The 72,089-nt window shown below is 44.7% G+C and overlaps 1 protein-coding gene across 1 annotated transcript; it reads right to left on the reverse strand.

Moving 5' to 3' along the window:
* Positions 1–19,402: 19,402 nt before the first annotated feature.
* agpat2 (1-acylglycerol-3-phosphate O-acyltransferase 2 (lysophosphatidic acid acyltransferase, beta)) lies at positions 19,403–60,321 on the reverse strand. Its single transcript, XM_063073971.1, has 6 exons — positions 59,962–60,321; positions 46,854–46,987; positions 42,664–42,839; positions 25,202–25,297; positions 21,839–21,911; positions 19,403–21,068 (listed from the first exon to the last, which is right to left on the reverse strand). Exons 1-6 carry the CDS (start codon positions 60,135–60,137, stop codon positions 20,917–20,919), a joined length of 807 nt encoding a protein of 268 aa, XP_062930041.1. The 5' UTR covers positions 60,138–60,321; the 3' UTR covers positions 19,403–20,916.
* Between the last annotated feature and the right edge of the window lie 11,768 nt (positions 60,322–72,089).

Below are 72,089 nucleotides of genomic sequence, written 5' to 3' on the forward strand. Positions count from 1 at the left end.
ATAGGAGACAGATGTGTGTGGGTGTAGGATCAGTAGAGGTGACAGATGTGTGTGGGTGTAGGGTCAGTAGAGGGGACAGATGTGTGTAGGTGTAGGGTCAGTAGAGGGGACAGATAGTGTGGGTGTAGGGTCAGGTTGAGGGGACAGATGTGTGTGGGTATAGAGTCAGTAGAGGGGACAGATGTGTGTAGGTGTAGGGTCAGTAGAGGGGACAGATAGTGTGGGTGTAGGGTCAGTAGAGGGGACAGATGTGTGTGGGTATAGGGTCAGGCTGAGGGGACAGATGTGTGTGGGTGTAGGGTCAGTAGTGGGGACAGATGTGTGTGGGTGTAGGGTCAGGCTGAGGGGACAGATGTGTGTGGGTATAGGGTCAGGCTGAGGGGATAGATGTGTGTGGGTGTAGGGTCAGTAGTGGGGACAGATGTGTGTGGGTGTAGGGTCAGGCTGAGGGGACAGATGTGTGTGGGTATAGGGTCAGGCTGAGGGGACAGATGTGTGTGGGTGTAGGGTCAGTAGTGGGGACAGATGTGTGTGGGTATAGGGTCAGTAGAGGGGACAGATGTGTGTGGGTATAGGGTCAGTAGAGGGGACAGATGTGTGTGAGTGTAGGGTCAGTAGAGGGGACAGATGTGTGTAGGTGTAGGGTCAGTAGAGGGGACAGATAGTGTGGGTGTAGGGTCAGTAGAGGGGACAGATGTGTGTGGGTGTAGGGTCAGTAGAGGGGACAGACGTGTGTGGGTGTAGGGTCAGTAGAGGGGACAGATAGTGTGGGTGTAGTGTCAGTAGAGGCGACAGATGTGTGTGGGTATAGGGTCAGGCTGAGGGGACAGATGTGTGTGGGTGTAGGGTCAGTAGAGGGGACAGATGTGTGTGGGTGTAGGGTCAGACAGAGGGACAGATGTGTGTGGGTGTGGGGTCAGACAGAGGGACAGATGTGTGTGGGTGTAGGGTCAGTAGAGGGGACAGATGTGTGTGGGTGTAGGGTCAGGCTGAGGGGACAGATGTGTGTGGGTGTAGGGTCAGGCCGAGGGGACAGATGTGTGTGGGTATAGGGTCAGGCTGAGGGGACAGATGTATGTGGGTGTAGGGTCAGGCTGAGGGGACAGATGTGTGTGGGTATAGGGTCAGTAGAGGGGACAGATGTGTGTGGGTGTAGGGTCAGTAGAGGGGACAGAAGTGTGTGGGTGTAGGGTCAGACAGAGGGGACAGAAGTGTGTGGGTGTAGGGTCAGTAGAGGGGACAGAGTTGTGTGGGTGTAGGGTCAGCAGAGGGGACAGATGTGTGTGGGTATAGGGTCAGCAGAGGGGATAGATGTGTGTGGGTGTAGGGTCAGTAGAGGGGACAGATGTGTGTGAGTGTAGGGTCAGTAGAGGGGACAGATGTGTGTAGGTGTAGGGTCAGTATAGGGGACAGATGTGTGTGGGTGTAGGGTCAGTAGAGGGGACAGATGTGTGTGAGTGTAGGGTCAGTAGTGGGGACAGATGTGTGTGGGTGTAGAGTCAGCAGAGCGGATAGATGTGTGTGTGGGTATAAGATCAGGCAGAGGGGACAGATGTGTGTGAGTATAGGGTCAGGCAGAGAGACAGATGTGTGTGGGTGTAGGGTCAGTAGAGGAGACAGATATGTGTGGGTGTAGGGTCAGTAGAGGGGACAGATGTGTGTGGGTGTAGGGTCAGTAGAGGGGACAGATGTGTGTGGGTGCATGGTCAGGCAGAGGGGACAGATGTGTGTGGGTGTAGAGTCAGTAGAGGGGACAGATGTGTGTGGATGTAGGGTCAGTAGCGGGGACAGAAGTGTGTGGGTGTAGGGTCAGACAGGGGACAGATGTGTGTGAGTTTAGGGTCAGACATGGGACAGATGTGTGTGGGTGTAGGGTCAGTAGAGGGACAGATGTGTGTGAGTGTAGGGTCAGTAGCGGGGACAGAAGTGTGTGGGTGTAGGGTCAGACAGGGGACAGATGTGTGTGAGTGTAGGGTCAGACAGGGGACAGATGTGTGTGGCTGTAGGGTCAGTAGAGGGACAGATGTGTGTGAGTGTAGGGTCAGTAGAGGGGGCAGATGTGTGTGGGTGTGGGGTCAAACAGAGGGACAGATGTGTGTGGGTGTAGGGTCAGACAGAGGGAACAGATGTGTGTGGGAGTAGGGTCAGTAGAGGGGACAGATGTGTGTGGGTGTAGGGTCAGTAGAGGGACAGATGTGTGTGGGTGTAGGGTCAGTATAGGAGACAGATGTGTGTGGGTGTAGGATCAGTAGAGGTGACAGATGTGTGTGGGTGTAGGGTCAGTAGAGGGGACAGATGTGTGTAGGTGTAGGGTCAGTAGAGGGGACAGATAGTGTGGGTGTAGGGTCAGGCTGAGGGGACAGATGTGTGTGGGTATAGGGTCAGTAGAGGGGACAGATGTGTGTAGGTGTAGGGTCAGTAGAGGGGACAGATAGTGTGGGTGTAGGGTCAGTAGAGGGGACAGATGTGTGTGGGTATAGGGTCAGGCTGAGGGGACAGATGTGTGTGGGTGTAGGGTCAGTAGTGGGGACAGATGTGTGTGGGTGTAGGGTCAGGCTGAGGGGACAGATGTGTGTGGGTATAGGGTCAGGCTGAGGGGATAGATGTGTGTAGGTGTAGGGTCAGTAGTGGGGACAGATGTGTGTGGGTGTAGGGTCAGTAGTGGGGACAGATGTGTGTGGGTATAGGGTCAGTAGAGGGGACAGATGTGTGTGGGTATAAGGTCAGTAGAGGGGACAGATGTGTGTGAGTGTAGGGTCAGTAGAGGGGACAGATGTGTGTAGGTGTAGGGTCAGTAGAGGGGACAGATAGTGTGGGTGTAGGGTCAGTAGAGGGGACAGATGTGTGTGGGTGTAGGGTCAGTAGAGGGGACAGACGTGTGTGGGTGTAGGGTCAGTAGAGGGGACAGATAGTGTGGGTGTAGTGTCAGTAGAGGCGACAGATGTGTGTGGGTATAGGGTCAGGCTGAGGGGACAGATGTGTGTGGGTGTAGGGTCAGGCTGAGGGGACAGATGTGTGTGGGTGTAGGGTCAGGCTGAGGGGACAGATGTGTGTGGGTGTAGGGTCAGTAGAGGGGACAGATGTGTGTGGGTGTAGGGTCAGTAGAGGGGACAGATGTGTGTGGGTGTAGGGTCAGTAGAGGGGACAGATGTGTGTGGGTGTAGGGTCAGACAGAGGGGACAGATGTGTGTGGGTGTAGGGTCAGACAGAGGGGACAGAAGTGTGTGGGTGTAGGGTCAGTAGAGGGGACAGATGTGTGTGGGTGTAGGGTCAGCAGAGGGGACAGATGTGTGTGGGTATAGGGTCAGCAGAGGGGATAGATGTGTGTGGGTGTAGGGTCAGTAGAGGGAACAGATGTGTGTGAGTGTAGGGTCAGTAGAGGGGACAGATGTGTGTGGGTGTAGGGTCAGTAGAGGGGACAGATGTGTGTGGGTGTAGGGTCAGTAGTGGGGACAGATGTGTGTGGGTGTAGAGTCAGCAGAGGGGATAGATGTGTGTGGGTATAAGATCAGGCAGAGGGGACAGATGTGTGTGAGTATAGGGTCAGGCAGAGAGACAGATGTGTGTGGGTGTAGGGTCAGTAGAGGAGACAGATATGTGTGGGTGTAGGGTCAGTAGAGGGGACAGAAGTGTGTGGGTGTAGGGTCAGTAGAGGGGACAGATGTGTGTGGGTGCATGGTCAGGCAGAGGGGACAGATGTGTGTGGGTGTAGAGTCAGTAGAGGGGACAGATGTGTGTGGGTGTAGGGTCAGTAGCGGGGACAGAAGTGTGTGGGTGTAGGGTCAGACAGGGGACAGATGTGTGTGAGTGTAGGGTCAGACATGGGACAGATGTGTGTGGGTGTAGGGTCAGTAGAGGGACAGATGTGTGTGAGTGTAGGGTCAGTAGCGGGGACAGAAGTGTGTGGGTGTAGGGTCAGACAGGGGACAGATGTGTGTGAGTGTAGGGTCAGACAGGGGACAGATGTGTGTGGGTGTAGGGTCAGTAGAGGGACAGATGTGTGTGAGTGTAGGGTCAGTAGAGGGGGCAGATGTGTGTGGGTGTGGGGTCAAACAGAGGGACAGATGTGTGTGGGTGTAGGGTCAGACAGAGGGAACAGATGTGTGTGGGAGTAGGGTCAGTAGAGGGGACAGATGTGTGTGGGTGTAGGGTCAGTAGAGGGACAGATGTGTGTGGGTGTAGGGTCAGTATAGGAGACAGATGTGTGTGGGTGTAGGATCAGTAGAGGTGACAGATGTGTGTGGGTGTAGGGTCAGTAGAGGGGACAGATGTGTGTAGGTGTAGGGTCAGTAGAGGGGACAGATAGTGTGGGTGTAGGGTCAGGCTGAGGGGACAGATGTGTGTGGGTATAGGGTCAGTAGAGGGGACAGATGTGTGTAGGTGTAGGGTCAGTAGAGGGGACAGATAGTGTGGGTGTAGGGTCAGTAGAGGGGACAGATGTGTGTGGGTATAGGGTCAGGCTGAGGGGACAGATGTGTGTGGGTGTAGGGTCAGTAGTGGGGACAGATGTGTGTGGGTGTAGGGTCAGGCTGAGGAGACAGATGTGTGTAGGGGTAGGGTCAGTAGAGGGGACAGATAGTGTGGGTATAGGGTCAGGCTGAGGGGACAGATGTGTGTGGGTATAGGGTCAGTAGAGGGGACAGATGTGTGTAGGTGTAGGGTCAGTAGAGGGGACAGATAGTGTGGGTGTAGGGTCAGTAGAGGGGACAGATGTGTGTGGGTGTAGGGTCAGGCTGAGGGGACAGATGTGTGTGGGTGTAGGGTCAGGCTGAGGGGACAGATGTGTGTGGGTATAGGGTCAGGCTGAGGGGATAGATGTGTGTGGGTGTAGGGTCAGGCTGAGGGGACAGATGTGTGTGGGTGTAGGGTCAGTAGTGGGGACAGATGTGTGTGGGTATAGGGTCAGGCTGAGGGGACAGATGTGTGTGGGTGTAGGGTCAGTAGAGGGGACAGATGTGTGTGGGTGTAGGGTCAGGCTGAGGGGACAGATGTGTGTGGGTGTAGGGTCAGGCTGAGGGGACAGATGTGTGTGGGTATAGGGTCAGGCTGAGGGGACAGATGTGTGTGGGTGTAGGGTCAGGCCGAGGGGACAGATGTGTGTGGGTGTAGGGTCAGTAGAGGGGACAGATGTGTGTGGGTGTAGGGTCAGTAGAGGGACAGATGTGTGTGGGTGTAGGGTCAGGCTGAGGGGACAGATGTGTGTGGGTGTAGGGTCAGTAGAGGGGACAGATGTGTGTGGGTGTAGGGTCAGGCTGAGGGGACAGATGTGTGTGGGTGTAGGGTCAGGCTGAGGGGACAGATGTGTGTGGGTGTAGGGTCAGTAGTGGGGACAGATGTGTGTGGGTGTAGGGTCAGGCTGAGGGGACAGATGTGTGTGGGTGTAGGGTCAGGCTGAGGGGACAGATGTGTGTGGGTGTAGGGTCAGGCTGAGGGGACAGATGTGTGTGGGTGTAGGGTCAGGCTGAGGGGACAGAAGTGTGTGGGTGTAGGGTCAGACAGAGGGGACAGATGTGTGTGGGTGTAGGGTCAGTAGAGGGGACAGATGTGTGTGGGTATAGGGTCAGGCTGAGGGGACAGATGTGTGTGGGTGTAGGGTCAGTAGAGGGGACAGATGTGTGTGGGTGTAGGGTCAGGCTGAGGGGACAGATGTGTGTGGGTGTAGGGTCAGTAGAGGGGACAGATGTGTGTGGGTGTAGGGTCAGGCTGAGGGGACAGATGTGTGTGGGTGTAGGGTCAGGCTGAGGGGACAGATGTGTGTGGGTGTAGGGTCAGGCTGAGGGGACAGATGTGTGTGGGTGTAGGGTCAGGCTGAGGGGACAGATGTGTGTGGGTGTAGGGTCAGTAGAGGGGACAGATGTGTGTGGGTGTAGGGTCAGGCTGAGGGGACAGATGTGTGTGGGTGTAGGGTCAGGCTGAGGGGACAGATGTGTGTGGGTGTAGGGTCAGTAGTGGGGACAGATGTGTGTGGGTGTAGGGTCAGGCTGAGGGGACAGATGTGTGTGGGTATAGGGTCAGGCTGAGGGGACAGATGTGTGTGGGTGTAGGGTCAGTAGTGGGGACAGATGTGTGTGGGTGTAGGGTCAGGCTGAGGGGACAGATGTGTGTGGGTGTAGGGTCAGGCTGAGGGGACAGATGTGTGTGGGTGTAGGGTCAGTAGAGGGGACAGATGTGTGTGGGTGTCGGGTCAGGCAGAGGGGATGATGGAAGGGTGTGGGCTGGAGTAGTGTGTCATTGAGACAGTGGAAGGACGGAGAGGCCTACACGCTGGTGCTCAGGAGAATGATGTTACTGTATTGCTGGTGTTCTGGAGTCAGTAGGAATTAGGGTAGCTGACTTGGAAACAAGTTGCAGCAAGTGGTAAACTGCAAATTGTCAAGGAAATTAACATTTTGAAAATTAACTGAGATTGCTGTAGTGTGAGGGTCAGTAGAGGGGACAGATGTGTGTGGGTGTAGGGTCAGCAGAGGGGACAGATGTGTGTGGGTGTAGGGTCAGCAGAGGGGACAGATGTGTGTGGGTGTAGGGTCAGTAGAGGGGACAGATGTGTGTGGGTGTAGGGTCAGTAGAGGGGACAGATGTGTGTGGGTGTGGGGTCAAACAGAGGGACAGATGTGTGTGGGTGTAGGGTCAGACTCAGGATAATTATGGGAATGGTTATGTTAGGTGCTGACACTGATTTTCGTGATGTAAGGAGGGACCTGGTGAAATTAGGTTGGGAGCAGATGCTTGCGGGTAAATGACCGAACAAGTGGGATTTTTTACAGGAATGTTAGTGAGATTTCAGGGCCGGCATATTCCAGTAACCATGAAAAGGGAGAGATGGTTGGCTAAGGGTTGAGGAACTAAAATGAATCCTTGTCACTAAGAGTGACTTGGAGGACAGCGAGTTCATGGTTGAGTGTGTTAATTTCCTGGAACATATCAGAATGAAGAAGGAGGGAGTGTTAGATGTCCTGGAAACCATGGGGCTGGTTAGATCCGCAGGCCCAGTGAAACCTTTACTATGTTGCTGTGGAAATCGGAGGAAAATATTGCAGGGTTGGAGAGCAAGGTATTTGTGCCTTCAGTCACCACAGATGAGGGGCTAGAAGGCTGGCCAGGGTTCTTCTCTATTTATGGGAGGTTGGGACAGCAGGAATAAGTCCATGATTTGGTAGTAGGGAAATTACTGGAGAAAATCCTGTGGAATAAGACTTGGAGGCATAGAGTTCCAGCACAGAAACAGACCCAGCTCATCCATGTCAGTATTTGGCCATATCCCTCTAAACCCTTCTGTCCGTGTACCTGTCCAACTATCTTTTAAACATACAGTTGTCCCCACCGCTACCACTTCCTCAGCTTCACCGAACGTTGCCTGAATTCCCATGTAGAGGCGATGCGTGCTGTATGTCTGATCAGCAGCCAACCCCTGAGGCCCCAAGGGACACGCTGAGGTAATTTACCCTCTCCTACCACACTTCTGGCACCTTGGTTCTTGTAACCACCACAATCCTTGCCCCTCAAATTTAATTTCTGCTTTTTCCCTCTCACCTTAAACCTACATCCTCTAGTTTTAGACTCTCCTGGAAGAAGACGAGGGAGTGGACTCTGACAATCTTCCTTATCTACACCTCTATGGTTTTATAAACCACTGTAAGTTAACTACTCAGCCTCTCCAGCCAAAAACAGCCCCAGCCTGTTCAACATCTCCTTATTACTGGAGACCTCCGGGCCTAGTAAACAACCACATGAATCTTTTCTGCATCCTTCCCAGCCATGGCTAACGTCTGCTGCCCTTTTTAAGAAAAGGAACAGTATTAGCTTCATGTATTTGAAATGGCAGGGGCTGATCAGGGATAAACAGCGTTGAAATTCTGCCTCAGTACAGTATACAGGAACAGGCCCTTTGGCCCACTATGTCCGTGCAGACCATGATGTCAACCTAAACAGTTCCCAATTGTCTGTATTTGGTTGATACCACAATCATAGAGTTATACAGCACAGAAGTAAGCCCTTCAGCATAACTCATGTATACTGACTACGTTGCCTTCCTGAGTTAGTCCTATCTGCCTGCATTTGATCCATATCACTTGAAAACATTTTTGTCTACTGTATGTACCTGTCTATTTGCCTTTTATACCTTGCAATTGTAACCACCTCTACCACTTCCTCTCGCAATCATTCCACATAACCACAACCCTCTGTGTGAAAACCTGGTCCCTCAGGCCCCCTTGAAATCGTTCGCCTCTCCTGGGTTCAGCCGTTCGGCCCATTGGGTCTACTAGACCATTCGACCACGGCTGATGTTGTTGCTCCCTCTCCTGCGCTCTCCCCATAGCCTTTGACACCCTTGCTAATCAAGAACCTATCAACCTCTGCTTTAAATGTATCCAATGACTTGGCCTCCACAGCTGTCTGTGTCAGTGAATTCCACAGATTCACCACACTCTGTCTAAAGAAATTCCTCCTCATCTCCGTTCTAAAGGGATATCCTTTTGTTGAGTGGCTGTGCCTGCTGGTCCCAGATTCTCCCTCTAATAAATCAGAGGTTGGACAAAATTGGGCAGTATTCTCTGGAGCATCAGGGCTGAGGGAAGTTTCTGTAGAAATCTATAAAACTATGATAAGGAAGGCAGTCAGAATTTTTTCCCCCAGGGTAAGAATGTCAAGTGCCAGAGGACGTGCATTTAAGTCGGGAGTGTGAAAGTTTAAGGGAGATGGGTGGGGCAAGTTTTTTACACAGAGAGAGGTGGGTGCCTGAAACGGGATGCTAGGAGGGGCAGTGTGGAAGCAGATATGACAAGGGTGTTTAAGAGATTTTTAGACTGGCATACAGTATGCAGGACGTGGAGGGGTATGCATTGTATTTCCTTTAATTGGCCATTATGTTCAGCACAGGTATTGTGGGCACAAGGACCTATTCCTGGTGCCCTACTGTTCTATGTTCGATATGTATACATGAGTACTTGGGATGTGTATCTATCTGGTTTTACCACTGACCTTAGTCTCTTGACACACATGATGAATGAAGTGAGCCACACAGTTCCTCAAACCTGCTCCACTGTGCGACTTGATTTCCTCTTTCAGTTTGCATTTTTCCATCACTTCCTTAATCCTATTGGCAGAAAAACGAAATAAGGCAGACGCTGGAAGTATGAAATAATAACAGACTGTGTTTAGCAGTTCAGTGGAGGGGGGACTCAGGGAAACATTTCAACTCAGTGACCTTTCACTAGACCTGCCTCAGTTGAGGTCAAAGGTCACTGCTCTGAAATAATAGCGCTAATTCTCGCTTCGTAGCCATTGCCTAGTTAGCTTATCCCATGTCTGATGATTGCCTTGGCGTACCAAAATCTGCCCATCTCAGCCTTGGATGCACTCGGGAGTCCGAACACTGGATTCTCTAAAGGTTAACTTGCAGGCTGATTCAATAACGAGGAAGGCAAATGAAAAGGTAGAATTCATTTCAGAGGACTAGAATATAAAAGCAAGGATGCAATGTTGAGGCTTCATAAAGCACCGGTCAGAATGCATTTGGAGTAGAGAGAACTTGAGCCTCATATCCAAGAAAGGATGTGCTGGTGTCGGAGAAAGTCCAGAGGATGTTTATGAGAATGATCCCGGGAATGAAACGTTAACATGTGAGGTATGTTTCCAGTACTGGAAGAGTCTAGGACATCCCTTTTGAACAGAACAGAAAGGAAAAGTTGGTCCTCAGGTTAAGTTTCTGAACTGAGAGAAGGAGGTTTTCAGCAGCGCAAGAGAGGATTTGATGAAGGTCAATTGGAGCAGACGCTTGTGGGGAAACTACATCTGACAAGTAGGAATCTTTTTGAAGAGTAGGAGTTCAGACACAGCATGGTCCAGTAAGGGTAAAGAGAAAAGATGTCAAGTTTAGAGAATCTTGGGTGACAAGGATTATGGAAGGCTTGATAAGAAAACTTTTGACAGATAGGAACAACTACAATCAAGCAAGTTCCTTAATGAATTCAGAGTGTGTAAGAGAGTACTGAGGAAGGAAATTATGAAAGTATTGGGCAGGAACTAGGGGGAGTTAATTGGAAACAGTGTCCATATCTGACGTGTGGAAAGTGTTCAAGGACCAACCGCACAGGGTATGAAATAATAAGGAGGAAGTTCAGGGACACCAGGATAAGGGAACCCTGGATGTTGAGAGAGCTGGTGAATTTAGTCAAGAAGAAAAGTCTTCTGAAGCTAAAATCAAACGGCCATTGAAGATGATGAAAGAGGCTCATATCCTTCCTTTGCCCACAAACAGCATCTGGCAATCAGCCTTTCCATGTTCCCATTTAATATCATCAAAATTTAATCTGCCCCACTTTAGAGCTTTAATTTGTAACTGGAGTTGGAATTGGTTTATTATTGTCACATGTACTGAGACACAGTGAAATGTTTGTCTTGCATACTGTTCATAAAGATCAAATCATTAAACAGTGCATTGAGTTAGCACCAGATAAAACAACAGCAGAAGAGAGAAAAAGAACACACATTGATACGCAAAAAAACACATGTATAGTCCGAGTCCCTGAGTGACATGCAAATTGATGGTACAGCTCCCGACAAACCAGCCTGACTTTCCACCAGCAGAGGGCAGCACCAATAGATGAGGCTAGTCTCAAACAGAGCTTGTCGCCGTGCTACACTTCCCCTGAATCTCCTCACCTGGACTGCAGTAGCAGGCAAGCCCACGCCGTGAGGCCTGGTCCTTGCTACAACCGAGGCCACGCTGCTACCTTGTTGCCTGTCTCGCCACCAAACAAGGGAAACAGGCCTGAGGCATCTCTCATTATCAATGTCCAACAGGGTCCTGCAATCGCAAGAGAATCGTCCAAGTCAGTCACTCACGGTTACACCTCACACTGCTTTCACGCACCAACTCTGATGTCCGAGTAGCAAACAGCAGCATGATCTGCACCCAGGTCAGCTCTTCCGAACCTTCTCCAGCTGAGCACCAGCTTCTCTTTCTCCTGGTCGACTACCGGCTTCTCCACCTCCGGACCAACCGCCGGCTTCTCCTTCTCCAATTCGTCCGCCGGCTGCTCCAAACAACAAGCAGGTCACTGATGCAAAATACCTGCTCTATCTGTAATTCTTGGGGTCCAGAATAGTCTTGCGATCATAAAAAACAGACTTTAAAAAGAAAAGTGCCCCCAAGAGGTCTCAGCATTCAGACACACCGCCATCTTACTGGAAGTAGAAGTACAGCCAGGTGATCAGACTTTGTAAAGTGTGGGCATGGAATGGCACAGTGAGCATTCTTGATGGTGGTGTAATAGCCATCAAGTGTGTTGGCTCCTCTGGTCTCACTCAATGATAGGGATAAAATGGACAACATTTGACCGCTAAATGTTCCAGGTCAGGTGAGCAGGACTGAAACAGAACCGCCACATTTGTGCACCACGATGAGTTAATCATAAAGCATACTTCATCACTTCTACCTTTAAAAGACTCAGCTGTCCTGTTTTTACAGAAAATGGTGAAACCATCGAGCTGCAGCGATGCATCCAAAATGTCAGAGGATAGCCATGTTTCCATGAAGCAAAGTACACAGCCATCCCTGATGTCCCTCTGGTACAGTAATCTTGCTCTGAGGTCTTCAATTTTACTTTCCAGAGACTGTACATTTGCCCGAAGGATAATCGGGAGTGGAGATCTAAAGCCTCTATGTTTCAATTGTACTTTCAGACTGGCACACCATCCCCACTTCCATTTTCTTAAAAGGGAATTACACTCAGGGTGGTTATTTCTGGACGACTCCCTGTGCCATGTGCTATTGATGACAGCAATTGGAGGATAAGGCAGATGAATTTGTGGCTGAGGAGTTGAGGGAGGGAGGGGATTCATGTTCTTGGACTGTTAAGTCTCTTCTAGAGGGTAATTGTACAAGAAGGATAAGTTACTGTATACCCGATCTGGAGCCAGTGCTGCTTGGGAGAGTCTGGATGGTGTAGCGGAATTGAAGCAGTAGTGCAGCAGGTGAGACAGTGGAGGCAAATATAAACGTACATTAGGCAGGACAGGGAGCTAGGAAGGTCTGAGAGACTAAACTGCATTTATTTTAATGCAAGAACCCTGACTGGTAAGGCGGAGGATCTTGGGGACAAGGATTGGGAGACTAGAGCCATTATAGTAACAACGTTGAGGGATGGACAGGACTGGTAACTCAGTATTCCAAAGTAAAGATACCACAAGTGTGATAGAGATGGGGTAAAAGAGGAGAGGGAATTGAGCTTCTGATTGGGCTAATACCACTGTAGTGTTCTGAGAGAATATTCCTCTGAGAGCATCTAGTAAGACTATCTGGGTAGCATACAGAAATGCAATCATCTTGATGAGATGCACTGTAGGCCCCCCAAAAAGTGCTTGGGAATTAGAGGAGCAAATATCTAAAGAGTTGACAGATGACTCTAGGAATAAGAGTTATAATAGTAAATGATTTAAACTTTCTCATTTTGACTCAGATTGCCACAGAGCTAAAAGCTTAGATGGGACAAAATTTGTTTAGTGCATCAGGGAAAGTTTCCTCAAACAATATGTAGATAGGTTAGAAAGGGAAAAGCACTGGATCCCCTACTGGGCAAGAGATCGGTCAAGTGACTGAAGCATCAGTGGGGAGCACTTGACAAAAGTGACCATAATTCTATTAGTTTTAACATAATTATGGAAAAGGATAGGACTGATTGTCCAATTAAAGTCCTAAATTGGGAAAAGGCTAATATGAGGGGATTGCAAATGTTAATCACTGTTTCCAGGTAATGAGCGTCTTTTAAAGTGAGATTAGGAGAGTTCAGGACCAACATCTCCTTTAGAATGAAGGACAATGGTGGTAGAGGGATCTTGGTTGATGAGGGATATTTAAGTTCTGATTAGAGACACTTGGAATATTTTGTGGATTTCTCTCCCTATTTATTCATTACCCTAATGAGCCCATGCTGTCTAATTACACATTCAAAATTTATTATCAAGATACATATATGTCACCATATACAACCCTAAGATTCATTTTCTTGTGGGCATACTCAATAAATCCAAGACCCATAATAGAATCAGTGAAAGACTGCATCCAACAGGGTGGACAAACCAGTGTGCGAAAGACATTACATTGTGCAAATACAAAAGAGAAAAAATAATAATAAATAAGTAAGCAATAAATATCGAGAACATGAGATGAAGAGTCTTTGAAAGTGAGTCCGTAGGTTGGGGGAACAGTTCAGTGATGCGGTAAGTGAAGTTGACTGAAGTTATCCCCACTGGTTCTGGAGACTGATGGTTGAGGGACAACAACTGTTCCTGTGGTGAGAGTCCTGAGGCTCCTGTACCATCTTGTTGATGGCAGCAGCAAGAAGACAGCATGACCTGTATGGTGGGCGTGATGATAGATGCTGATTTGCAGCGACAGCACTCCATGTAGATGTGCTCAATGGAGGGGAGGGCTTTATCCAAAATGGACTGGGCCATATCCGTTACTTATTGTAGGATTTCCTGTTCAAGGGCATTGATGTTTCCATACTAGGCGGTGATCCAACCAGTCAATATACTCTCCACCACACATCTATAGAAGTTTCTCAAAATATTAGATGTCATCATGGCTCTTCGCAAACTTCTAAGGAAGTAGAGGTGCTGGTCATGCTTTCTTCATAATTGCACTTACATGCTAGGCCCAGGACAGGTCGTCTGAAATGATAATACCTAAGAATTTAAAGTAGCTGTCTCCAACTTTGATCCCCCAACGAGGACTGGCTCATGCACCTCCGGTTTCCTCCTCCTGAAGTCAATGATCGGTTCCTTGGTCTTGCTGACATTGAGTGAGAGGTTGTTGTTATGGCACCACTCAGCCAGACTTTCTATCCCCCTCACCACCAGCATTGATTCACCTTTGATAACAATGGTGTCATCAGCAAACTTAGATATCCATTGGAGCTGTGCATAGCTACACAGTGTAAAGTGTGAAGTGAGCAGAGCAGGGGCTAAGCACACAGCCTAGTGGTGCACCTGTGCTGATGGGTATTGTGGAGGAGATGTTGTTGCCAATCCGAACTGACTAGAGTCTGCAAGTGAGGAAATCGAAGATCCAATTGCATATGGAGGTATTGAGGCCAAGGTCTTAAAGCTTATTGATTAGTTTTGAGGGGATGATGGCATTGAATGCTGAGCTGTAGTCGATAAAGAGCATCCTGATATTTGCACCTTTGCTGTCCAGATGTTCCAGGGCTGAGTAAAAAGCCAATGAAATGGCATCTGCTGTGCCGGTAGGCAAACTGGAGTGGATCCAAGTCACTTCTCAGGCAGGAGTTGACGTGTTTCATCACCAACATCTCAAAACACTTCACCACTGTGAATGTGAGTGCAACTGGATGAGAGTGATTGAGGTAGGTTACCATGTTCTTCTTAGGCACCGATATCATTGAGGCCCGCTTGAAGCAAGTGGGTACCTCAGACTGCCTAAGCAAGGGGTTAAAGATATCGATGATCAGCACAGATCTTTAGTACTCAGCCAGGTTCCCCATTTGAGCTGGATGCTTTCTGCGGTTTCACCCTCCTGAGGGATGGTCTCATGTTGACCTCAGAGACCGAAATTAGATTATGAGAACACTCAGTCCTCTTTTATTGTCATTAAAAAATGCATACATGCACTAAGAAATGACAAAATGTTCCTCCAGAAAGATATCACAGAAAACAGGACAAACCAAAGACTAACACTGACAGAACCACATAATTATAACATATAGCTACAGCAGTGCAAAACAATACCATAATTTGATAAAGAACAGACCATGGGCACGGTAAAAAAACGTCTCAAGTTCTGATCGACTCCCGAGTCCCCGATAGCAGGCGGCAAAAGGGAGAAACTCCCTGCCATAAACCTCCAGGCGCCAACAACTGCCGATGCATTGGAAGCACCCGACCACAGCCGACACTGAGTCCGTCCATCCAAAAACTTCGAGCCTCCGACCAGCCCCTCCGATGCAGCCTCCCGAGCGCCATCCTCTGCCCAGCGCCTTCGACCTAGCCCCGGCCGCTGAAACAAGCAAAGCCAAGGATTCGGGGCCTTCTGCTCCGGAGACTCCGGTTACCACACAGTAGCAGCAGCAGTGAAGCGGGCATTTCAGAAGTTTCTCCAAATGTTCCTCCGTACTCTCACGTCTGTCTCCATCAAATCAGAACTAGTCACGGTACCCTACTTGACAGATTACAGATATCATTCACCGGAGAGGCCGCATGTGGGTCACAGGGTCATTGGGGCTGAAGGAGTTCATAAAGGTCCTTCCATGTTTTGACAGTCAAAGTGAACGTAGGAGGCATTGTGCTCATCTGGGAGCAAAGCCCTGTTATCACCGATGTCGCTTGACTTCACTTGGTAAGAGGTAAAACCATTCAAACCCTGCCACATCTGTCGAGCATGCTTAGTCTAGAATTGCCGCCACCCATGAGATGGTTTTCCAGAGATCGTGTCTGGACTTCTCGCACCTTACTTGCATGTCTCTGATTTGGCCCTTGGCAGATTTTAGATATCTTGGTTCATCCAGGGCTTCTAGTTGAGAAAGACTCTGAATTGTGTTGTGGGAACACACCAAGTGATCAGATTTCCTCCAATGCAGTCTGAGCATGAAATCATAGACATTCAAGATTCAAGATCAAAGCATATTTATTATCGTTGTTATGTATTATCGTTATTATGTATACGTTGTACAACCTCGAGATGTGTTTGCTTATAGGTAGCCACAAAGCAAGAAACCCAAAAGAATCCAATTAAAGAAAAATAAATAAAAGACCAACACCCAATGTACAAATACAAATGAAGCAAACAATTGAAGCAAACAACAGTATTCCGAAACAAAACTGAGTCATCAGATTCGAACCCTGGAGCAGACCTGGAGTAGGCCCAAAGCCTCACTTATCAGTTCATCATATTAGCCGGAATGGAGCACAGCAGCTGGGGCAGTCTTCTGGCGCCATGGAGAGAGGAGTGAACGTCATGGATAGAGAGTGAAATCAGCTCTCGCCTCTTATCTGGGCGGTGTTTAAATGGTCTGAACAGTGGCTGGTACCTCACATAAGGACACAGCTACTGCAAAATACTCGGGGCCTAGACAGCGGTGCCAGTGACTCACTCTGGGTCCAGATTTCACTGCCCAGCCCTTAAGCTCTTCAAATCAGCTCAACGCCCAGAGCAATCCAACCTCGCACCCGGGCCAGTTGTATGGGCATCGGAACTCCTCTGCTCTGATTTCTCCTCTCCAAATGGCTCACTATCTGTATTGATTCTGCAACACACCATCTTGGCTCATCCCCAATCTCACCCCGCCGTCACTCGCCCCCTCACTGTTTATGATATTTTGACACAATTTACCTCAAAAAGCTGTTTTTAGTTGAATTTAACTGTTTGACCACCAGTGAGCTGTTGCACATATGCGGTAGTGCCACCTTAACCAGAAGTTATAGCAGTGGTCTAGTGTGTTAGGACCTCTGCTGCTATAGGTTTAATGCTGATGGTAATTGTAGAGATTTCTTCAAGCAAGCCTGGTTGAAGTCCTTAATTATGATTTGAAATGCGTCGGAGTCTTGTTTGGTGACGGCAGTGTGCAGTATCTCAAGTGTCAGATGACAGTCAGCCAATAGTGGAATTTCTTTCTTACTTATTTAGAGATCCTGCACAGTAAAGGCCTTCTGAAATGCCTTTTTCACTGCCACTGTTACCGTGTGATCCAGAATCTCCGGAGGAGAAGGCCCCAAGTCCTCGGCTTTGCTTGTTGCTCGGTGGCCGGGACGGAGTCGAAGCACTTGGCAGAAATGGTGCTCGGTGTCAGAGGCTCGAAGTTTTCAGACGGACTCAGTGTCGGCTGTGGTCGGGTGCTTCCAATGCATCGACAGTTGTCGGTGCCTGAAGGTTTATGGCAGAGAGAGTTTCTCCCTTCTGCCGCCTGCTATCGGGAGTCGATCGGAACTTTGAGACTTCTTTTTACTCTTCCCATGGTCTGCTCTTTATCAAATTATGGTACTGTTTTGCACTGCTGTAACTATATGTTATAATTATGTAGTTCTGTCAGTGTTAGTCTTTGGTTTGTCCTGTTTTTTTGTGATATCACTCCAGAGGAACATTGTATCATTTCTTAATGCATGCATGCATTTCTAAATGACAATAAACGAGGACTGAGTGTCCTCATAATCTAACAGGCCCTACTACCCTAATGAGCCTATGCTACCTAATTACACACAACCAATTAACCTAATAACCCATGCCTGTTTGGAATGTAGGAGGACACCCATGTGGTGACATGGAGAACGTACAAACTCCTTACAGATAGCGGTGGAATTGAACACGGGTTTGTGGCGCTCTAATAGCATTATACTAACCGCTACACAACTGCGCCACCATATACATCGTCATTAAACTGAAATGGGTGAAAAGCTCTTCCAAAAGCATTGCCAGGACTGAATGGCTCAATTTAGGAGACTGGGACTGTTTTTGCCCAACACCGGCCACCTAGGCCTGAGTCCATGTAGTAGTAGAGACTATTTTCCCTGGAATGCAAGAGGCGTATATAATCACGAGGGGCATAAAATACGAGGGAGAAGACTTAAAGATGACCTGAGGGGCTCAAACTGAAGAGTAGAGTATGTACAAGGAGCTACCAGTGGCAGTGCTACAGTCACAACATTTAAAAGACAGAATAGGAAAGGTTTAGAAGTATATGAGCAAATGGGACTAGCTTAGGAAGGTACTTTGGTCAACATGGACAGGTTAATCTGAAGGGCCTGTGTCTGTGTCAATATATCTGTAGGGCTTTGGAAATTCAGAGGAGTGAGTTTCCCACCAGAGAAACTGCAGGGGCCCAAGCAGAGATTTTAAAGTGTCCGTTGGCCATAGGTGAAGTGCCAGAGGACGGAGGACAGCTGTTACTCCATTGTTTAAGAAAGGCTCTAAGGATAAGCCAGAAAATTATGGGTAGTTGTACCTGACATCAGTAGCAGGCAAGTTATTTGGAAGGTATTCTAAGGGACCGGATATTTAAGTATTTGGATAGACAGGGACTGATTAGGATAGTCAACATGACTTTATGCATGTGAGGTCATGTCTAAACAATCGAGAGTTTTTCCAGAAAGTTACCAGAAAAGTTTATGAAGCCAAGGCAGTGGATGTTATCTACATGGATTTTAGCAAGGTATTTGACAAGGTCCCACATGGGAGGTTGGTCAAGAAGGTTCAGTTGCTAGGTATTCAAGGTGAGGTAGTAAATTGGATTAGACATTGGTTTTGTGAAAGAACCCAGAGAGATAGTAAAGAGTTGCCTCTCTCACTGGAGGGCTATGACAAGTGCTGTGACACAGGGATTGGTGCTGGGTCTGTGGTTGTTTATCATCTATATCAACAATCTAGATGATAATGTGGTGAACTAGATCAACAAATTTGCTGAAGTTACCAAGATTGGAGGTGTAGTGGGCAGTGAGGAGACTATCAAAGCTTGCAGCGGGATCTGGGCTTGCTGGATAAATGGCAAATGGAACTTAATGCAGACAAGTGTGAGGTGTTACACTTTGGAAGGACAAACAAGGATAGGACTAACAAGGTGAGTGGTAGGGCACTGAGGGGTGCAGTAGAACAGAAGAATCTAGGAATATAGTTCCATAATTCTTTGAAAGTGGCATCACAGGGTAGATAGGGTTGTAAAGAAAGCTCTTGGCACATTCATAACTCAAAGTATTGAGTATATGAGTTGGGATGTTAATGTTGAAATTGTGCAAGATGTTGGTGAGGCTTAATTTGAAGTAGTTTGTGCAGTTTTGGTCACCTACCTACAGGAAAGATGTCAATAAGATTGAAATGATGCAGAGAAAATTTACAAGGATGTTGCCGCAGGCCTTGAGGACCTCAGTTTATAGGGAAAGGTTGAATAGATTAGGACTTTATTTCCTGGAGCTTAGGGAATTCTTTATTCCCCAAGATGAGGGGAGATTTGATAGAGGTATATAAAATTATGAGTGGGATAGATAGGATAACTGCAAACAGGCTTTTTCCACTGAGGTTGAGAGTTACTAGAACTAGAGTTCATGGGTTAAGGATGAAAGGAGAAAAGTCCCCCCCCCCCGCTCATGTTCCCATTAAACTTCTTCACCTAGGTGGTGAGAGTGTGGAACAAGCTGCCAGTGAAATGGCAGATGAGGGTTCAATTTCAACGTTTAAGAGAAGTTTGGATAGGTACATGGATGGAAGGGGTACAGAGGGCCATGGGCCTAGCATAGGTCGAAGGGACTAGGTAAATAAATAGCGTGGCATGGATTAGATGGGCCAAAGGGCCTGTTTCTGTACTGTGGTGCTATATCCCTGAACTGTTCCTGTAGCCATAATATTAGTCACGAGTGTTGCTGGCACAGAAGCGCAAAGAGAAGCCAATTTGTCATTTTGAAACACTGCTGGTATTTTATTTCGCAACATGTATGACAACATTTCAAGCAACCTCTGCTAATATCCTTTAACTAGTTCGTAATTACTCCCAACTCCTGAAACATCATAGCCCAAATGATTTTATTGTTCATGAAATTTTGTCACAAATAATTAAGACAGAAACAATTATCAACAGTGAAAGGAATGGGTAGGAGGGAAAGGTCCAAGACAGACTTGCAGTGAAATATTTATTCAAAAGTTGATTGAAAATAACAACTTTAAAAAGGATTGAATATCTTCATATAAGCCTAAAACAATCAAATTATGTTTGCATGCAACATTATTTAATATTTCACTAAGACAACTGCAAATGGTACAGAAATGGACATCCAAAAGCAAGAGCAAAATAATATCTGCAGAACCTATATCTCTAAGACAGTAAACACTGATACTTGGGAGTGGCCATAGGAAGCTTGGAACCTTCCAAATTATCTGGCCGTATCAACAATGCTAGTCTAAGTTCTGGGGATGGACACATTTTGGTGTCATAAATATTGTACAGTCACATTTGCACATACATACTGCAGGTTAATTTCTGTACAACGTAGTATGCTGTGAATACTGAGACCTGTAATTTACCCCAGCTCCCTCACTCCAGCACTGAAACTCACTGCCAAGTCTAGTTCATCTGCAATGCAGAAAGCCACTGACTCGTGGGAATTACCTCCCTTGAAGCTTAAGATAACTTTGCCTCAATAAATACATAGTAGCTAACTCAACGATTGAAATGCATTTGGATGAAAGCATTTGGACAGGTCAACTGTGCATACTAGAACACTATCTCTGACTCACTCACAGTAGGATTGGCACCAAGAGTCACTCTGGGAAGCCAGGCCTGATTAAGAAAGGGTGTGGAATGTGTAATGAGCTCCGTGACCACACAAAGTTCATCTAATTCTCTATATTAAAACACAGAATTCTTATCTTCTGAATTCTTATTGACAGCTTGCTGCTCAGTGATCTGATGATAATTTAACGTATGTAAATAGTGTTTAATTTTGGTGAAGTTGTGAATGGCAACCATAGATTTCAGCTGAGTACCATCCTTTGCGCAGTGGCTTGTGTCTAACATTTACTGTTGGGACTTGGGTACACAACAGGAAGACAATGGTGCTTACGAGAAGTTCAACGGCCTGAGTGAGACAGGGAGGGAGGGAGCACGTACCTGGGTAGTAGAAATGACAGCAGTTTGAACAGCTCACAGAGCATCTGCCCCCTTCCTATACATTACAAGCAAGAGATCTCACCTACCAGACCCATTGGTTGGGATCTCCTGCCTATACAGTCCAGCAAGAGACTACCTCATGGCCAAAGTGACTACATCTTGCTGATCAATGAAGAATTTCTAATGTCCCATGAAAATTTGTTTAGTGTAAAACTCCCTTGTACAATCTGAACCACCAATGGACCAGGCCTCAGCATAAACATCACTGACGCAAACGCTCCATGAAGTGATCAGTAGAAGGCAAACTTCAGTGTGTCCCACTCATTTTGAGGATAGGAGCAGAGATATCATTCCACGTTGCTATTAGCAGATCCCGTGCTCTTTCTGTTAGATCTGGCACATCGTCTGTTGTCAGCCCACGGGTCTTCATTGAAGGAAGGATCTGAACTATACATTTGCCTGGAAATGAAACAAAGTGTTGTCACTTTGATGACTTAAGGATATCCAAGAGGAGAGCTCACCTCCCCATTCACAAGTCAAAACTATTCCACTCCTTAGAAATCTACAAAGCCATTATGGAATCTTTTCCAAACTCAGTCAAGGCTGCTCAGATCCTGTAATGTGCTTAATGCTCTGAAATACCCTTTCCTTTTAAAGAATTTGTGCCATTTCCTTGTCGAAAAGTTTTCTAATTTCAGGAAGTGCATTAACGATTAAGCATTATCTCAAGTTAATTGCAAGTTTTCATATTGAGTGTCAATGATGTACAAGAGCTTACAAGGTGGGCAGAACAGCACAACCCCAAGAACACCAGAAAATGGGTACCAGGATATTAATCCATTATTTGGGAGGAGGTTGGGGCAGAGTTCATTGTACAGGTAAAGGCTCTTCAGCCCATCATGTTGTGCTGAACTAACTGAACAGGTAACTAAACATCTAGCTAATCCCTCCCGCCTAGACAATGTCATATCCCTCCACTCTTTGAACATTCATGCTTGAGCCTCTTGAATGGGCTCATTAAAGCCATAAAGCAATGGAGGAATGAACATTCTGCTGAATGAAGAGCTTGAGGAGGATTTTCAGGCAAGGGGAAGGTCTAAACACTCAGCGCCCTAAGACAGCATGGCTTGCAAGGTTATGGTCAATAGATCGGGTAAATAAATGCAAGGGTATAATTGAAACAAACTTTTTCTCATGCAAGTTAACATAGTCGTGTGCAGAAAACATACCAGAGGTAAATCTTTTCTCTGCTCTGTTGTAGAAATCATTGTAAGAGGAGAAGACCACTGGAATAATTGGAACCTGAAACACAAAGATACAAAGTCAAATACAAAGATCAACAATCACTGGGGATTTGATTATTGGTTCTATTTTCCTAAAAGTATCAATTCCTGCTGTGGAAAATCAGGCTCAACTTCTCCTGACATGATACTCAAAAAATTGATAAAACAAGTTCGTTCGTTCGTTCGTTCGTTCGTTCGTTCGTTCATTCATTCATTCATTCATTCATTCAACCACTCGGAGGCGTGGGGCTCCAAAGCGTTAGCCAGCATTTAATTGCCCAAGCCTAGCTGCCCTAAAGAAGATTTGCGGTGAGCTGCCTTCTTGAACTATTGAGGTATTCAGTAGACCCACAATGGTGTTAGGGAAGGAGTTCCAGGATTTTCTCTTGGATGGTAAAGGAATGGTGACACTTTTCAAAGTCAGGATAGACTGCTGCTCATCCTTCTAAATGGTACAGGTTTGGTTGGTGCTGTCTTGGTGAGCCACTGCAGTGCATCCTGTAGATAACACAAACTGCTGCTACTGTGGATTGGAATGAGCCAGGGATACCCATGGATAAGTTTAAATTTACTTTTCCTCCTCAAAACAACAAGAACATCCTCAAGGTATTGTCTCTAACCTTCTGAAAATTTATAGCTACAAAGGCACTCAGAGGGGAGTTTGGTGTTTGGCTGGCAGACAACGTAGCCCCTCTGATGAGATGATCAGAACTGCCAATAGTTATGCCAGCCCAGGGCAAGAATACCAATGCCATCTGGCTCAGGAAGCTTTGCAGAGCGCTGGGAGAACCTCAGTGCTTTCAGGCGCCTGTGTAGGATCGTCACGGCTCTGGTGCCTTCCACAGTGTGAGGAAGAATCAGTGGTGATGAAGACCCCTGCTGGCAGCTTTATGGCCAGTCTCTGAGCATTCAGGGTCAGCTGGTATCTGTGCTGCACTAAAAGCAATGAAGGATTCACTGATGCTGCCTTCAGAAAAAAAACTGGCTTAAGAATGCAATCTAAGTTTTCCGGTGTCTCAGTTTGATAGGTGGCGATGAAGAATCTTGAAAGTAAACCTTGAAGAAAAGACGCATCCTCCTGAAGGTTTCAGTAACAACGTGGAGTTCTGCCTCTGAATACTTCCATACACGATCACATACCTAATTTAGCAATTGAGAACAAAGTGTGGTATTACAACAAGATCGGGAAGAGAGTGACATGATGACTGAAACACCATCACCATTGGGAATCAGTGTGCGGTTTTGTTGACTAGCATCACAACCTGTGAATTGGTAATTCATTTATCCAGCATCCCACAGTCAAGAAATCACCAGCACCTTTCATCCATATAACACCAAGACTGGCTTGATCCAGAAACTAATTAATCATAAATTCAGAGCTGCCTGAGACAATGCTTCCAAAGGGAAAGAAAAATAAATCAACAGGACCTGAAAATCAAGGCCCACCAAAGTATTCCACCTTACAAATAAAGAATAGTTGGAAAGAGCACATGACAAGGAAGTGCCAATAACTACAACTATGGATTCTTCAGCATTGCCAAAATCACCAAGAACTAAATAGATCTTAACAAGGATCAAGTCAATCTGTACCCACATGAAAGAACCATGAGAAGACCTCAGCCAAAGAACTCCTTTAAAGCAAGAATCCTCGACTCCATCCCACCAGACGTTTGCCAAACAGAGCTTAAAAATACCATATGACAACTGAAGAGAAAGGCTTCCACAGCAGAAAAAATTCCTTGTACAAAGGCACGATGAAGTAGCACGGCTGATACAATGTTTGACCTCGCCTGGATAACGGAGACATCAGCAGCCAATCTCAGGTGCCATAATAATGATCACCATCAAGAAAGACCAAGTCCAATCATAATAACTGTACTAAAGGCGCGCAGCTCTCCGGTGAAATGATATCGTATTTGTAAGTAGGATGCCATGCACAATTCTGATTTGATGGAGACAGACGTGAGAAGGCACAGAGGAACATCCGGAGGAATTTCTGAAATGCCCGGATCGCTGCCACTGCTACTGTGCGATCGAGAATCTCCAGAGGGAAGGCCCCAAAGTCCCCAGCTTTGCCTTCTGCTGACAACCGAGGCTGAGGTTGAAGCGTTCGGCAGAGATGGTGCTCGGTACTCGGTGTCGGAGGGCTGATCAGAGCTCGAAGTTTTCGGACGACTCAGAGTCGGACTGTGGTCGGGCATCGCAGGGAGAGTTTTCTTCCTTCTCTGGTCTGTGTGAGATGTGGGACTTACGAGAGACTTTGAACTTTTTTATTGTGCCATGGCCTGATCTTCATCAAGTTATGGTATTGTTGCACTGTTGTAACTATATGTTATAATTATGTGGTTTTTGTTAGTTTTTCAGTCTTGGTCTGTCCTGTGTTTCTGTGGTATCACACCGGAGGAATATTGTATCATTTCTTAATGCATGCATTACTAAATGACAATAAAAGAGGACTGCGTGTCCTCATAATCTAATCTAATCTAAATGTTGTAATTCCCTGCTCTGGGACAGTCATCCCAAAGATCCCCATGACTGGCCAACAAATTACTCGTAGGGAGTTACTCATCCATCCAAAGACACAATGAAAATAATCTCCACCATGCAATGAACCAAGGGAAATATAAAAGGCAGCCAAAACACATAACCTTTTTTGTCCTCATAATAGTATTAGCTGACATAATACAGATATTACAAGTAATCCTTAAAATTACAATAGCTGATCTTCAGCTCCTGATTCATATCAGCCCACTGTACCTATGAATTGCATTTCTTTGCTTTCATAAAGTGGTTAGCTGTGAATCAGGGAACAGTATTCTCACCCAGGTTACAGGGCTATCACAGTTACATGCCAAGAACAAAACACCAAGCAATCCTACCAGGAAGTCCAGTAATGTGAGACTTGATGGCTTCTGGATGGGCATCTAAACCATTCCTGATTTACCCAACAAAAGCAATAAACCTCACGGCAGCACCTGAACCTCTATCAACCCCAATATTCTTCATAAAACACAACCTGGTCATTGGCTGCAGTACACAATATTGTACTTGGATGAACGGCAGAAATTGTGAAATTTTAAGTAAATTTCCGAGATTGATTGTACTGATTTCTCCAAGAATTTTTATTTAAGCTCTGTATACATACAAAAGCAGAAATCTTAAACTCTTAAATTACTTCTAAATGTTTCAAAAATGCAGCAACAACTGCAGGGAAGAGTGGATATTTCATCAGTTCTACAATTCACATCAGCTGCAGACTTCATTCTACCTTCAATCAATAATACCTAGCGACACGATCTCCAACTTTACCTGCGCCTGCACCGCCAAGTGGAAAGCTCCTCTCTTAAATGGCAGCATATTCCCATCATGGTTCCTGGTCCCTTCGGGAAACACCCACAACCTGATCTGGAGGAGTACAAAACACTCAGTGTCAATAATGCAACTCCGAATTTCCATTAATGGCCAAATGGCACCCCAAGAAAAACCTCCTGTAATGACTGAGGATGTTAAAGTCATTGTATTAAGCTAGGAATTGATTTATTACTGTCACATGTGCAGAGAGACATGAAAAAAATGGTCTTACATACTGTTCAATCCGATCAAATTATTACATAGTTCATTGAGGTAGAACAAGGTAAAACATTACCAATGCAAAATAGAGAACATAGAAAACAGCTGAGAGAACATGCAGTGCAGGTAAACAAGATGCAAGATAATAACAGGGTAGATTGTGAGGTCAAGAGTCCATCTCATTGTATCTTAATCGTCTCATCACCAAGGTAGAAGCTGTCCTTGAGCCTGGTAGTTTGTGCTTTCAGGCTTTTGCACCTTCTGCCCGATTGAAAAGGGGGGGAAGAGAAGAGAAAATCTCCAGGGTAGGTGGGGTCTTTGATTACGTAGACTGCTTTACTAAAGCAACAAGGAATAAAGTTCATAAAGGGGAGGCTGTTGTCCATCATATGCCGAGCAGTGTCCACAATTCATCTTCAACACGGGTGCTCCATCACAGGGCTCTTTGCTGAGCCCATTGCTATACATTCTGCTCACACATGACCGCACGGCCAAACACCCAAGTAATCACATTGTCAATGACAGCAGTAGAGAACTCGTACCACTCACACCCCTCTTTACATCAGCAGCACAGCAGTAGAAACTGCAAGGAGTTTCAGACTCTGGGAGTGCATCAACAATTCCACCCACCAACCCACCCCTCCACATTCCCAACCGTCACTATTTTATCCATTTCTGTCAGTCACCTTATGTACACTCAAACACTCCCGTGGCTAGAGTCAATTTATGGACAAAAGCTAGCATATGTAATTATTGTGTTTTATGACTGCAATCTTTACCTTACTGTTCAGTTTTGTGCTGCATCAGATCCGGAGTAACAATGATTTCATTTTCCTTTACACTTGTATACTGGAAATGACATTAAACAATCTTGAATTCTCTGCAGTCCTGCAGTCATATTGCAGAGAATTTGCCAAACCAAGACCTGAAGCATCCGGACAGAATGATTTAATTGATAAAACAAAATACTTCACAAGTGCTTGTAGCAGGTTTTATGCAACTTTCTCTTCAGAAACAGGAAAAAGGCCCCTATACAATGTACAAGGGAAAATTAGCCTCAGAACAGATAAGAAAGGGGCAAACAGACAAAATTAAGTCAGAAGAGCTTTAAGGAGACAGATGTTTTTTTTTTCCAAAGCAGCAAGTTTCAGTTTATATTTGAGTAAGTAGGGAGCAGAGTAACTGACAGACACTTTAGCTGAGCGGGATAACTCAGAAGGTAGTTGTTTAGCTGATTCCTTTCCCTCTTAGGCATTTAGATATAGAAAACTGCACAGGAACGGGACAGTTAATTAAATTCAAATTCAGCTGAACTAAACCAATCCTTTCTGCCTACAGAATGCTTATATCCCTCCAATCTCTGCACATTCACGTGTTTATCCAAGAACGTCTTGAACACCCTTTATTGTATTTGCATCCACCATCCGACAGTGCATTCCAGGCACCCACCCAGTGTAAAGAAAAACACTTGACCGCACATCTCTTTTGATGTTCCCTCCTCACCTCATAGATTAGCTTTATTCGTTACATGTACATTGAAGCATACGGTGAAATGCATCATTTACATCAAATCAAATTAGTGGGGATTGTGGTGGGGCAGTCAGCAAGTGTCACCATGCTTTCAGTATCAACACAACATGTTGGTACCTTACTAAACATACTAATGCTACCCTGTATGTCTTTGGAACGTGGAAGGAAACCCAACCAGTCACGGGGAGAATGTGCATACTCTTTACAGAGGCAAGAATTGAAGCCCATTCGGTGATTGCTATCAATGTAAAGCGACTGTGCTAACTACAACGCTACTGTGCCACACTCTAGAATTATACATTTTGACTCTGGGGGGAAAAAATATCAACTCTCTACTCTATCTATACCTCTCAGTCTTATGAACTTCTCCCAGATCTTCTCTCCTCCACAGGAAACAACTCAAGTTTGCCCAACCTCTCCTCAGAGCAAACGGCCAATATTCCAGGCAGCATCTTAACATCACCCAGGATGTTGAAGAGGAAGATAATCAAGCGGAAGTTCAAGCCAGATCCTCAGCAACACTGACTAAATGGGAGTGGTGTTTGGAACACAAGGATGGTATGCAACAAACTGCCAGCAATGGAATACTGGGAAAAACAATAGCTTGTTGTTGTATGCAGCTTTAATCTTTTTATATTTTTCATACATCCTTACCTGGTACTTAAGTCACTGCCAGCTCTCCGTATACAATCAGTCCTATTCTGCCACATTATTTCTCTATAACCTACTCCCTTTCACATGGACACCAATTTCCTGATCCAGCTGCCACACACTGAAACCGGAGGTAATTTACGGTGGCCAGTTAATGTGATAACCAGCACATCTTTAAGATGAGGGGGGAAAAAAATCAGAGCTCCTAAGTAATCCATACCATGAGAGAAAAAATGTCAGACAGCACTGCAAATCAGCTTTGAATCCAGGTGGCTGCTGTATAAACTCTTATCAAACTCCCCGATATCCAATGTTTCAAACTTATCATCACCAGTCCTCAAAATTCAACAGCTGAGATCCACGTCCATTGTGTAGAATAAAAACAACGATTAAAACATTAACATTTGCACAGTTCCTTCCAATCTGGGGAAAAAAAAACTTGCATCTAATTTAATGTCTTCAGCCAATTTTAGATTAATTACTTGTGCTTTTAATCAGAAAATATATAGTGCCTATAAAAAGTATTCCCCCACCCAGAAGTTTTCATGTTTTATTGTTTTACAACATTGAATCACAGTGGATTTAATTTGGCTTTTTTGACACTGATCAACAGATAAAGACTTATTCTTGTCAAAGTAAAAGCAGATCTCTACAAAATGATCTAAATGAATTACAAATACAAAATCCAAATAATTGCATGAGTATTCACCATCCCCCCTCTTTAATATGACACACCAAATCATCACTGGTGCAGCCAATTGATTTTAGAAGTCACATAATTAGTTAAATGGAGATCTGTGTGCAGTCAAGGTGTTTCAATTGAATGTAGTAAATATACATCTGAATCTGGAAGGCCCAACTGCCAGTGAGTCAGTATCCTGGCAAAAACTAACCATGAAGACAAAAGAACACTCCAAGCAACTCCCTGAAAAGTTTATTGAAAAGCACAAGTCAGGAGATGAAGACAAGAAAATTTTCAAGGCTTTGAATATCCCTTGGAGTACAGTTAAGTCAATCACCAAGTGGAAAGAATATGGCACAAATGTAAATCTGTCCTCAAAAACTGCGTGGCCGCACAAGAAGGGGACAAGTAAGGGAGGCCACCAAGAGACCTATGACAACTCTGGAGGAGTTACAAGCTTCAGCGGCTGAGATGGGAGAGAATGCACATACAACAACAGTTGCCCGGGTGCTTCACCAGTCACAGCTTTATGGGAGAGTGGCAAAGAGAAAGCCACTGTTGAAAAAAACTCACATGAAATCTCGACTAGATTCCAGGAGGCCTGTGGGAAGTCAGCTGGAAGAAAGCTCTGTGGTCTGATGAACATAAGAACTTAAGAAATAGGAGCAGGAGGCCGCCATCTGGCCCATCAAGCCTGCTCCGCCATGCAACAAGATCGTGGCTGAAACTAAAATTGAGCTCTTTTGCTATCAGACTAAGTGTAATATTTGGCGTAAGCCAAACACTGCACATCATCAGAAACACACCATCCCTACTGTGAACCATGGTGGTGGCTGCATCATGCTGTGGGGATGCTTCACTGCAGCAGGCCCTGGAAGGCTTATGAAGGTACAGGTTAAAATGAATGCAGCAAAATACAAGGAAATTCTGGACGAAAACCTGATGCAGTCTGCAAAAGAACTGCAATTTGGGAGATGTGTTCTCCAGCAAGACAATGACCCCAAGCATAAAGCCAAAGCTACACCAGAATGGCTTACAAACAACAAAGTTAATGTCCTGGAGTGGCCAAGTCAGAATCCAGACCTCAATCTAATTGAGAATTTGTGGCAGGACTTGAAAAGGACCGCTTACTCACAACCCCCATGAAATCTAACAGAGCTTAAGCAGTTTTATAAAGAAGAATAAGGAAAAATTGTAGAGTCCAGATGTGCAAAGCTGCTAGAGACCTATCCACACAGACTCACAGCTGTAATTGCTGCCAAAGGTGCATCTACTAAATACTGACTTGAAGGGGCTGAGTAATTATGCAATCAATTATTTTGTATTTACTAATTATAATAAATTTAGACCAATTTGTTGAAATTTGCTTTCACTTTGATACGAAAGTCTTTTTTGTTGATCAATCTCAAAAAAGCCAAATTAAATCCACTCTGATTCAATGTTGTAAAACAATAAAAGACAAAATCTTCTGGGGGGCGGGGCAAATACTTTTTATAGGCACTGTACTTGGTGCTTTCATCTAATACTAATTAAATTCCTTCTAATCCTAGGCTATCTTAAGTTTTCTGACAGATCTAACAAACTGCCCTTTATTAACCTACGCATATCCTGCAAGCAAGAATAGGTGTCTCCATGGAATGTCCCCCAGTGGTTTTCTGCCACAGATATCAAAATTACTGAGCTGTGATTACTAGAATTATCTCCTTGTCTTTCTTTGATCCAGCACACAACTTTCTATGACTCTGGTCTTCCATCATTCCTGTACTGGAATACAAAGAGCTTCTGCCATCTCCATTCTAGCCCTCACCAAGTAACGTGCAGACCGCAAGTCTCATTTATTTTGAAGTCAATCTATTGGAGCATGAAGTTGTACAGTACAGAAACAGGCCCTTTGGCTCATCTAATCCATGCTGAACTGTTATTCTGCCCACTTCCATTGGACCCTGGATCTTCCTTACTCCTCCCATACATGTAGACAATACTTTAAATTTGACCTTTACCTCTTATGCAATTTCAACATAACATCCCATACCAACTCCTGTACTCAATACTCTAATTTATCCCTTTTTTCTACTGCACTCCTCAGTGCTCTACCATTCAATCCTATCTTGGTTGGTCCTCCCAAAGTACCTCACACTTTCCTGAATTAAATACCATCTGCTATTTTTCAGCTGGTCCAGATTCGAGTACAAGCTTTGATCACCTTCCTCACTGGGCACTATGTCCCAAATCTTGGTGTCATCTGCAAAATTGCTGAACCAGTTTGCTATATTACCACCCAGATCACTGATATAGATGAAAAACAATGGACCCAATGCTGATAACTGCACACACCACTAGTCACAGGCCTCCAGTCAGAGAGGCAACCATCTGCTACCACACCTTGGCTTCACTCGCTAAGCCAATGTTGAATCCAATTTACTACATCATCCTGCATGTGATACCACTGAACCTTCTGGACCAACCTCCCACACGGGACTTTGGCAAAGGCCTTGCTAAAGTCAATGTAGACAACATCCACTGCATTTCATTCATCCAACATTCCTGGTAACCCTCCTCGAAAAACTGTATAAATTGGTTAGACATGACTGACTACACACAAAGCCACAATGACTACCCCTAATCAGGCCCTGTCTATCCAAATGTGTATACAGTATATCCTGTTCCTTAGAATATCTTCCAATAATTTACCCACTACTGATGTCAGGATTACCAATCTATAACTTGCAGCTTATAATTAGAGTATTTCTTGAACACCGGAACATTAGCTATGCTCCAGTTCCTCACCCATGACAAAGGACTTTTTAATTAAACCCCAGTGACCCTGCAATTTCTACACTAGCCTCCACAAGGTCCGACCCTGGGACCTATCCATCCTAATTTGCCTCAAGACAGCAATCACCTCCTCTTCCGTAATCTGTACACAATCCATACTTTATACTTTATTGTCGCCAAACAATTGATACTAGAACGTACAATCATCACAGCGATATTTGATTCTGCGCTTCCCACTCCCTGGAGTACAAATTGATAGTAAATATTAAAAATTTAAATTATAAATCATAAATAGAAAATGGAAAGTAAGGTAGTGCAAAAAAACAAAGAGGCAGGTCCAGATATTTGGAGGGTACGGCCCAGATCCGGGTCAGGACCCGTTCAGCAGTCTTATCACAGTTGGAAAGAAGCTATTCCCAAATCTGGCTCCTGAGCCTTCTCCCGGAGGGAAGAGGGACGAAAAGTATGTTGGCTGGGTGGGTCGTGTCCTTGATTATCCTGGCAGCACTGCTCCGACAGCATGCGGTGTAAAGAGAGTCCAAGGATGGAAGATTTGTCCATACCGATTCGTTATTCAGTCGGAGAAAACACTCAGAGGCCACGTTTTCGCTCGATCAAATCTATTTAATTTGATCCGAGGAGAGGTAACCACCATACGCATCTACAGCATCTGGCAATCAACTCTGCCTAGCATGAGTACAAGGTTACATTTATATCCAAAAAAAAAGGTTTCAGTTAGCACCTGTTTCCCCTGTCCACGCTTATGACGGTTTTGTGGTTAGCAATTTCATCATGGTCACAATAGCTTCACGTGCAGAGGTACAGGTCAGTAAGCGCTTCTATTCTAAGAGATGAGCATGCAGTTGCAACATCCTAACCATGCCCGGTTCTGTTGTCTAGTTCCCGCCCCTCTATATTTTCCAGATCACATATACCATTTAACCCTTCCTATTCTGTACTCTAACCCCCTTTTCACTTACACAGATTGGTTTGTGTGACGTGCTGCGCCGTGTTCACAATCTTCTGCAGCTTCTTCCGGTCTTGGACAGAACAACTTCCATACCAATGTATGGATGCATAAGAATATAAGATACAGGAGTAGTATTTGGCCCATCAAGTCTGCTCTATCATTTCATCATGGCTGATCCATTTCCCTCTCAGCCCCAGTCTCCTATCTTCTCCCCGTAATTTCAAGCCCTGACCAATCCGGAACCTAGCAACCTCTGCCTTAAATGTACCCAATGACGTAGCTTCCACAGCCGTCTGTGGCAATGAATTCTACAACTCGCTAATTCGCCCCTACAATTTGCTTACTGACACAACCGATCCACAGATGACGCAATGGCCACTGCTCTACATACCGTCCTTACACATCTGGAGAAGGATGCTTATGTGAGAATGTTGTTCTTGGCCTACAGTTCAGTATTCAACACCATAGCTCCATCCAGGCTCAACAAGAAGCTCAGAAACTTTGGCCTTGACCCTGCCTTGTGCAGCGGGACCCTGGACTTCCTGTCAGATCACCAGCAAATTGTAAGAGTGGGCTCCCTCACCTCCAACCCTCTGACTCTCAATACAGGGCTGCGTACTGAGTCCCCTCCTTTACTCCTTGTATACCCATGACTGTATCACCACCCACAGCTTTAATCTGCTAATTAAATTTGCCAATGGCACTACATTGATTGGCCTTATCTCAAACTATAACAAGGTGGCCTATAGGGAAGAAGTTATCTCTCTGACACAGTGGTGTCAAGGAAACAACCTCTCCCTCAATGTCGCAAGAATAAAGGAGCCGGTTGTGGATTACAGGAGGAATGAAGACGGGCTAACCCCTATTGAAATCAATGGATCTGGGGTAGAGAGGGTAAACAGCTTCAAGTTCCTCGGCATCTACATCACCGAGGACCTCAGGTGGTCTGTACACACCAGCTGTGTGGTGAAACAGGCACAACAGCGCCTCTTTCACCTCAGACGATTGAGGAAGTTTGGTATGGGCCCCCAATTCTCAAGAACTTCCTACAGGGGCACAATTGAGAGCATCCTGATTGGCTGCATCACTGCCTGGTATGGGAACTGTACTTCCCTCAATCGCAGGACTCTGCAGAGAGTGGTGAGGACAGCCCAGCACATTTGTAGTTGTGAACTTCCCATGATTCAGGACATTTACAAGGACAGGCGTATAAAAAGGGACCCAAGCCATCCCAACCATAATCTATTCCAGCTGCTACCATGCAGGAAGCGGTACCGCAGCATTAAAGCCAGGACAACAGGCTCCGGGACAGCTTCTTCCCCAGGCCATCAGGCTGATGAACTCACTCTGATTTGAGTGTACTCTATATTACACTGTTTTATTTATTATAAATTATTATAAATTACTATGATTGCACATTCAGATGGAGACATAATGTAAAGACTTTTACTCCTCATGCATGTGAAGGATGTAAGAAATAAAGTCAATTCAGTTCAATTCAATTCCAAATTCACCACTCTGGCTAAAGAAACTCCCCCTCATCTCCATTCTAAATGGATGTCCCTCTATTCTGAGGCTATGCCCTATGGTCCTAGACTCCCCCATCACATCCACTCAATTGAAGTCTTTCAACATTCAATAGTCTTCAATGAGATCCTCTCTCATTCTTCTGAATTCCAGTGAAGACAGCCCAGAGCCATCAATTGGCTCTCACACGTTAACCCTTTCATTCATGGAATCATACTCATGAACCTCCTCTAAACCTTCTCCAATGTCAGCACATCCTTTCTAAGATAAGGGGCCCACAATACTCCAGTGAGGCCTCCCCAGTGCTTTATAAAGCCTCAATATTACTTGCTTGCTTTTATATTCTAGTCCTCTTGAAATGAATGCTAACATTGCATTTGCCTTCCTCACCACTGACTCAACCTGCATATTAACCTTTAGGGAATCCTGCACAAAGACTCCCAACTCCCTTTGTACCTCAGATTTTTGAATTTTCTCTCCATTTAGAAAATAGTCAACACTTCTATTCCTTCTACTGAAGTGCATGATCTTACACTTTTCAATATTGTATTCCTTCTACCACTTTGTCCATTCTCCTAATATGTCCAAGTCCTTCTGCAGCCTCCTTGCTTCCTCAACACTACCTGCCCCTCCACCTATCTTCATGTTGTCCACAAACTTGGCAACACAGCCATCAATTCCATGATCCATGATCTCCCTACTGTCCTGCCTCATTTCTATACACATTGTCCATCTCCTGAGTAAACATGCATACACAGACAACCACACTGATCTTCAAGTGGGACAATTTGGTATTCTTTTGGTCTAACATGTCTGTTGAAGCCCTTTGGTTGCACATTTACCTCGTCTTCCAGAGCAACTTCATGTTTTATTTTAGTCCTAATTTTCTTCTCTTGCACTTCTTAAACTCATTAGGTACCTTATTTGTTCCTTGCTGCCTATACCTGGTATACACCACCTTCTTAAACAGGGCCTCAACATGCCTTGTAAACCAAGGTTCCCTATACCCATTAGTCCCATATTTTATTCTGACAAGAACAAACAAACTCTGTACTTTTAACATTTCACTTGAAGGCCTTCCATGGATGCCTTTGCCAGGAAAAACTATCCCAATTCATACCTAACTTTCTCCAATTTAGAATCCCATCCCAAGAACCAGTCCTAGCTGTCTCCATACTTACCTTGTAACTAATGGAATTATGATCACTAGATCCAAAGTGTTTCCCTACACACACTTCTGTCACCGGTCCTTTCTCATCCTCTGATAGGAGATCCAATATCACTTCCTCTCTATTTGGGACATCTACATATAGATTAAGGAAACTTTCCTGAACAAATTTGACAAATTATCCCATCCAGTCCTTTTACAGTATAGGAGTTCCAGTCAATATGCCAAAAGCAAAGTCACCTATCACAATCGTATTTTCCTTGCAACTGTCTGCGATCCCTCGATAAATTCATTCCTCTAAATCCTGACTTGAGTGGTGTATAATATAATCCCACTAACGCGATCATCCCTTTCTTATTCATCAGTTCTACCCATAAGATTTCAGTAGACAACCAACTGTCATAGAAAAGCACAGCACAGGAACGGGCACTTCAACCCATCTAGTTCATGCCAAACCATTTAAACTGCCTGGTCGCATCAATCTGCACCTGCATCATAGCCATCCATGTACCTATCCAAACTTCTCTTAAACACTGAAATTGAGCTTACACGTACCACTCGCACTGGCAGCTCATTCCACACTCTCACGACCCTCTGAGTGAAGAGGTTTCCCCTTATGGTCCCCTTTAAACTTTTTACCTTTCACCCTTAACCCATGACCTCTGGTTGTAGTCCCACCAAACACAAGAGGAAAAAGCCCTGCTTGCATTTACCCTATGTACACCCTTCATAATTTTATATACCTCTATCAAATCTCACCTCAATCTTCCGTGTTCCAAGGAATAAAGTTCTGACTTATTTAATCTTTCTTAATAATTCAGGTCCTCCTATTCCGGCAACATCTTTGTAAAATTTCTTTGTACTCTTTCATCCTTATTTCCATCCTTCCTGTAGGTAGGTGACCAAACCTGCACACAATACACCAAGTTAGGCCTCACCAACGCCTTGTACAACTTCAAAGTAACATCTCATGTCCTGTACTCAGAACTTTGATTTTTGATGGCCTATGTTGTAAAAGCTTTCTTTACAATCCCATCTACCTGTGATGTCACTTTCAATGAATTATGGACCTGCATTTCCAGATCCCCTTGTTCTACCACTCCTCAGCACCTTACTGTTCACTGTGTAAGACCTACCCTGGTTGGTTCTACTGAAGTGCAACACCTCGCACTTGTCTGCTTTAAATTCCTCCTGCCACTTTCAGCCCATTTTTCCAGCTGCTCCCGATCCACTACAAGCTGTCCACTAAACTCCCAATCTTGGTGTCATCCGCAAATTTGCTGATCCAGTTAACCACATCATCATCCAGATCACTGATATAGATGACAATGACCCGGCACTGATCCCTGCGGCACTCCACTAGTTACGGGCCTCCAGTCAGATGGGCAAACATCTACAGCACTACCACTCTGCCTTCTCCCACAAAGCCAACGTCCAATCCAATTTACTATCTCATCTTGAATATCAAGCTTCCTGACCAGCCTCCCATCAGGACCTTGTCAAATGCCTTATTAAAGTTGATACAGACAACATCCACTGCTTTGCCTTCATCAACTCCAGTCTATTCTGTCTGTGGACTGCCATGAAGCTTTCTTTGAAAAGTGAAACCAGCCTTTAATATGTCCCGCTCTACCATAACATTGAGCTGCCCATCCTGCAACCAAATTTCACTAATGGCTACAAGATCATAATTCCATGTGCCGATACATGCTCTAAGCCCATCCATCTTACCTACTATATTCACTGCATTGAAATAAATGCAACTCAGAACATTATTCCCATCAGTTCCTGTCCTTGTTCGTAGGACTAACAGGTTTCACAACAACATCTCCACTGGCTGCCCTGCCACCCTGGTTCCCATCTCCCTGCAACTCCAGGTTTAAACCTCCCACAGTAGCACTCGCTAGCCTTCCTGCACGGATACTAGTCCCCCTCCAGTTTAGTTGCAAATTGTCCTGTTTGTACACATCCCACTTCTTCTGGAAGAGAGCCGAATGATCCAAAAATCTGAAGCTCTCCTTCCTGCACCATCTCCTTAGCCACATGTTAAACTGTATTATCTTCCAGCCTCACAGGTAGCAATCCAGGAATCACAACCCTAGAGGACCTGTCCTTTAACTTAGTGCCGAACTCCCTGAACTCACTTTGCAGGACCTCGCCATCCTTCCCACCCATCTCACCGATGTGATACTGACCTGGACCACAACACTCGGCTGCTCACATTCCTCCCTTAAGAACACTATGGACTCGATCTGAGATATTCCTGACTCTAGTACATTGGGAGACAACACACAATGAATGAATCTTGTTCCTGTCCACAGAACCTCCCGTCTATCCCCCTAACCAATGAATCCCCGATCACTACAGTTCACCTCCTTCTTCCCCCTCCCACTTCCCTTACAGAGACAGACTCGGTGTAGAGACCTGACTGCTAGGTCATTTCATACACCTCCACGCGCCCCCCCACCCCCCCGCCAAAAGTATCCAAAGCAACATACTTGTTATTGAGAGGACAGCCACAGATTCCCAGCACCGGCAACATATCCCCTTTCAATCCCCTAATGATCACGCAGTTACCTGTGTCCTGACAGCCACAGATTCCCAGCACCGGCAACGTATCCCCTTTCAATCCCCTAATGATCACGCAGTTACCTGTGTCCTGCACCTTTGGTGTAACTATCTCACGTAACTCCTGTCATTCAACCTCTCAGTCTCCTGAATGATCCAGAGTCAACTTAGCCCCCGTTCCCTAATGTGATCTGCAGGCTGCAGCTGGATGCAATTCTTGGAGGTGCAGTGGTCAGAGACACTGGAGATCTCCTTGTCTTCCCACATCCCACAAGAGCAGCACTGCATGATCCTGACTGTCACTCTGTGGTGTTTGGGGGGTGGGGTGGTGGGGGCATAGGAAAGATCATGTGCAGACTACCAGGTGTAGTTTAATTTGGTATTGTGGTCAGCACAGAAATGCTGGGACAAAGGACCTGTCAGTGTGCTGTACGGTTCGATGACAACAAATTAATGAAAATCATTTTAAAAAGAAGTGCTTGAACATTAAAAACCAAATGCAAACAACAGCATTAATAATAATGGTATTTTACAGATGATTATCAACCCAACTCATAGCAGATGTTTCACTAGGCATAAACTATGCTTCAAACATTATAAGATGCAGAAATCTTACATTCAGTGCAAACTGAAATGAAAGTTAAAAACAAAACCAACCCAAATTAACTTAGTAGAAATCCCAAAGTAGTCTCAAGGGTACAAGGCACTGTTGAATAATTCAGCCCCAAGAAGTGTGCATTGTTGGAATGGTGAAAAAGAACAACTTTGCTCTGAAGCAATTTTAGAAAGAATCGTCCAGGATGTCTCAAAGCGTAAAATAATTACAGGCAAAGGATGCAAAAGTGTCGGCAGCACATGGAACAAGTTGGTCAGGATGCTCAAAGTGGAATCAGTTGGAATGTAAAAAGGGTTAGGGATGGATTCATTTTTGTTTTCCATGAATAACCTTTCATTAAGGAGAGGACATTGAAAACTTAATATGCTGGAACTATTGTTATTTTAACAGAGTAGGAAAAGATCGCAATTATGAAGGAAAACCTTTGTTTGAATTAAGGGACCAGAAAATCAAAATTACCAGGAATAACCTTACAGTGAAACAAAATGTTATTTTGAATATAGAAAATCTTTAAAGGATAATGTAACAATTTTTAGACTGATGGATGGATTTACTGGTTTGTGTACTAGACTGGTTAACCAGAATTGTAAACCACTGACTCAGACAACCAAGTTCAAATGTCACCATGGCAACAATGGAGATTAGTGTCAGAGTTCCACAGCAAGGAAAAAGGGGCCTTGTCATCCATGCCAAATGATGAGGGTGACTTCCTGAGATCATCCCACTTGCCTGAATTTGGCCCATATCCTTCTAAAGATTTCCTAACCACAATGTATCCAAACATCTTTTAAATGCTGTAATTTACGTTTCTCTACCATTTCATCTGGCAGCTCATGTCACATACCCATTATACACGGTGGAAAAAGATGCCCTTAACATTCCTTTAAATCGTTTCCCTCCACCACCTTAAACCTACACCTTTTAGCTTTACATTCCTCTACAGTGGGGGAAAAAGAACACTCTCTATGCTCCTCATAATTTCAAGCACCTCTATCAACATACTGAGTTAAGAAACCTCCGGGTACACTAAACAAATTCTGCCCCATCTGAATCTCCTTCACTAAGAAGACTGCAATCTATATTGGGGATGTTGGAGTCACCCACGACAACAACCTGTTGTTTCTGCACTTTTCCCTTATCTGCAGATCATAATGACTCAGTGTCTGTTGGTGGGTTGGGGGAGGGATCCAATCTCTGTTCTCTTCTCTGAATTCTCCACACTCCCTGGCCTTCTCCATGGTAAACAGGGACAAGAAATATTTAAGCCCATCTCCTGTGACTTCACACACAGATGACCACACTGATCCTCGACTCCTTTTGCTCTGATATACACCCTATCCTCGTTATATGCGGGGAATACATTCCTCGCAGTCGATGCGTAATGTGAATAATGATTTAAATGGAGAAGATAGGGCCGCGTTCCAGAGGGCTTCCTAAATATGTTTTATCTGTAATTTATTCACATTTTCATACCAATACGACACAAAAGCAGTACCACAAGACAACATTTTGTATTATATTTCATCAATTTAAGGTAATATTCAATGTAATAAATCATAGAAAGTTAACATCATCTGGTGTACAGTACTCACCAACAGTGGCAGGTGTCTTCGCTCCAGGAGATGAGTGGTTGTTGTGGTGTCGGGCAGCTTTACACGGATAAGGTGGATGATTGTGGTCGTCAGGATAATATCAAGCACAGCAAGGAGTGAAGGAAGATTCACAGAACTCTTAGAGCTGCCGGCAGCAGGAGATGACAGCAATTTGAAGAAAGTGGTGAGGGTTGTTTGCTTGGCAACATTTTGTTTTTCAGCATAAATTTGCTTGTAGGGAAGAAGGGTTGACGGCAGGGAACAACTGAAATGCTGACTCCGTTCTAAACTTGGGTCTATGTCCATCGCCATTTTTGCCAAGTGTTCCAACTTCCACCATTCCCTCACCGTTGGTAAACTCCCAGGATTTTCAAAATCATCTGTTGCTTACAGCATCTGAGAGATAGTTCACCGTAAAAAAAACGTACGCCTTGAATGTGGATCACACCCTGGTCGAGTGGTTGAATCAGCGATGTTGTGATAGGCGGCAGGAAATGCACTGTTATGTTAGGATGAATGTTGTCCAAATGTTTAGGATGGGCGGGCGCATTGTCAAGCAACAAAAGAACTTTAAAGGCAAGATTCTGTTCCTGGCAGTAGCATCCCAGACCTGTGTTACCTTCAGCTGATGCCGTGCTGTTTATAATTTCCAACTTTTTTTTTCAAGTGTTAAAGCGGTTCTCTGCCACTCGGCTGATGGCCCAGGACATGACATCGGACGCTTAGGAGGCATAGTTAAATATTTCAAGCACAGAATCACTGCACCGTAGGTAAAACCAACAAAAGTTTAAGAGCACAAGATCACGCATCCATACCTTACCAAAGCCAATGCGCGACAGGCAGGAATGAGATTGTGAGGCGTGCGCACGTGACTTGTATTGGCGGGAAGGCAGTGCTCCTCGCATAACTGTGAGTTTTGGACGCAGGTAAGGAGATGTTGGTAGAAATAGGTTCCTCGCATAACTGTGATTCCGCATTGTCTGAAGACGCATATAACGAGGATAGGGTGCACATAGAATCTATTATCTGTCAAGGGCATGCCCTCATTTTACCCTCCTGATTTCCTTCTAAAGCACACTCCTACATCTCCAATACTTTTTAAAGGACCAGCAGCCTACACCTGACATATGCTTCCTTCTTCCTGTCCTGAAGCTCAATGGCCCTCCTCAGCATCGGAGGTTCCATTCTGACTGATTGCTTCACAGCCTGGTATGAAGCATCCACTGGACAGGATCACAAGAGATGTAGACTTCGCCAGCTCCATCACGAGCACAACCCACCTCACCATTGAACATGTCTTCAAGAGGTGGGTGCCTTATGGTGGACCCTTAAAGTCATTAAAAACCCTTGTAGAAGCTCTAGCTAGACAGAGGGCAACTTCAGGTAAGAAAAGATTGTAGATACAGTTTACCAAATGGTCAAAATCCATAACTACAAGTCAGTTCTGTATAAAAATGGGATTTCTCTATTTAGATTTCAGAACAGTGTGATGAGAAAGGCCGTGCTATTCTCCTAGTGCACAAGTAAAGAAAGTACGATTGAGGAATGATTGTGAGTTTTAAGAATCCAGTTAATCAGTGACAAAACCCTCATCATCAGGGCGATGTACTCTTTCCATTACTAACATCAGGGAGGAAGTACAAGAGCCTGAAGACCCACAGTCAATGGTTTAAGAACAGTTTCTTCCTCTCCACCATCAGATTTCTGAATGGTCCATGAACACTATCTCAATATTGTCTTTTGCACAACTTATTTTCTGGAACTTGTAGTAATTTTTATGCCCTGGTGCAGTATTGCTGCCACAAAACAACAAACTTCATGTCACAGGTCAATGATATTAAAAAATTCTGAAGCAAAGGTTTCCTAATCCTGCCCCCTTGCCCTTCACTCTGAACACTTTTCATCTCACTTTTTATAAGATTATGAGACATATAGATAAGGTAAACAGACAGAATCTCTTTCCCAGAAAAAGAACGGTAAATACCAGAAAGCACAGCTTTAAGATGCAAAAGAATCAATTTAAGGGAAACGTTCAGAGTAAGTTTTATTGAAATGCAAAGTGGTGGGTGTCTGGAATGCACTGCTGGAGTGGTGGTGATAACAGATACAACAGTAACATTTAAAGGCGTTTAGAAAGACACATACACATGTCGGGAATAATCATGTGCAGGCAGGTGAGACATTTCTTTAACATCATGCTCAGCACAAAAATCATGGCTGTTCCAGTGCTGTTCTATGTAAACGCTACCATGTGGAATTAGCACTAAAGATTTATTTATTTCAAGATACAGCACAGAATAGGCCCGTCTACCCTTTGAGCCATACGGTCCAGCACCCTCCAATCTAACCCTAGCCCAGCCGAATCGCAGGGACAATTTATAATGATCTGCTAACTGGCAGATTAGGTCTTTAAACCGTGGGAGGAAATCGAAGCCCCAAGCTGTAACAGTATTGCACTAACCACTATGCTACTGTGGTATCCTACTGAAGGAAGAACAAAAACAACATACAAGGGAAGAAATCACAAACAAGAGAAAATCTGCAGATGCTGGAAATTTGAGCAACACACACAAAACGCTGTCTGGCCTGCTGAGTTCCTCCAGCATTTTGTGAGTGATACAAGGGAAGACACAATGAATATATAAAAAGAAGGTTGTGAGGAGACTAGAAAGGAACACCTGTTGTTGCTATAATAGCTTTTTACGTTATACCCACACTACTAGAAACATTTTTTTCTAGAGGGTTATCATTGAAGGGCAGGAAGGGGAGGGAAGGGTACGGCCGAGAGGATTGGGCACATACTGTGAGGAATGCATTGTCATTATACAGCATCACTCTGAATAATTCAAATCTTTATGCAATGATCTCTATCCTCTTCAATAGTTGTATTTTCCGTGATAATTAAGATCTTCATTTGCCCACTCAATCACTGAAGCAAGTCATCAACACCAAGGTTTTGCTTTGCATCTACAAATTGTTTTACATCTACCAATTGATCATTGATTATCACTGTGCAGGTCTACTTTTAAAACACGAGAAATTTTAACGCACTGTCACAGATTCTTAATGTCGCATCAAACAAATGGAGACGAGGACAACATGCTACATTAACACATACTCACATTCTCTTTCAGCATGGTCTGAGCAGCCTCTGTCATCACACTTTTTGCATCGGTTTTTTTCTGCCGGTCGATGAAGATGATGCCGGCCAGCCAGCACACCAACCCCACAGTGCCAGCATACATCAGTTCCTTCTTTGCAATGGCAACACAGCGATCGGGAAGGATTTCCATCATTCCTTGTAAACAAAATAGTTACACAATCCTTTCATTAGGAAACCAAATAGTAGGTGATGTTTTACAGCAAAGCAAGAAATAAACAAGTCTCAAAAACAGAAACTGCAGCACATGAGATCACTCTGTTACCCTACACATTATATTTGGGCTGACACTGCTATTCCAACCCACAATCTTTTTCATATACAACAGACATCCCACCTCTCCCTGAAGTTCCGGGAGTCTCCCGCATATTGATAGTGGCTCCCTGATGCCCGCAAATTACATACAATATCCCGGAAATTGATTATTTTGAGAGAGAGCGAGAGCGCGCGCGAGAGACAGAGACAGAGTGTGTGTGTGTTTGTGTGAGAGAGAGAGAGAGAGAGAGAGAGAGAGAAAACGAGCAAAAGAGCACCATGGCAGAGCGTTCCAAAAAAAAATTAAACGACTAAAGTGTACCCCTGCCTAATAGGGGTGAAAAATAATGACAGTGTTGCTCGCTGCACTGTTTGCAACAGTGACTTTTCTATTGCCCATGGTGGGTTAAGACTGTAAAAGACATGTTGAGGTGAGTTTAACAGGTGTCATTCGTTCATTAGCATAGCTAACGTTATTTAAACTAGCTGGCTAGCTGCTAAGGAGCTACTCTATTGCAGACATCCCACCTCTCCCGGAAGTTCCGGGAGTCTCCCACAAATTGATGGTGCTACCTCCCTGAAATGAGTTTTTGCAGGGTGGGATGTCTGATATAACATCCTCAATTACACCATGGTAATTGAAGGGTGTTGCATATGCAAAAGGACTGTCTCAGCCATCAGTAACCAAGCACCTCATGCAGTTTGTCTGTGGTGGCAATATTTCTTAATTCACCCCTTTGTCAAAGGACCTTCAGCTTTGGTATCATGTTTCCCAATTTACCAGTTGCAGCAATCTGTCATTTCATGCTCTTCAAATGAATGTGAAATGCTTCCATTTTATGATACAACCTAGTAAGCTACTCAGGCCATCAAGTGTACGACAACTCATAAAACAATCCCATCCTCCACTAATTCATCCTGTAACCTATTCTCCCAACATTTGCAACCACTCAGTTGCACACTGCAGGCAACTCTCAGTCACAATACACCTACCGACTCATGACTTTAGAAAGCAAAAGGCACCGGCTCTGGGATGGAAGAGGGTGAGGTGGGCGGACCCACAGGAAAACATGCAAATAGGTCAAGAATATTTTACAGAGCTCATAAATTATTTTAGTCTCATCACTATCAACATCTAGACAATGAACAGAAGTGATTAGGAAGGCTAACAGAATATTGGGCTGTATAATACGCTCAGAGGAGTTAAAGTCTAGAGGTGTTGTCCTCAAGCTGTATAATGTCTTCTGAGGCCACACTCTGATGAGTTCTGTGTACAATTTTGGTCTCCATATTGTGCGAGGGGTGTGAAGACATCACAGAGTTCAGAGAAGGGTGACTAAACTCATTCCGGGTCTGCAGAGTATGAGCTGTAAAGAAAGATTAAATGAATTAAATCTTTTTAGCGTCAGTAGACGTAGAATGAGAGGGGATGTGATAGAAGTGTTCAAAATCATTAAGGGCATAAGTAAGGTGGATGCCAGCTGCTACTTCAAAATTAATCCATCAACAAGGACTGGTTAAAGGGAGATTTCAGACTAACATCAGGAAGCATTTCTTTACACAGTGAGTTGTGGACACATGGAACAAACTAACTAGTTGTGTAGTTGACAGTAGTACCCTACAGACTTTCAAATCTAAACTCGATAGTTATTTCAACACATAATTGGTAGGATTACTGGGCAGGGTTCTTCAGGATAGGATTTACACACATATTGAAGAGAATAGCCTAATAATTCAGCATGACATTGTTGTGGGGCACGTCATAACTTGTTATCTAGATTGAATTCAGTTAAAAAAGGTGATCAAGAGAACTTTCACAGGCAGGGCAGTATATATTGCCTACCTGTACTTCTAGAAAGGCCTTTGACAAAGTCTGCCACAGCAGGCTGGTCTGGAAGGTGAGATCAAATGGGATCCTGGGTGAGCTCTCCAACTGTGCAAAAGATTGGCTGGTGGAAGGGGACAGAAGTGGCAGCAGAGGGGTGTTTTGCTGTAGACTGGCAGCCTGTCATCAGTGGTGTGCCCCAGGAATCAGTACTAGACCCTCTATTGTTTGCCATTAGTATTAATGATTTGCATGAGAATATAGGTGGCATGATTAGTGGGTTTCCTGATGGTACCAAAATTGGTAGGACATTCAAGAATGTTGTCTAAGATTGCAACGAGATCAAGATTAACTGGAAATGTGGAGAAAGGAAGGGCAGATGGAATGGAACTCAACGTGCAAAATTATTTTTTGGCAAGTTAAACCAGAACAGGACATGCACAGTGAATAGCAGGACCCTGGAGAGTGTTGCAGAATAGACATCAAGGAGTAAGGTACTAGATCCCTGAGAGGGCGGTGATGGCACCAAACAGCATGACTGCCTTTACCAGTCAGGCCAGAGTACAGGAGTTGAGACATCAAGATACAACTGTACCAGATGTTAGTGGGCCCACACTTGAAATAGTGTGTGCTGTTTGATCACAACACACTACAGGAAAGATGCGATTAAGCTAGATTCACAAAGGTAAGGGTCTTGAACCCAAATCACCAACAGCTCATTCACGTCCATAGATGCTATCTGATGTACTAAAATCCTCCATCTTATGTGTTGCTCAGATTCCAGCATCTGCAGTCTCGTATCTTCACAAGGATGTTGTTGAATTTGGCACATTGACCATAATGAATGGGCTGATTACAGAAAATTACAGGAAGCTGGAGAAACCGACCTTCATGCCACACACATCAAAGTTGCTGGTGAACGCAGCAGGCCAGGAAGCATCTCTAGGAAGAGGTACAGTCGACGTTTCGGGCCGAGACCCTTCGTCAGAACTCTAGGAAGAGGTACAGTCGACGTTTCCAGCATCTGCAGATTTCCTCATGTTTCCGATCTTCATGCCGTCTGGTTGAAGACCACCCAAACGGAATACTGGGAGTTGCTCCTCCAGCCTGAGTGACCTCATCATTGCAGTCGAGGAGGCCACGGCCTGACATCTTGGAATGGGGAGTGGTACTAAAGCAGATGGCCACCAGAAAATCCTCCCCGCTGCGGACACAGCAAAGATGCTTAACAAAGTGGTCCCCCACTATAAATCGGATGTCACTGATGTAGAGGAGACTGCACTGGGAATACTGAACAGAGTTGGAGGTAAAGTGTTGCCTTAACTAGAAGGACTGTCATTCAAAATCTTCATTTACAAAAATCACATTTGGCTTAGACTCTGAAATTGCCGTCCTCCTGAAATTTCAGACTACAAGCAGTGAAGCCTGGGTAGGTCATCAACTAATTAGGACTGCTGGTTTCCTCTCTATGCTTTAATAGTCTCCAGCAGGTTGCACTTGGCTAACTCAACCTAGTCATCTATACAAGGATATTTGGCCCAATTAATCTTTTTTTTTGGAGTAAAGTAATGAGCTCAGACCCCTTAAAGGACATTAAAATTTCAATTAAAGATAATTTCTGAAACATCCTGAATGCCTCACAGCATTTATTAACTGAGTTAGAGCGATGGATTTGCCAGAGGATTAATCTTTTTGCTCTTTCCAAGCTTATAGAAACGGCAGCAGGACCGTACAATTTGCTGCAATCAACTGGGCTTGGAACTCAGCCAAGGATGTCTCAATGCTAGGGGGTTCAGAGGTGCGGTCTCCAAACAGCATGCCTGTTTTCATATGCATGAGGAAACACCAGTTGGCTAAGACACCAAAGGCAGTGGTGAAAGCAAGTTCTGCATTAACCAACTGACTTCCCCACCTCTTCACCCCATTTTTTTTTGGGAAAGGCAGATTTAGTTTTTTTAAAACCACAAATGAGTCTTCTTTATCAATATCACAAAATCCATAGTCAAAACCACTGATAGTACATAGCAAGACTCTCTGATGGAGACTGGCTACACGAGACTAGCCATCCTTACCCATCAGATCCAAAGAACTCTGGTGATTGGAGATGATGACATATGGACCCTTGACATTCAGATTCTCCAACCCCTTCACTTCAAGTTTAATTCCATACAAATTCTTGACATGTTGCAATGCACTTCGGACTAACCTAGAGAAGAAAGAACAAAACCATAAATATAATCAAGAACTATAACTCAGTATGAGGCAATAAAATTCATAATGCAGATTAATCAGACTGGAAGGTTTGGGTGGGGCGGTAGGGCGTAACCAAGCAAACAAATCATAAACCTGCTCAATAGAAAATTCCATACCCTTTCATAACCAGCAAGATTTTTTCAATGAAAAATGGAAATAATAATTTGTAAACAAACTATGCAATTTACTGTACATTTTTCTTGACTAGACACAATCTGGGATGTTAGATGATTAACTAGAAAAGGTAGGAGAGAATTTAAAAGAATTTCTTTTTTTGGATTCCTATAAGCAACAGTCTCATTGATACTCAATGCACAAAAAGTGCCGAATTATACTGCAGATCATCTATTCAATCCATACTGTTGAGCATCCCAATTGCAGACAAGAAATCTCTCTTCCCAAAAGCACCTCCAAAGGTACTTAAAGGAACAAGTCCCAATCTCTTCTGCAATTAACACCTTAACTAGAGAGCGACATACAACAGAACCTTACAATGAGTGACGAAACAGGTCCTTAAATGCCCTCGCTTCAATTACTGTCATCAGACACAGTTCAAACTTGAACATTTATACTTCTATCACCATTTCATGACAAGACCCGAGTTAGCATTAAGCATCAAGTTAAGATGCTCAGGAATACACTCCCTACAGTGGGCAGTTATGATTACTGTCAGGATGCAATCTTCACAATAATTAGCCCCCTTAATTTCTGAAAGATGGAAAACAACATAAAAATTGCCAGAAGAGACCTCAATTTCCAAACCTGCAGTGAGCTGATTTACAGCAGCTTAGAACATAGTACACTACAGCACAGTACTGGGCCTTCAGTCCACCACATTACCTTGACCTCTAACATACCTTTCCCTCCTACACAGCCTTCCATTTTCTCTATCTTTCATGTGCCTAAGTATTTCTTATATGTCCTTAAATGTCGGCCATCAAATGACATGATCAGATTCCAACCAAGTGCACCTCCAACTCAGAAACAGACACTCACCGAAGGCAACTTCATATCCAGCTGTTCCTGGGCAGTCAATTTACGGAACTGCTCAAGTTATCAAGCATGAACAGCAATTTAACCTGCTTGGGCATCAAGCTAGTGTCACTTTCCTACAACCAAACCACTCATCATCATTGGCGGTCAATTTAAAATCAAATCCAATAATTTACAAAGTGATTTGACTTCACCAACTCCACATAAATGTTTTTAATGTTCTGATAAAAAAATTAAGCAGAACATATGAATGTGTGGGAAACATACTAATATGGATGTACTGGTCTCATATGCATGGATTGCCCAGTGTGTCGCTGTACAGACCAGTAATCAGGCTGGCCATCCCAAGTTCCATTATAAGTACCACTGTAGGAGGTGCATTGTGTGTGGTGCTGCACTTAATGACTGACGGTATATCAGCGTGACACTCCATTATGAAGGAAGCAGAACATATAAACACATTACATTGGATTTTGGCAGGAAACAAATAACATGATTCCTTTCCAGAACATTGCTTAGGGCAAGAGCAGGGAGGTCATGTTACAAGTTTATATTAAAAAAAACTCAACTATCGAGTGTAGTCCTGACCATCACATCTGAAACAGTGGTGAGGAGGATCTGTAGCACGTGCCTGATTCAGAGGACTCACTGAGTACTGACTCCATGGGCAGAAGAAGGGTGCATCAAAGTTGTGAAGGGAGGCATCACTGGAACAGTCGACGCTGTTTTTTCCTTACAGAGTTAGTAATGCCAGGGATTATAATCAGACAAGTGATCCTGAACTTTACGTACACAAGCAGCCTTTGCCCCCTTGATGCCTAGAGTGAGGTTTCTACTGGTTGTTCTGACTCCAGACTTGAAGGCAGCATGCTGGGGTTTTAGAAGGGATCACACCTCTGCTTCAGCCAGGGTTGGGTTGTGACATGACTGCATTTCAGGCACAAAGGTCATCTACAAACTTACAGATGTAGCCTGTGGCTGTATACCGTAGCTGCCGCATGCCTTGCTTACTCTTGTACTCAACAGCCCTACCAAACACTTTCTTCACCACCTTACTCACACACAGTCCCAAGATCCCTCTGTATCTAAAATGCTATTAAAGAGTCTACCATTAACAGCACTTTTCTTCTTTCATTTAACACCCCCCAAACTCTAAAGTGCTATAACTCAGATTAACGACCTTCCGTCTGAATTGTTTTTATTTCAGCTAAGTCACAGTTTCTTCTTGTACATTCCACGGAATATAAAGGCAGGGGTGGCAAACCTTTGCCCAAATGGGTGATAAACTACTGAAATTTCTTTTACATGCCACGGTAATTCTGAGCAGAGATTGACATTGATTTATGAACAACAATAAGAATGGACTTTTCTTTAAAAAGAAAAAGGATGAGCCCTATTTCTTATTTACACGCATTCATTGTTTTACTGTCAATAAAGGCATAACAGAATCAGATTGAAATAAAACTGTTCAAAATTATTAATATTAATGTTATGATGATAAATAACATTTCTAAACAGCATTGTTATTGCAACCGGTTACTACCCCAATACTGACGTGCACACTAGGTCCATAACGATTTCAAAAAGTATCACGCGCTCTCGCAACCGTCTAGATGGCACCAAGTTACCATGAGATGTTGATTGTGAAAACATCTCACTGCTCTCAGGTTGTTAAAAAAAAAATTCATTCAAAGATAAGCCGTGAGAAGTCCTGGTACATACTGGCATGAACAACGTAGGAAAAGGCATGAAGTTCTGAAGGGAGAATATAGGGAACTAGGGAGAAAGCTGAAAAGCAGGTTTTCAATTGCGGGTGGGTATCAGAATAGGATGATTTAGCCAATGAATATGTGGCTAAAGAACTGGTGCAGGGGACAGGATTTCAGAATTGTGGATCATTGGGATCCTATCTGGGGAAGGATCTGTACAAAAAGAACAGAATACACTTGAACTTATGGCAAAACAATATCCCCAAGTTCGTTAGCGCTTTTGGGGAGGTTTAAACTAATTTGGCGGAGGGGATAGAAACCAGAATGATAGGGCAAACAACAGGAATTCTGCAGATGCTGGAAATTCAAGCAACACACATCAAAGTTGCTGGTGAACGCAGCAGGCCAGGCAGCATCTATAGGAAGAGGCGCAGTCGACGTTTCAGGCCGAGACCCTTCGTCAGGACTCAATGATAGGGCAACTGGCATTCAGGTAGATGCAGCTACAGAGACTGTGAGGAAGGATAGGCAGTAACTGGGGGAAAAGTGCAGTCACTGGGATGGATTGAGGGGTCTCCATTTTAAAGCAAAAAGGAATAAGAGAGAGAATGGTCAGCACTGTGGCCTTTCAATATCCACTTGTGAAAGAGACCTTGACATTTCTGACGACAGGCTGATATCGATATTACGAGGATGACGTGGAAAAATATGAAGATAGATAAGTCCCCAGGGCCAGGCATAATATATCACAGGTTACTTCCACAAGTCAGGAAAGAGACTGCCGCACCTTTGGCAATGAACTTTGCAACTTCACAGGCCCCATTACAATCATATGATTGGAGGATGGCAAATATTATCCATCTGTTCAAAAAAAGGAGTAGGGATAATCATGGGAATTATAGATCAGTAAGCCTCACTTCAGTGCTGGGCAAATTATCGAATATTATTAGAGAAAAGATTTCCAAGCATTTGGAGAAGCATAATCTGATATCAGACAGTCAGCATGGCTCAGTGAGAGGCAAGTCATACCTTAGGGGCCTGACTAAATTATCTGAATATGTGACAAACCATTTTGATGAAGAAACAGCAGTGGGTGTGGTGCATACAGATTTTAGTAAGGCGTTTGATAAGTTTTCCCATGTTAGGCTCCTCCAGGAAAAATTGGCTGTGTGGATTCAGAATTAGTTTGCCCTTGGAAGGCAGAGAATGGTTGAAAGATGGAGGTTGTTGACAAGTAGTGTACTGCAGGAATCTACTCTGGGACCCCTGCTCTTTGTGATTTTTATAAATGACTTGGATAAAGAAGTGGAAGTTGCTAGAGCTGTTAGAGAAGGTTTAATCTAATTTGGCATGGAGATGGGATCCAGAGTGATAAGGGCAGAGGATGGATACAGTGTGCAGTGAGACTGTGAGGAGGGATGGATACAGTGTGCAGTGAGACTGTGAGGAGGGATGGATACAGTGTGCAGTGAGACTGTGAGGAGGGATGGATACAGTGTGCAGTGAGACTGAGGAGGGATGGATACAGTGTGCAGTGAGACTGAGGAGGGATGGATACAGTGTGCAGTGAGACTGTGAGGAGGGATGGATACAGTGTGCAGTGAGACTGAGGAGGGATGGATACAGTGTGCAGTGAGACTGAGGAGGGATGGATACAGTGTGCAGTGAGACTGTGAGGAGTGATGGATACAGTGCGCAGTGAGACTGTGAGGAGGGATGGAAACTGTGCAGTGAGACTGTGAGGAGGGATGGATACAGTGTGCAGTGAGACTGAGGAGGGATGGATACAGTGTGCAGTGAGACTGTGAGGAGTGATGGATACAGTGCGCAGTGAGACTGTGAGGAGGGATGGAAACAGTGTGCAGTGAGACTGAGGCGGGATGGATACAGTGTGCAGTGAGACTGTGAGGAGGGATGGATACAGTGTGCAGTGAGACTGTGAGGAGGGATGGATACAGTGTGCAGTGAGACTGTGAGGAGGGATAGATACAGTGTGCAGTGAGACTGTGAGGAAGGATGGATACAGTGTGCAGTGAGACTGAGGAGGGATGGATACAGTGTGCAGTGAGACTGTGAGGAGGGATGGATACAGTGTGCAGTGAGACTGAGGAGGGATGGATACAGTGTGCAGTGAGACTATGAGGAGGGATGGATACAGTGTGCAGTGAGACTGTGAGGAGGGATGGATACAGTGTGCAGTGAGACTGTGAGGAGGGATGGATACAGTGTGCAGTGAGACTGTGAGGAGGGATGGATACAGTGTGCAGTGAGACTGAGGAGGGATGGATACAGTGTGCAGTGAGACTGAGGAGGGATGGATACAGTGTGCAGTGAGACTGTGAGGAGGGATGGATACAGTGTGCAGTGAGACTGTGAGGAGGGATGGATACAGTGTGCAGTGCGACTGTGAGGAGGGATGGATACAGTGTGCAGTGAGACTGTGAGGAGGGATGGATACAGTGTGCAGTGAGACTGAGGAGGGATGGATACAGTGTGCAGTGAGACTGTGAGGAGGGATGGATACAGTGTGCAGTGAGACTGAGGAGGGATGGATACAGTGTGCAGTGAGACTGTGAGGAGGGATGGATACAGTGTGCAGTGAGACTGAGGAGGGATGGATACAGTGTGCAGTGAGACTGAGGAGGGATGGATACAGTGTGCAGTGAGACTGTGAGGAGGGATGGATACAGTGTGCAGTGAGACTGTGAGGAGGGATGGATACAGTGTGCAGTGAGACTGAGGAGGGATGGATACAGTGTGCAGTGAGACTGAGGAGGGATGGATACAGTGTGCAGTGAGACTGTGAGGAGGGATGGATACAGTGTGCAGTGAGACTGTGAGGAGGGATGGATACAGTGTGCAGTGCGACTGTGAGGAGGGATGGATACAGTGTGCAGTGAGACTGTGAGGAGGGAGGGATACAGTGTGCAGTGAGACTGAGGAGGGATGGATACAGTGTGCAGTGAGACTGTGAGGAGGGATGGATACAGTGTGCAGTGAGACTGAGGAGGGATGGATACAGTGTGCAGTGAGACTGAGGAGGGATGGATACAGTGTGCAGTGAGACTGTGAGGAGTGATGGATACAGTGCGCAGTGAGACTGTGAGGAGGGATGGAAACTGTGCAGTGAGACTGTGAGGAGGGATGGATACAGTGTGCAGTGAGACTGAGGAGGGATGGATACAGTGTGCAGTGAGACTGTGAGGAGTGATGGATACAGTGCGCAGTGAGACTGTGAGGAGGGATGGAAACAGTGTGCAGTGAGACTGAGGCGGGATGGATACAGTGTGCAGTGAGACTGTGAGGAGGGATGGATACAGTGTGCAGTGAGACTGTGAGGAGGGATGGATACAGTGTGCAGTGAGACTGTGAGGAGGGATAGATACAGTGTGCAGTGAGACTGTGAGGAAGGATGGATACAGTGTGCAGTGAGACTGAGGAGGGATGGATACAGTGTGCAGTGAGACTGTGAGGAGGGATGGATACAGTGTGCAGTGAGACTGAGGAGGGATGGATACAGTGTGCAGTGAGACTATGAGGAGGGATGGATACAGTGTGCAGTGAGACTGTGAGGAGGGATGGATACAGTGTGCAGTGAGACTGTGAGGAGGGATGGATACAGTGTGCAGTGAGACTGTGAGGAGGGATGGATACAGTGTGCAGTGAGACTGAGGAGGGATGGATACAGTGTGCAGTGAGACTGAGGAGGGATGGATACAGTGTGCAGTGAGACTGTGAGGAGGGATGGATACAGTGTGCAGTGAGACTGTGAGGAGGGATGGATACAGTGTGCAGTGCGACTGTGAGGAGGGATGGATACAGTGTGCAGTGAGACTGTGAGGAGGGATGGATACAGTGTGCAGTGAGACTGAGGAGGGATGGATACAGTGTGCAGTGAGACTGTGAGGAGGGATGGATACAGTGTGCAGTGAGACTGAGGAGGGATGGATACAGTGTGCAGTGAGACTGTGAGGAGGGATGGATACAGTGTGCAGTGAGACTGAGGAGGGATGGATACAGTGTGCAGTGAGACTGAGGAGGGATGGATACAGTGTGCAGTGAGACTGTGAGGAGGGATGGATACAGTGTGCAGTGAGACTGTGAGGAGGGATGGATACAGTGTGCAGTGAGACTGAGGAGGGATGGATACAGTGTGCAGTGAGACTGAGGAGGGATGGATACAGTGTGCAGTGAGACTGTGAGGAGGGATGGATACAGTGTGCAGTGAGACTGTGAGGAGGGATGGATACAGTGTGCAGTGCGACTGTGAGGAGGGATGGATACAGTGTGCAGTGAGACTGTGAGGAGGGAGGGATACAGTGTGCAGTGAGACTGAGGAGGGATGGATACAGTGTGCAGTGAGACTGTGAGGAGGGATGGATACAGTGTGCAGTGAGACTGTGAGGAGGGATGGATACAGTGTGCAGTGCGACTGTGAGGAGGGATGGATACAGTGTGCAGTGAGACTGTGAGGAGGGATGGATACAGTGTGCAGTGAGACTGAGGAGGGATGGATACAGTGTGCAGTGAGACTGTGAGGAGGGATGGATACAGTGTGCAGTGAGACTGAGGAGGGATGGATACAGTGTGCAGTGAGACTGAGGAGGGATGGATACAGTGTGCAGTGAGACTGAGGAGGGATGGATACAGTGTGCAGTGAGACTGAGGAGGGATGGATACAGTGTGCAGTGAGACTGTGAGGAGGGATGGATACAGTGTGCAGTGAGACTGTGAGGAGGGATGGATACAGTGTGCAGTGCGACTGTGAGGAGGGATGGATACAGTGTGCAGTGAGACTGTGAGGAGGGATGGATACAGTGTGCAGTGAGACTGAGGAGGGATGGATACAGTGTGCAGTGAGACTGTGAGGAGGGATGGATACAGTGTGCAGTGAGACTGAGGAGGGATGGATACAGTGTGCAGTGAGACTGAGGAGGGATGGATACAGTGTGCAGTGAGACTGTGAGGAGGGATGGATACAGTGTGCAGTGAGACTGAGGAGGGATGGATACAGTGTGCAGTGAGACTGAGGAGGGATGGATACAGTGTGCAGTGAGACTGTGAGGAGGGATGGATACAGTGTGCAGTGAGACTGAGGAGGGATGGATACAGTGTGCAGTGAGACTGTGAGGAGGGATGGATACAGTGTGCAGTGAGACTGAGGAGGGATGGATACAGTGTGCAGTGAGACTGTGAGGAGGGATGGACAATGGATAAGGCAGAGCAGCAGTCAGTGGCATGGATTGAAGTATTTACCAAAACTAAACAGAGGTTCAACAGTTTGGAAAAGTGAAGATAAGGTAAAATGGAAGGAGCGTGCAGTAGAGAGTCTCCAGAATAGTCATAGTCATACTTTATTGATCCCGGGGGAAATTGGTTTTCGTTACAGTTGCACCATAAATAAACAGTAATAAAACCATAAATAACTAAATAGTAATATGTAAATTATGCCAGTAAATAAAAAGATAGAAGTTTAGAAAGGAATAAGAATTTAACTTCCAATAATGTGGGGACAAAATTGAAAAAGGTGTTGAATACAGCAGTTAAGGCATGTTTAATTGAATACACCCAGTATATGGAATAAGGTAGAAGATCTTGTAGCACAGTTATGTGGGCATCACTGAGTCATGGCTGAAAGAAGATCATAGTTGGGAGTTTAACATCCAAGGATGTTCACTGTATCAAAAGGACAGGCAGGTAGGCAGAGGGGGTGGGTAGCTGGCTTTGTTCATAAAAGAAATTAGATCAAATCCTTAGAAAGAGGTGGTATAATATTGGAAGAAATAGAATCCTTGTGAGTAGAGTTAAGAAACTGCAAGGATAAAAAGACCTTACTGGGAGTTATATACAGGCCTCTGAACAGTAGCCAGAATGTGGGCTACAAATTATAATGGGTGATATAAAAGTGACGTACACCCTGGTTCGAAGGAATGTTTCTATATATTTTTTTTATATATGGTTATATACTTTATATAGTTAAATGACAATAAACTTCACTTGACTAAAAAGAGAAGTGTTACGATAGTCATGGGGGATTTCAATATGCAGGCAGATTTGGAAAATCAGGTCGGTGTTGGATCCCAGGAAGAAATTTGTACAGTGCCTATGAGATGGCTTTTTAAGAGCAGCTTGTGGTTGAACCTACCAGGGTAAAGTCAAATCTGGATTGGATGTTGTGCAATGAAACAGATTTCATTAGGGAGTTTAAGGTAAACGTACCCTTATGAGACAGTGATCATAATATGACGGCACTCACCCAGCAGTTTGAGAGGGAGAAGCTAAAATCAGATGTATCAGGATTACAGCGGAGTAAGGTGAACTACAGAAGCATGAGAGAGGAGCTGGTCAAAGTTGGTTGGAAGGGAACACTAGCAGGGAAGACAGCAGAACAGCAATGCCCGGAGTTTCTGGGAGCAATTTGGAAGATGCATGATAGATTCATCCTAAAGTAGTAGTATTGTAAAGGGAGAATGAAGCAACAGTGGCTTAAAAAGAAAGTCAAAGACAACATAAAAGCAAAAGAGAAGGCATACAATATAGCAAAAATTAGTGCGAAGATGAGGATTGGGAAGCCTTTACAAACCTACAGAAGGCAACGGAAAAAGCAATAACAAAAGACAAGATTAGATATGAAGGTAAGCTAGCTATTAATGTAAGATACAGTACAATAAATTTTCTCAGGTATATAAAGAGTACGAGATGTGAGAGTGGATATCGGACCACTGGAAAATGACACTGGAGAGATAATAGTGAAGTCAATGAAATAGCAGACGAATTTAATAAGTATTTTACATCAGTCTTCACTGTGGAAGTCAACAGCAGTGTGTCAGAAATTTGAGTGTGTCGGGGGCAGAGGTGGGTGTAGGAGCTATTACTTAGTAGAATGTAATTGGGAAACAAAGTTCTGAAGGTTAATAAGTCACTGAACCAGATGGACTACACACCAGGGTTCTGAAAGAGGTAGCTGAAGAGGTTGTGCAGGAATTAGTAATGATCTTTCAAGAATCACCAGATTCTGGAATGGTTCTAGAGGCCTGAAAAATTGCAAATCACTCCACTCTTTAAGGAGGGATGGAGAAAACAAAGGAAATTACAGGCGTACAAGACTGACTTCTGGGGTTGGAAAGATCTTGGGAGTCCTTTAATAAGGAAGAGGTTTTGGGGTACTTGATAAAATAGGCCAAAATCAGCATGGCTTCCTTAAAGGGAAATTTTGCCTGACACATCTCTTGGAATTCTTTGAGGAAATTAACACGCAGGAGAGAGAAAGGAGAGAGGCAGTGGATGTTCCTTACTTGGATTTTCAGGAGGCCTTTGAAGACTCTCAGAAGGCAGGTGAGAGTTCAGCGCCAATTATCTGACTTTTGACCGCTGCCAGGGAAGGAGCCTGTGAACGGCCTATCGCTGTGTGGCTCGCTGTGGCAAGCAGGTAGGCCCTGGCGGTCATGCGGCATCCCTCTTTCTCGGGGGATGTCGAAGGATGTTACTCTGGGTCTGCGTTTATGAAATGGACTATCGCTTTTCAGCCCTCGTGGCTTTTATATTCTGAGTTTTTCATCCATTCCTTTTCTGTTTTGTTGTGCGAGGGGAAATGAACTGGGGGTTGATGTTCTTGGTGCATTTTTGTGTGGGGGGGAGGGGGGTTTGGGATCAAATTTTATTCCGTATTGTACGCAGCAGGGGGGGTGGGGGGTCGACGTTCTTGTCGTGTTTTGTACGGGAGAGGGTTGACATTCTGTGCAGGGGGAGGGGGGGTTTAAGGGGTTGATGATCGGGATGGGGGGGGAGTTTGATGTTCTCTCTGAGTTACTTCCATGTTCTTTCTTTGTTTCATGGCTATGTCAAGAAGAGAAATCTGAATTGCGTATGGATACATACTGTGATAATAAGTCAACTTTGTTTTTGAACAAAGTACCACACTTGGCTGCTAAACATGGTAAGAGCCCATGGTAATACAGGAAAGATGCATTAAGCCCCTTATTTACAAAATGATGTGCTGAAATTGGAGAGAGTCCAGAGGAGGTTTATGAGAACGGTCCCAGGAATGAAAGGGATAATGCATGAGAACGTTTTGTAGGTTGGGCCTATACTTGTGGCAGCTTAGTAGAATGGGGTGGGGGAATTTTATTGAAACCTTTCAACTATCAAAAGGACTAGATAGAGCGAATGTGGAGAGGACGTTTCCTGTAGAGGTGTAGCTCAGCCTCAGAGTACAAGGAAGACCCTTTAGAACAGAGGTGAGGAAGCATTTCTTTAGCCAGAGGGTGGTGAATTTGTGGAAGTCATTGATACAGATGGCTGTGCATGCCAAGTCACTGAGTATATTTAAAGCAGAGTTCAGTATGTTCTTAATTACTGAGGGTACCAAAAGTTACAGGGAGACAGCAGAAGGATGGGAGTGGAGCAGCGCAATGGGCCGAATGGCCTAATTCTGCTCCTATGTCTTATGGAGATACGGAAGGGTGAGTTCGTAAGATGTGAAAGAGGGTGGAGTTGTGGATAGTGTAAATATTGTCATAGGTTACAACAGGACATTGAACGCAGAGCTGGGCTAAGAAGTGACAGAAGTTGCTCAACCCAGAGTGGTGTGAAGTGATTCACTTAGGAAGGACAAAGTTGAAGGCAAAATACAGGGAGATAGCCTGATCCTTAGCAGTATGGAGGAACAAGGGTCCTGGGGTCCGTGTCCATAAAACCCTCAGAGTTGCCACGAAATGATAAAGTGGCCAAGAAGGCACAAGGTGTACTGGCCTTCATTAGTTAGGGCATTGAGTTCAAGGGCCTGGTTAGACCACACTTGGAATATGGTGCTCATGAAAGAAAGGGTGTAGAAGTGTTTGAGGTGCAGAGGAGGTTCACCAGGATTAGAGAGCATGTCATGTCAGGATAGGCTGAGCAAGCTGGGGCTTTTCTCTTTGGAGCAAAGGAGACTTGACAGAGGTGTACAAGATGCTAAGAGGCATAGATGGAGTTAGAGCCAGAGACTGTGGGCTAAGGCCTGTTTCTATGCTGTTTACCTCTGTGATGTGACAAACATGACGTTAGTATTTCAATCACTAAACCTGACATTTTTCCTTTTGAATTACATACAGCAGTGATAACCTATGCCTACATACTCCAAAGACACTAATAGTCAAGTGAGTACTGGAACCCATGCACAGTCTTGGGAAGCCGATACTGTCAGTGAAACAGGTGCTGATTTATAATCTAGCAGCTCTTGAATAAATATTCCAAGAATGATTCGATCAATTCTGTGCCTCCTTGCAGATATGGAAACCCAAGCCACCTCCTCCCCAGACGGGACCCCTCATCCCACCCTCTGCACAATGTCTCCCAAGGCTGCGATGTTCCCAGCTCATCACCCCACTCCACTCCCTCTCAATGGCTGTGATGCTCCTCTTCCCCACCCCATTCCATACCCTCCTTCAGGCTATGTTATATTCCCTTACTTCCCATTTATCTCAGACCTCATCCCACCCCACCCAGGGACCATGATCCCCTCATCCCACCCCGCCCCCTAGACCACGATCCCCTCATCTCATCCCATCCCACCCCATCCCAGGACCATGATCCCCTCATCCCATCCCACCCTGGGACCACGATCCCCTCATCCCATCCCACCCCATCCCAGGACCACGATCCCCTCATCTCATCCCACCCCACCCCATCCCGAGACCACGATCCCCTCATCTCATCCCACCCCACCCAGGGACCACGATCCCCTCATCCCACCCCACCCCGGGACCACGATCCCCTCATCCCACCCCACCCCACCCCAGGACCACGATCCCCTCATCTCATCCCACCCCACCCCGGGACCATGATCCCCTCATCCCACCCCACCCCGGGACCACGATCCCCTCATCCCACCCCACCCCAGGACCACGATCCCCTCATCTCATCCCACCCCACCCCGGGACCATGATCCCCTCATCCCACCCCACCCCGGGACCACGATCCCCTCATCCCACCCCACCCCGGGACCACGATCCCCTCATCCCACCCCACCCCGGGACCACGATCCCCTCATCCCACCCCACCCCGGGACCAAGACCCCCTCATCCCACCCCACCCTACCCCGGCACCAGGCCCCCTCATGCCAGCCTTCCGTCGGATTCAATCTCTACCCACAACCACGACTCCAGATCGTTCCTGCCCCAAAGCTCACCTTTCCCCACCCCCCCACACCACATCCCGCCCAAATCCTCTCCCCACCCTGCAGTACCTCATGTTCTGCACGTCGCGGCCCCTCCACAGGCACAGCGGGATGACGGGCACGGCGAGGGCCATGATCCACGAGTAGTAGAAGCCCATTTTGCAGTAGTAGCGGACGGTGCCGCTCAGCAGCCAAAGCGGGAGCAGCAGCGCCGACAGGGCCAACAGCAGCCACAGCAGGGCCATTCTCCGGGCCTCGGCCTGCTCTACCTAACCTCCTTTCGCTTCCCTTACTGCCGATTTGTCGCCCACTCTGCCCCGCTTGCTTCCCCGCCGCCGCCGCCTCGGCCACCAACGCCCCGGTCCCGTTGTTCGGGTCCGTCGGCCAGCCGCCGCTGCTTCCGGGAGCCGCCGACACGCAATTCGCCTGTCAATCAAAGCCGGGGACGGCGGGTCGGGGGTTTGCGTGATGACGTCACCGCCCTTCGCTCCGCCTTCTGGTCACAGCACGCAGCCGGGGTCCCGCGCAGTCTCGATCCCAATGACCTGTCTGCATTCATGCAAAACCCCTCACAATACCTTCAACCTATGACCACTAGTTCTTTGACCTCACCCATCCTCAGAGAAAAAGCTACTTCCACTTCTGCTATCCATACCCCTCAAAATGTTGTGTCCCTATATCAAATCTCCCCTAATTCTCCTATGCTCCAAGGAAATGAAGTCCTAATTTACTCAACCTTTCCCTGTAACGATAGGTTCTGAAGCCCAGGCAACATCCTTAAAATTTTATCTGTGCTCTTTGAATATTTTTGATATCTTCCCTGTAGGTAGGTGACGAGAACTGACACAATACTCCAAATTGGACATCACCAAAGTCTTATACAACTTCAACATAACATCCCATCTACTGTCCTCAATACTTTGATTGATAAATGTCAAAGTGCCAAAAGCTCTCTTTATGACTATCTGCGTGTGACACCACTTTCAAGGAATTAGGGATCTGTTATCTGTTGTGCATTTAATATTTCAATAATATTTGAGTAATCCTGTTGGTTGGTTAAGTATTATTGTTCAGTTAGGTAATTCATTACGGGTTATATGTAAAAATACGTTAATTGCAAACATTACTATGCGGCCCTCACTTAAATTAAAGACAAAGTTACACCTGTATTGCGGGCTTCCCGCATTTTCCTTTGAATTAGTTTAATGTTTTGACATATTATTGGCAACAAGGTTCTTTCAAAACAAACCCAGCACAGCTACCAGTCCGTTGAAATGGAGCAAGAAGTTCGAGCTAAAAAAAATGCTATGAGGAATGTCAATTAAAAAAAATACAACCAGCACATGTTCTTTAGAAGGGTAGACATGATTGAATTTCGAAAAAAGACCACAAACGGAAGAATTCAGGGTTCATAAAGAGTGAGTACCGGGTGATAATAATCAATAAACAAAAAGAGCAGAAATGGCTGGCTACAATGGAAAGATTGACAAGTTTGATTACATGGCGGGTAATTGGCCAGTGTATACTAAACTATTGGAACAGTATTTTTAGGCAAATGAAATAGCCAATGAGAAGTGAGTACCAATTTTGCTGAGCTCATTAAGTTTTAAAGCATACAGTTTGCTTCGCAAACACGAGGGAATCTGCAGATGCTGGAATTTGAAGCAACACACATAAAAATTGCTGGTGAACGCAGCAGGCCAGGCAGCATCTAGAGGAAGAGGCACAGTCGACGTTTCGGGCCGAGACCAGTCCAGGCGCAGATCCATGGTCTTGCAAGACTAATGGATGCCTTTATTTTATCAGTTCAGTAATGGGCTTAATGATGCACTGAGAGATCATTTCATTTATGGAATCTTAAAAGAAAGCACTCAGAAATGACTCCCAAATGAAGCACAGCTTACATTCAAATGAGCAGTGGAAATCGCTGTGTCAATGGAAACTGCAGACAGAGACTCAAGTGAGTTGCAGTCAGGAATAAAGTGAATGTGAACAGAACAGAAACCAGTTGGGCCAAACAAACTGTGTTACCATTGTGGAACAGGCGCAAACAAATGGAGATTTTAAGGTGAAACCTCCAGTTTGTGCAACAGTCAAGTTTCGTGCCGAGACCCTTCAGCAGGACTGCAGGACTGCTGAAGGGTCCCGGCACAAAACGTCAACTGCACTTTTTTCCCTAGATGCTGCCTGGCCTGCTGAGTTCCTCCAGCATTTTGTGTGTATTGCTTGGATTTCCAGCTTCTGATATGTTAATCAGCCAGTTACTTGCAAAATGTGGCTTCGTTTAGTAGGAATCCACTTTTTAACAGATATTAGATGAATTAATGTAAGACTAAAGTCATAGTTTAAACATAATTTATACTGTTTTAACAAAATCGTGTACTTTTTACAGTATGTGGTGGTTCATCCCCACCTACTGGCAGAAAGCGGAATAGCAGTTGCATAACAATTATTCCTTTCTCATTTTTCATTGGCTAATATTAGCATATTATCCTCATAATATAATTGTGCAACCATTGAATGATTTATTCTTATTAAATGATTTATTCTTACCTAAGGAATTTCTGTAACCTGGATTATAAAGGTGATGGATTTTTCAGAGGCGCCTTCTTCTTTTCATTGAAACTATTGAATGTCTTTCGCTTCTCAGCTCTTCACTTAGTTTCAAATGTTCGTATCTTTGTTTAAACCTTGAGGTTTAAAATAAATCATCATGGAGAATTAAAACTCCTCGCCATTCTTGACCCCTGGAAGAACCCTAAGGGTCAGAAAAACAACAGAGACCCAACAATTTGGCACCTAAACATGGACAATTATTTGAAGAAAAACGGACACGGGAAGTTTTAAGCGTGCATCTAGGAGGTAAGACAATTTCCTCCGTTCCTTCATTGTCGTAGAATAAATATCTTAAGTACATCGTTTAAAGCAAACTTAAGAGTCAGCGAAGGGTGTATTTTATTTTATCTGTGGCGGATCCTATTAAAATTTTTGTGGTTGTGTAACCGAGGGGCCGGTGTAAGTTATCGAACAAACCCAGAGGCCGATATAAGTTGCTGGACCAAAGGCAACATATAAGTTGCTGGACATAAGTTCTAAATTAACGGACAAATAAGTTTGCTTCATGGTTGTAATATAAGATTTTTGATAACTGGGAGTACTCTTTAGGATTGAATTTAATGCAAAGGCCAAGCCGGTGACTCTCCCGAATTCCCAGCTGGGAGGGAACAGTTAAGCGCTTACTTAAATGATGTATATAAACCTGATATCGTTGGAAAATAAGTACGGAAGAAATGTGCCATCGATCCTAAATCCAGTGAGGATTGGCTTATAAGTGATTGAAATGATATATAATAAGATCAGAAAGGTGTGGACAGGAACTAAGAAGACAGCTTGGATGCTAGCGACCTTAACAGAGCTAAGGAAACGTGTTGAGCTTCAAGACCAGATAAATGCTTTAAAACGCGAATGCGCTGATTTAGAAAATCAAAATAGTGAACTATGCCAGTACGATTTAATAATTGTGAGAAAACAAAAAAAGACAATTAAAAAATCTAAAGAGCAGATCTGTGCGTTAGTGGAGCGAACCAAAGCGCGACAAGCGAAGTAGTTCCGTAGTTGAGAGCTCTACCCTAAATTGCAACTAGATGCATGCGAGAATTTTGCTGGGCGGTGTTAAGTGCCACGTCAATCATCGTGATGGACAGCTAACGCCGACCAGTTCTCAAAACCAACACCACCCTTGGAATTCCAAGGAGGTGCAAGTACATGACACTGACTCGACAGAGACCCCTAGTGGTTTAAGTGATGATGACAGTAATGAGGTCATTGGTCTGGCGGCCATGGCAAGGCTTCCCCCTGTAAAATCCCAGGGAAGAAATCGCAGGAATGAAGATGGAGGGCATGAAGGGATACAACAACTATCAGATCCATAAAAAAATGACACATAGTCCAGGGAAGTTCCACATCCTGAAAAAGGAAGCTTGAAGACTTGGGCTGAACCTCAACGTGTTGAAGTATCGAATACAGGAGTACAACTAGCATGCATAACTGAAGCTATTGCCCAAAAATGCAATATGCCATTGACTAGCATCTGAAGATGTGCAAATGGTGCTGGAGGACAGAGAATTGTGCTAATCAAAAGCAGATCAGTTGAAGTACAATTTGGTGCTCACCTACGAGAAATGCAGTGCTGGGCGGAGACAGCTCAGAACCTCTTCTTTGAATGGATGTCGTATAGACTTAAAGCTCGGCTCTTGAATTCATGGAGGGTAAAATTATCTGGAATCTTGTGCGGTTGGAAAAATCTAAATTAAAAAGTCACCCTACATGGTTACAAGACCAAAGTGACTGTGGCCTTCTAGAAATGGATCCTGCTAAGTTTACTGGGAAGCAATACCCTCTCAAAAGAACATCTATAAAAGGTATCATACCTATTTTCAGTCTGTTGGAAGAGTGAGGAATTCTTGTCAAGGCTCATAGTCCGTCAAACAATCCAATCTGGCCTGTCAAGGAGTTAAATGGCACTTAGAGACTGCCAGATTACGGAATCACCAGTCAATATAGTGATAAATTAACCCCTCTGGTGGCAGATCCATCAACTGTCCTCAATGCCCTGAATCCATCACATAAGTGGTTTACAGTTATCAATATGGCCAATGGTTTCTGGTCGGTACCACTGGTATCTGAATGTCGAACATGGATGGCTTTTACAGTTGATGGGCAACAATATCAGCGGACGAGGTTACCACGGGGACTTCACAATAGTTCTACTGTCTATCTCATGGCCTTGAGGCAACAGCTAAGGGGCTTTCCAAGCACTGACTAAACTATCATACAATAGGTGGGTGGCATCCTAATTGCCTCTGGGACTGCAGATCAGCATGAACTCCATCTACTCGATTATATCGCCCTCAAGGGAATTTTGGACAAAGCAGAATTGCAACAAGAGGAAGTGATTTACTTGGGACAGGAAATTTCCCAAGGTAAATGGGAGATGACTGAAGATTGTGCAAAGGCTATTCAATCAGCAAAACCACATACAACAGTCCAGCAACTTCAATCATTTCTGAGTTTGTGTAACTGCAACAGAGCATAGGGCAGTACATATGTTGAAATTGCTCAACCCCTCACTAAACTGATGAAGCTCAGTAAGAACTTGGATGACCCTGTAACTCTTAATGAATAACCAGATGAAAGCTTTCAAACGTTAAAGGCGATATTGAGTACTGAACCTGCATTATGAATCCCTGATACGGAAAGACCACTTACCCTGTACGTCGATGAGAAGCAAGGCTGCATGGCAGCAGTTTAACTCAAGAACAGGGAGACCAACAGCACATTGTTGGTTATTACTCTGCCAAATTGGACAGTGTAGCCTTAGAATGTGCAAGCCACTTACCAAGCAGGCATGACTGTTTCTAACATCGTGCTGGACCAGATTAGGTGTTCAATGTCCACGCTCAGTGCACACTTCATTGACTATGAACACGGCCTCTCAAATGACAGCTGGTCCTCCAAGTGGTCCACTGTTCATGAGGCACCTAATATCATCATCCAACAAGCAAGTCCAGTGAATCCAGCTACACTGTTGTCAGTGGACATGGAAGACTACGATGATCATCACTGTGCAAGAACAATAACATGCCAAGAAGATTCAAATTACCATGAAGAAGTCCATTTTGTTGAATCCAGATCTGATTCTGTACTCTGAGGGCTCCTCAACCATTGAGGAAGGAATTCGAATGGCTGGTTGGGCTGTTGTCACAGAAAATGAAGTGATGGCCTGAGGAAATATGGCTCCTGGTACTTCTCCACAGTAGGCGGAGCTAAAAGCATTGATTCAAGTCTGTAAGCTAACAGAAAGAAGATCAGCTAATATCTACACCAGGGTTTCTCTGGGGTTCCATGAGAGATCAGGATTAAAAAATAAACCTCGTTTTTTTGGACTTCGCACAATGCCTGATGCTAGCGCTCGCAGTGGTGGGCAGTCACCGTGCAGCCTCGTTAGCAATCTCAGCCCAGAATGGCAGTGTGCAGTTAGACCATGTTTATTTGGTTGGGTCCATTCTCAGTTTTGGATGCAAGATAGGGGAGGCCATTGATAATTGGTGAGCGCTATATTGCATGGAGGGGAGGGCAGTAGTGCGTTTTCCGAGCATTGAACGGACTCGCCCAACTTGGGCTATGACTTCAGCTTCTCCCTCCCGAGTTGCCTCCCCCAACTTCTTATTAGACCCCGCCAATTGACTTGTGGGAGCAAACAAGCTTCCAGTGTAGTAGAAAATTGGAGGGAAATTTTCATTCTAAAGACGGTCCAGTGTGGCCAGTTTTAAAGAGGAGGATTCTTGGCATAGGCCTACAGGCAACTCTCATAAGGTTATGATGAAGAATTACAATCTGAGTCATTTCACTGCACTAGTGCAACAACAGACACAAACAAGTCCGTCTTTACAATGAAACCTACTTATCAATGGATTTTACATGGACTGGTGATCCAAGTTGTCCCATTCGATTGTGCCTAGTCTGGCAAACAACTTACAAATATAGCAATGGCTCCAGCAAAATTAAAAAGACACTGAACTACAAATCACAGCCATACAACACATAAAAGTGCTGATTCTTGTAAAAAAAACTATTGGAATCTCAAAACAAACAGATTAAAGCTTTTGAAAATAAAGTCAGTGTCAGTTAAAAGACCCAGGAAGCTTTAAGACCATTTCACTCAAGAATGTTTAAAAACTGTGTGGAGACCTGGACAAGGAGCACACCAGTCTCCTGCTACATACAAAATTCCAGCGGCTTAGCAGAGGAAGAGTTCTCAACAGGGTATTTGAGCTGAAAGGTGAATTTCAGGAGTACTTTCAAGGAAATAGTTGGCTAGATTTTGCTAAATGCTTTGAAGATGAAGAATGGCTGCAGAAGTTAGCCTACTTAGCAGGCATTTTTTTTTCCATATGAACCAGTTGATCAAGTCTCTGCAAGATCCTGGGGAAAATGCTTTGACTTCAAGTGACGAGGGTCTTGGATTTAAAAAGAAACTTTGGAAAGATCATGCTGCAATAGGAAATCTTGAAATGTTTCTACTGCTGCTTGGGCTTGAGAGTGAGGAAGAATATCAGGAAGTCTGGAATTTTATTGAAAACCACCCAGAAGAACTACAGAACAAAATTGAACATAATTTTTTCTCCCTTTCAACACAAGTGTATGATTAGGTGAGGGACCCTTTCTCTGAAACTTCTCCTCAGCCAGAGAACTTGACTGGGAGAGACGAGGAAGAACTTTGTGAGCTGTACTGTGATCGTGCACTCAAGATGAGATTTACTGACCCGCACCTGGACAAGTTCTGGACTTCTGTGAAAGAAAAGTATCCTGCCATTCATAGGAAAACATTAGGAACACTTTGCTACAGTTTTCTACTTCTTACATGTGTGAGCAAGCTTTTTCTTGTTTAGTAGGCATCAAGGCAAGGATAGAAATCATCGCATTTCAGCTGAAAGTGAAATCTGTGTGTGCTTTTCTCAAGTTTGACCCAGAACTGAGAAATTTATTATGTTTGCCTTATGAGTTTTTTTTAATTTATGAAAGGGAAATGAAGAGATTAATTTCAAGAAAGGTAAACTAAGCTTAACTATATGTTTTTTCAAGAAAGGTGGGCTAAACATTTATTCTCTACTCAAAAGAGCATTGACAATTATTTTTAGATTATTATATCTACAACTTACTGATCAAGCTAACATACCATAAGCTCTAGATATAATAATTTTTATGCAGGGGTCCCCTGAGACCTGAAAATTATTTCATGGGTTCCTCCAAGGCAAAAAGGTTGAGAAAAGCTGATTTACACTGATTCTCAATATGCTTTTGGAGTCGGTCATGACTTTGGAAACTTTTGGAGACAAAGGGATTTCTTACTGCTGTGGGAACTCCAATCAAGAAAGGCTAACTAGTACAAGAACATATGGATGTCATACAACTACCATTAGAAATTGTTGTATTAAAATGCAAAGGTCACACTAAAATGACCACAATGGAAAGGCATGGAAATTCATTTGTAGATGAAGCTGCAAAAAAGGACAGTAAAAGAAGGAGTAAACAAAATCAAAGAAATGGAAAGTATGTTGAACACTGTATCACAAACAAACATACAGATAATCAAGAAATGCAAGATCAATGCTCAAATAAAGAGACGTGGTACTGGATGGAAAATGGCGGGTTGTTAAACGATGATGGATTATGAAGATATGTCACTAGTCATAGACTAGTAGCCCCAGCTGAGCTGCTTCCTTATCTGACAGAGCAGATACACTCCTTGGGACACATTAGAGTGCAAAAGGTTGTCGACAGATTCTCCTAACGGTGCTGAAATCCAAAGTTTAAAATGCAAGCTTGACATACATTTGGAAAATTAATGACGTCAGGAAACAAACTGTTTCAACAAAGAAGCTGCCACAACTAAGTACTTCTCCCCACATTTTTACAGCTACAAGTGGACTATATTACTTTACCAAAGTGCCAAGGATACTCAGATGTCTTAATAATAATGGACAAAATTTCAAGATGGGTGAAAGCCATTCCAACAAGAAAGGCTACTGCCACACATACACAGCCAAAACTCTGATAAGGACTACATTCTTAGATGGGGATTGCCACACATATTGACCCTGACCAAGGAACACATTTCACTGGAAATGCTTGTGAAGAATCATCCTTTGGTTTTATGTAGCATCAGAGCAACCCCAAATAAGAAAACAAAACTGAGTCCATTTGAGGTGGTAACAGGGTAATCTATGTCACTACCAGGAGGTCTCGATCTCAGAGAAGCAGATATACATGTTATGACTGACAGTTTAATTGATTATTGTGTGAAACTAACCCCAGTTGTTTAGTCCATCTTTCAACAGGTTACTGCTGAGTGGAGTGGTCCATGAAAAGGCGGACACACTTTGATTCTGGGCAAGTGAGTCCTGGTCAAGAAACTGCAAAAGGAACCCCTAGGGAGGCCCTGACCAAGTACTGTTAATGGCCAACTCAGCAGTCAAGGTGGAAGGTAAGTGGATACATGCCAGCAACTGCAAGCGAGCTAAAGTGACTCCAGATTAAGAAAGTGCTGTGGGAAGACCTTATGCATGAAAATAATTATTGGAAATTATAGACTATTTTAATGTTTTTTATATGTTTATCATGTATTTACCATTAGATCTTCTCTTAGTAGTTAAGGGGGGAACATGTACAGTTATAGGTAAGGAATGTCGCACCTATGTACTTGACAACTCCCAAGACATGATTATACTATATTAAAAATAGTCATATTCATATGCATGATCATAAACTACATTTTTTTGTTTGCTTAAAGGCAATTAATACTGTAGTTCAAACACATATAAGTATTCCTAATGTATCCATTCATGATGTAATACTATAAATGCTTTTAAGAACATGTATACTCTTTAATATTATACAACTGAAGTAGTTTTTAATTACTCTGTAATGTAGATACTTTAAGTTTTCCGGCCTCTGAATTTTCAGAGGTGATTCTGCCATGGTCCCTTACAGAATCAAAAGTGGCGGGGGGGGACTGGTGGAATCCACTGTTTTTTAATACTTTTTATAAGATATTAGATGAATTAATGTAAGACTGATTGAAGAGCTAATGAAACGACATTTGCTATGGACCTGTTGCTCCAGTAGGCAAAGTAGAACGATCCAAGTCGCTTCTCAGGCAGGAGTTGATATGTTTCATCACCAACTTCTCAAAGCACTTCATCAGAGTGGATGTAAGTGCTACTGGGTGATAGTACTGAGGCAGGTTCCCACGTTCTTCTTCGGCAGTGGTATAATTATAGTCTGCTTTAAACAGGTGTATAACTCAGACAGCCAAAGTGAGAGGTTAAAGATCTCAGTGAATACTCAAGCCAGCTGATGAGCACAGGTCACAGTACCTGGCCAGGTACCCCGTCTGGGCCAGGTGATTTCCATGGGCTCAATGTCCTGAAGAATGCTGTCACATTGACCTCAGAGAGTGAAATCACAGAGTCATCAGGGGTTGTGAGGGTACACCATGTTTTGACAGTCAAAGAAAGCACGGAAGTCATTGAGCTCATCTGGGAATGAAGTCTTGTTGTAATATAGTTGCTTGGTTTCATGTTTTAAGAGGTGATAGCCTTCAAGCCCTGCCACAGCTGTCCAGCATCCTTCAGTGATACAAGCTTGGTCCAAAATTGCCACAACACATGTGAGATGGCTATCTGGAGATTGTAGCTGGAGCTCTTGTACCTTACTTGCTTGTCATAACTGAATGCCTCAGCATATTTAGGATCTCATAGTTAATTCAGAGCTTCTGATTGGGGAAGACTTGGAATGATTTTGTGGGGACACATTATTCTATGACTGTTTTTATCAAATCATGACAACCGTGGTGTATTCATTCAGATCCTCTGAGTCCTTGAATGTGGCCCAGTCCACCAACTCAAAGCAACCCCGTAGTCACTCATTGGTCTCCCACGACCACCTCTTTGTTGTCTTTGTCTCTGGAGCCTTGCTCTTTAGCCCTTGCCTGTATGCAGGTAGGAGGAGGAAAGTAAAGTGATCAGACTTCCCAAAGTATGGTCTAGGCATGGAATGGTGGGCATTCCTAATCCTAGTATTGCAGGGGTCGAGTGTGTTGGGATCCCTGATGCTGCATATTATATGCTGATGATAATTGGGCAAGGATTTATTCAAACAAGTCTGAATGAAGCCCCTGACTAAGATCTGAAATGTGTCAGGATAGGCTGTTGTTTGCTGTTGGTAATAGACGACAATAGACAATAGGTGCAGGAGTAGGCCATTCAGCCCTTCGAGCCAGTACCACCATTCACTGTGATCATGGCTGATTATCCACAATCAGTACCCTGTTCCTGCCTTCTCCCCATATCCCTTCACTCCGCTATCTTTAAGAGCTCTATCTAACTCTTTCTTGAAAGAATCCAGAGAATTGGCCTGCACTGCCTTCTGAGGCAGAGCATTCCACAGAACCACAACCCTCTGTGTGAAAAAGTTTTTCCTCAACTCCGTTCTAAATTGTCTACCCCTTATTCTTAAACTGTGGCCTCTGGTTCTGGACTCCCCCAACATCGGGAGCATGTTTCCTGCCTCTAGCGTGTCCTTTCCCTTAATAATCTTATATGTTTCAATCAGATCCCCTCTCATACTTCTAAATTCCAGTGTATACAAGCCCAGTCGCTCCAATCTTTCAATATTTGACAGTCCCGCCATCCCAGGAATAAACCTCATGAACCTACGCTGCACTCCCTCAATAGCTAGAATGTCCTTCCTCAAACTTGGAGACCAGAACTGTACACAATATTCCAGGTGTGGTCTCACCAGGGCCCTGTACAACTGCAGAAGGACCTCTTTGCTCCTACACTCAACTCCCCTTGTTATGAAGGATTATGGCAGTGTATATATATATATATATATTGAGTGCCTATCGGCCATTTTTCAGCCCATTTTTCCAGCTCATTCAGATTCCACTCTGAGCTTTGATAGCATTCCTCACTATACACTATGCCCCCAATCTTGTTATCCACAAAACTGATGCTCTAGTTTACCACAACTATGATCCAAGTCATTAATAATGACAGTCATCATCATTACGTGCCATGTCATACAACGTAAGAAATCATGGTCTTTGACTATGACTGTTCCTTGCTAATTTTCACAGAAGTAGTTTGCCATTGCCTTCTCCCGGGCAGTGTCTTTACAAGATGGGTAACCCCAGCCATTATCAATACTCTTTAGAGATTGTCTGCCTGCCATCAGTGATTGCATAACCAAGAATTGTGATATACACCAGCTACTGAATCAACCATCCACCACCTGCTCCCATGACTTCATGTGACCCTGATTGGGAGGGGGGTGGGCGAGGATGGTAAGCAGGTGCTACACTTTGCCCCAGGGTGACCTGCAGGCTAGCAAAGGGAAGGAGTGTCCTATTGGTAGAGATGTATCTCCACCCTACCACCAGCATTATGATAGTAAGCAGGCTAAATGGCCACGTCTATGTGTAACGTTCTGTTATATTGGCTCGTGTATGTCTAGGGGAAATCCCGCGCAGCACCTGCTTCAACACTCCCCTCAGGGTCAGTCGCCACCCGAATCAATCACAAACATCAATCATCAGCCAGCACACCCAGTAAATTTTAACAAATACACTTTAT

This window comes from Mobula hypostoma, chromosome 21 (genome assembly GCF_963921235.1).
Source record: "Mobula hypostoma chromosome 21, sMobHyp1.1, whole genome shotgun sequence".
NCBI classification, from domain to species: Eukaryota; Metazoa; Chordata; class Chondrichthyes; order Myliobatiformes; family Myliobatidae; genus Mobula; species Mobula hypostoma.

Coding starts and splice junctions, on each gene's coding strand:
- agpat2 (XM_063073971.1), bottom strand. CDS start 60,137: ATGGCCCTGCTGTGGCTGCTGTTGGCCCTGTCGGCGCTGCTGCTCCCG. Junction 25,298..42,663: donor AGACCATGCTGAAAGAGAAT/GTGAGTATGTGT, acceptor GTACTCCTCCAG/ATCAGGTTGTGGGTGTTTCC. Junction 21,069..21,838: donor AGAGAAAAGATTTACCTCTG/GTATGTTTTCTG, acceptor TTTCATTTCCAG/GCAAATGTATAGTTCAGATC.